At 38.2% G+C, this 72089-nt stretch overlaps 3 protein-coding genes across 3 annotated transcripts; 2 read left to right on the forward strand and 1 right to left on the reverse strand.

Moving 5' to 3' along the window:
- Positions 1–1820: 1820 nt before the first annotated feature.
- On the forward strand, positions 1821–24156 carry LOC117303028 (rap guanine nucleotide exchange factor 1-like). Its single transcript, XM_033787063.1, has 19 exons — positions 1821–2006; positions 4169–4229; positions 5197–5308; positions 6987–7241; positions 7643–7825; positions 9094–9680; positions 10173–10498; positions 11134–11240; positions 11507–11645; positions 12112–12184; positions 13774–13855; positions 14292–14384; positions 15067–15249; positions 15844–16023; positions 16860–16938; positions 17452–17553; positions 18593–18690; positions 19210–19344; positions 20324–24156. The coding sequence occupies exons 1-19, from the start codon at positions 1929–1931 to the stop codon at positions 20463–20465; spliced, it is 3015 nt and encodes a 1004-aa protein (XP_033642954.1). The 5' UTR covers positions 1821–1928; the 3' UTR covers positions 20466–24156.
- A 518-nt stretch (positions 24157–24674) lies between these two features.
- On the reverse strand, positions 24675–28818 carry LOC117303234 (UPF0428 protein CXorf56 homolog). The gene is made up of 7 exons (XM_033787384.1): positions 28605–28818; positions 27946–28060; positions 27629–27670; positions 27263–27398; positions 26401–26490; positions 25631–25720; positions 24675–24981 (listed from the first exon to the last, which is right to left on the reverse strand). Exons 1-7 carry the CDS (start codon positions 28723–28725, stop codon positions 24916–24918), a joined length of 660 nt encoding a protein of 219 aa, XP_033643275.1. The 5' UTR covers positions 28726–28818; the 3' UTR covers positions 24675–24915.
- Positions 28819–29266: 448 nt separating this feature from the next.
- Positions 29267–55323, forward strand: LOC117303407 (ribonuclease 3-like). The gene is made up of 26 exons (XM_033787593.1): positions 29267–29315; positions 30153–30904; positions 31548–31982; positions 32546–32686; positions 33147–33354; positions 34510–34657; positions 36416–36582; positions 37305–37472; positions 38631–38789; positions 39256–39567; positions 40222–40358; positions 40658–40865; positions 41262–41369; positions 42237–42375; positions 43691–43811; positions 44554–44653; positions 44756–44974; positions 47238–47291; positions 47690–47793; positions 49394–49499; positions 50785–50932; positions 51762–51844; positions 52287–52390; positions 52769–52861; positions 54392–54438; positions 54683–55323. Exons 2-26 carry the CDS (start codon positions 30192–30194, stop codon positions 54877–54879), a joined length of 4419 nt encoding a protein of 1472 aa, XP_033643484.1. The 5' UTR covers positions 29267–29315; positions 30153–30191; the 3' UTR covers positions 54880–55323.
- The last annotated feature ends 16766 nt before the right edge of the window (positions 55324–72089 follow it).

Here is a 72089-nt window from a genome sequence, read left to right on the forward strand (position 1 = left end):
CAATGCCAAGAACAGTGAGAAACAAACCTGATCTCTCGTAATCCTGGTTCGTCATAGAAAATAATTGGCTAAAATTGGACATTACACTAAAAACCTTAGGAAAGAGTGATCTTGACCGTAGGTTCCAGTGCCTTTTGTCCCTGTCTGGTCAGTATCGGTCCATGACCTAGTGAGTTTTTTGAGCGAGTCAACACATCTACAGCTATTGAACTCATCCCACACAGATTGTTTTGGTCATGTTGTCAAGTCAATCACTATAAATGTGTTTACAAGGCTTCTTTTTTGAGTGTCTATTAAAACGTGTACGCAATTAAATGTCATCCAAATTAAGTGGTTTAAAAAAAAACCCAGAAGTTTAAAGCAAACAACTAACCCTGTTTTTTAAAATAATTTGATGCTTATTCAGGTATACAGTACATTTACATGCAAGATTTACTCACTGTTTGGGCCTACAGACAATTTTGTCCATCTGGATTGTGGGAACACAGTAAATGGTTATCCCAGAATGTAGTCATGGTAACTACATTTGTATCTGTACATACCTGACAACGATATACCCTTTAAAGGCACTGGACAAACTAACTTGGTAATGAGCAACAGAGAGCTGTTGATAGTATAAATCATTGTGAGAAACGGCTCCCTCTGAAGTAACATAGTATTTGAAAAATAAATAATTTCTCACTCAAACATTTTAATTGAATTCGAGACCTCATCTGAGTTTTCAAATTCAAGCACCAGAAAGCACACAACTTGTGCGACTAGAGAGTTTTTTTCTTCCATTATTCTTTCCCAATTTGACGACCAACTGAGTTCAAATTTTCGCGGTATTGTTATTTTTATGCATGTTGAGATGCGCCAAGTGAGAACACTGGTTTTCACAATTACCAAAGGTGTCCCGTACCTTTAATGGTTAGGTGGAACAGGATGACATGTAGGTTGGGTACATCATTGGTCCTTAGTCTGCGGGTACTCAACACTAACAGTGTCATTTCCTGAGTTGATACGTAACTACTTAGTAACTCATTCCAATCCATCAAGAGGAAGTTGACTCAGGAAAGTGATAATAGTCCCAACCTTCATTCTGTCCATTCTGCTTTTTAATCCATGGAAGTGAAGGTTTTGCACAGGCAAGTCAGCACCACTTTTTGGCATCAGTGTGTATTGGTTGCTGATGATTGGGATGTGTTGATCAGGGGTCCTAGCTCTACGATCAGAACTACTGTGAATGTTCTATCGGACTATCGGACAAACCTATTTGTTAAACACAGTGGTTGGTGATTGCTGGTTGATGTTTAACTTTTCTTATGGTCACGTTTGCAGAACAAGTATAGCGTTTAACTTGTGTTACTTTTCACAACGCTTTTTTCGTCAGTCTCAATCAGTTGGATGAGGTAAGGTTGGCTGTTAGGCTCAAAGTGGATTTACTTCATGGTCAATGTCCTCACTTTCAGATAGAGTTTTTCGATATTTTAGGAGATCCAAACTAGTGATTTCAAAAGCATGCTCTCGGTCAGAAGAAATCATCTCTACTTTAGTGGTTTAATTTTTTTTAACTCGACATCAAAAATTTAACTCCATGACAAGAAGTAGGATTTGAAACGTTGCATGGTTGAAGTACTATATAGAAAGGTTTGCGGTAAGACCATTTAACATGTTTAAAATGAGTTGGGGTGGTTCTGAAAAGAACCATTGGTTTCAACTCGACGTTTCGATCAGTATGCTCTGATCGTCTTCAGGAGAAAGAAGACGAGAGTTATTCCTGCTTGTTTCTGTAGGTATTTTAAAATGTCTTTTTGTGTTTTCTACTTGTTTCAGATAAGAGGTTTCACACGCTTCCTCTTCCGAAGAAGAACAAATACAAGGATAAGAAGAAGACACCCTCGAAGGACGACTCTGAAGGAGTGACAAGAAAGAAGAGTTTTGTTGACATGACTCGTCGTAAGTTTAACCGTGCTAAGGAGCAGGTTGTCATTGAGCCACTGCAACGTAAAGCTGGTGTTGAAAAGGCAAGTATTCTACATTGTACTTTTACAATCCCCGCCAAAATGCTCTGGCCACCCATTTCCAGCGTTACATAAAACTACTCCATGTCCACTTTCCCTTCGAGAAAGACTCTGCTAAGGTCAAAACGTCAGGCCATTAACTAGTTTTTGCATCATATAAAAGAGTGAATTCAACCTTTGAATATTATTATGTGTATGCTCATGGCATTTTGGCTTACAAGTTAGACAAAACAATTTTTTATCCTGACATTTATTGCAATGTGCAGTTAAAAAATTTCAAATATATTGCTAGGTAATGATTTTCTTTTTTTCGAGCCTTTGACATTTATTTCTATATAGATTTAGAGAGTTTCAAGTGTATTGGCAGGCAAGAAATTTGTGGTTTTTTTCTAGCCTGACATTTATTTATTTCAATAAGTAAGAAGGTTACAAGTATGTATTGTCAGGCAAGACATTTCTCTCATAGCATAGCATGGCATTTATCTCAACAGAGACTTAAAGACACTGGACACCTTTGGTAATTGTCAACGACCAGTCTTCTCACTTGGTGAATCTCAACATATGCACAAATTAACAAACCTGTGAAAACTTGAAATCAATCGGTTTGAAGTTATAATAATGGAAGAAAACACATCCTTGTCACACGAAGTGGTGTGCATTCAGATGCTTGATTTCGGGAACTCAAAATCTAATTCTGAGGTCTCAAAATCAAATTCATGGAAAATTACTTCTCGAAAACTATGTTACTTTGGGGGAGCCGTTTCTCACAATGTTTTATTGAGTAATCAATTTTGTTTAGTAATTACCAATAGTGTCCACTGCCTTTAAAATGTTTCAAGTAGACTAGCAGCTGCAAGAGACTTTTGTTTTATTTGCCAAGTCCTTCAAGAAGGAACATAGCTCAGGAAGGCACTGGTCATGCCTGTAAAAGCACCCAGGACACTTACGCTGAGAAAGTTGATCCCCCTGTGTCTCTTAAATTGCATTCAAATGAACCAAAACACATCAAAGTCAATAGAAAGACTGGGCAACTTTTAAGATATGAATAGATTTAATAGTGTGAGGTATTTAAAGGATAAGATTTCTTGAAGAATGAGTTTCTCGTATTACGTATAGCAGTTTACGGAATACCCATTGGGGGAAATAGAATTTGTCATAGCGGACTCTGGCTGTATAGAGTCCCGCTGTCCTTAATTCCAGATTTGACATACACGTGTACGTATGCAGTTAGGAATCATAAACTCATATTATCAAAAATTAACCGCTGTTCTAAATTTCAGATCTGACATGTATTCAGTTAGGAATTATAAAGTCATATTATCAAAATTAACCGCTGTCCTAAATTCCAGATTTGACATGTATTCAGTTAGGAATTATGAAGTCATATTATCAATATTTATTGATGACTCTTTTTAGACCTACATACCATGGTGTCGTCTTAATATTTGAATCCCACAAACCATCTTCTCCCTAGTGCGATGTTCGCCGTCAAATTTAGACTGTAAATAAAAATAAACTCGGCATACTTTGATATCTACAGAATTTGACAAAATGCTTCTTGAACTTTCGAACTATTTATTGCATCCATGCTATTCCTAGTGCATTTCAGTGCCAGTGCATGCAAATATGCACATGAATTTACCAGTGGACTTAACAGTATTAAGCACATTCAAAAAGAGATGGAAAAAAAAAAAAAAAAACACGTTAAAGGCAGTGGACACTATTGGTAATATACTCAAAATAATTATTAGCATACAAACTTATTTACTTGGTAACAAGTAATGGGGAGAAGTTGAAAGTACAAAACATTGTGAGAAACGGCTTCCTCTGAAGTGGAGCAGTTTCGAGAAAGATGTTATTTTCCACGAAATTGATTTTGAGACCTCGGATTTAGAATTTGAGGTCTCGAAATCAAGCATCTTAAAGCACACAACTTCATGTGACAAGGGTGTTTTTTTTCCTTCATTTTTATCGCACAACTTTGATGATAGATTGAGCTCAAATTTGTTATTTAATGTATATGTTGAGACAAACCTAGTAAGAAGACTGGTCTTTGACAATTACCAATAGTGTCCAGTGTCTTTAAAGAACCCAGTGCCCTTTTTTGCAGATTCAGTATCCTGTATGATTATTCATAAACTTTTGTCTTATCTCAAATTGAACAGGATTTGGACAAGCTACATGGATCGGAAAAGTCAGTCATGGTGGCGCTGAAATGGTTTTTAGGTAAGTTATAAAACAACTTCTGCAACACAGAGGAAAGATAACCCCTTTGTCAAGTCAAAATGAGATTGTAAATGTGAGCTTTATCCCTTAATTTGATTCAAATGATTCTACCAATGATTTAATAAAATTATTTAAAAAATTCATTGTCAAAAAATGAAAGAGAGCATACCCAATAAATTGTGTATGATTTAAAGGGAAGGTACACTTTTAGTAATTACTCAAAGCAAATATTAACTTAAAAACTGACTTGGTAACGAGCGTTGGAGAGCTGTTGATAGTATAAAACATTGTGGGAAATGACTCCCTCTGAAGTAACATAGTTTTTGAGAAAGAGGAAGTGTTTCACTAGAATAATAAAAGACTTCCAGCTAGAAGTCTTTTATTCCTATCTGAAAACACACAAATTCGTCGAAAAGGGTGTATCTTCTTTTATCATTTTCTCGCAACTTCGATGACCAATTGCGCCCAATTTTTCACAGGCTTGTTATTTTATGCTTATAATGGGATACAACAAGTGAGAACAATGGTCGTTGACAATTACCAAACGTGTACAGTGCCTTTAACAAAAAAACTTTACAGAATTGGTTTTGCAAACAAAACAGCTGCTGGCAGTAAAAGAATCCACCATGTACATAAACTGGCAAACCTGTAGAAGTTTGAGGGTGATCGGCCATCTGGGTCTCAAGAAAATAGTGAAAAAACGATTACACATTTTGCATGACATCGCTGCCAAAACAAAAGTGAATAAAAAAATGCTCACTGAGCGATAAACTCTAAACGGTAAAATTTGTTTATTTATTTCTCATCAAATATGGCATTTCAGACAGAAATGTTTCAAGGGATGTTTTCTACTATCATCATCATTAGACCGTGTACGTTTTATGTAAATCTGTGATCTTCACTATTTTTTGTTTCTTACCAATTCTGTAACGTTTAGTTCCCTTAATTATAATTGCTAATTTTTCAGAGGTAATTCAGAAAGACACATTGATCATGCTTCCTGGAAGCACGACGAAGGTTCTTCAAGAAGTGATGGAACTTAATAAATGTCTGACACAATGTCTCAATAATGAAGAAAGGTAAGATGTATGGAGTTAAACAACGTTTTGGAATTGAAGAATTTTGATTGTTTCTACAAAACATGTCTTTGTATTCGAGGAGAACTTTTTCAATTATTCACACGGAGCAGAATATGACAAAGTATTCTGTCTCAGTTGATTAAACAAATTATTCTTAATATCATGATTCTGTTAACCCACTGTACCAAAGTATTGTTTGCCCAAATGCCCAATTGCGAGTGAAACAAGGGGCAGTCAAGTCAAAAACTTTCATTAACTAGTACGCAGTGTCGATGTCGCAGTCTCAGATGTCTGGCATGCTAAAAGCTCCGGATTACCAAATACGGCGGTATTACATCATTTTGTACCTGCGCACAGTTGTCGATTTGAGTGCCGTGCCGAGTCCACTGTTTTGCTCGAGCTTGTAGCTGTCATGGCGGCGTCCACAAGTAAATTGAGTGGGGAACGAGTGGAGCGTCTACTACAGCATTGTGAAAAAGTACCACATAATCAAGTATTTGAGGAGCGGGAATTTCAAAGAAGGTTCTTCTGAAAGCTGGAAGAGGGTTTTGAGTTGCCAGGCAAACAAGCACTCAAACGAAAAAAGAAAAAAGAAAAAAAAAATGGTCTCGAAGAGACTCACTCCCGCAACGACAGCATGCTACATTATCCGGAAAGCTTGGCTCGCTAGACATCTGAGACCATGACTACTGCGGTCCGAAATGTCCGGTGAGGTCACCCGGATTTTTGAGACCGTGACACCGGGCTAGTAAAAAAGTCAAGTGGTATTAGCCAGCTGTACATCTCAGCTATTTGTGGACCCGCCTTACCTACAATGAGCCAGTTCCTGTAATGTACCTCATTCTTAATTGAATGTGGTATCCCACAAGTTCATTGCTAGATTACTAACTAGGCGTCATCCAAAGTTTGAAGTTAAATCTGTTAAATATTGTCCTCTGACTCGCCCCCGAACAAGTATATTGACAAAATAGGGAGACTGCCAACATGGGCTAGCTAATGTAACTCAGTTGGTAGAGCGCCAGCATGTTAGCCAGCATGTTAATCTGGAGGTCGTTGGTTCAAGTCCCATTCTACTTGAAGTGCCTGGCCGAGCGTTTAAGAGCACAGAATTCAAATTGATCAGCACAGTGTGGGTTCGAATCCCCAGCTGTGACACTTGTGTCCTTTAAAGGCAAGACACTTAACCATTGCTTCGTCCTTCGGATGGGATGTAAAGCCGTTGGTCCCATGTGTTGTGTAACACATGTAAAAGAACCCAGTACACTTATCGAAAAGAGAAGGGGTTCGCCCCGGTATTTCTAGCTGTGGCTGCTTAATGCTCCGTAGCACCTTGTAAAACATTATACGGTGCTACATAATTGGCTCCCAGAATTCATCACTTCAACAACCTATATTTCTGAAAGTTTGTATATACTCAGCGCCTTGAGTACCTTGTTTGGTAGATAAGTGCGCTATATAAGACTTTGATATTAGTATTATTAATAAATTTGTCTTTGTTCAATCCCAAGTCATTTAACATTTACCCTTGTCAGTTTCTCTTTTGGTTTCTAACATTGAAATATTGTAGGCCTACCTCAAACACATTAAATATAAGTTAGGGTATATCTACACACTATTTTATACAATGTCCTACAAACCTTGTTGATCTTCTTATTTTGGTTGTACTTTTCTGCTACAGTTCCATGCTGACATCATGCCATAATCAGGTCTACCAAAGCCTAGCCAACCTAATCCATTGGGCAGATAAGATTGTCTTGTATGGAGACTCGGACATGAATAAGGTGGAAGGAAGTGAGGTAACAGAGGCTGTACGTTCAGGAATTGAGGAACTTGTGAGACTCTACATTGAAAAACTCAAAGATAGACAGAATAAGATGTCATCAGATGACTTGGAAGAAAATCAACAGATAAGCAAACCTAATCAAAATAAAGAGTGAGTAGCGATAGTCCACTTTAGCAGGGGCCGATATCACAAAGATTTAGGATGTGTCCTTGCGAATTTTTTAAGTTTGTAAAATTTCAAAACTTTTGTAAAAATGTTCTGTGCGCCTCGGGTTTCGTTGATGCATGTTGTACAAATATATATTACACGCGCCAATACTAATAGCTATGAATATCGTTCTGCGTAAGTACGATTGCTTTACATGTTCATGAGCTTGTGCGCCAAACATACAAAGCCAGCCGGTCATTAACAGCTCTAGCTGTGTCTTAATCAGCCGTTCAAACAACCCCACGTGACGCTCTCTCCACCAAAAGGAATAGCGAAAGTTGTCTGTGGTATTTATGAGTACGTAATAAATCCATATTTTTTTCTGTGTTCTACCACTCTAATAGTTATGAACAGCGACCTCTTAGTCCAAGAGAGCAACAGATTCTGTATCAATCACCCATCGGTGGTGAGCAATGGACATTCGTTGGATCTAGGAGTAGTGGGTCAGAGGCTGGTTCAGATTCAGCTCCTCCTAAACCTTTCCTTCCTAGTCAAAGGGTTCTAGTCACGCATGATTATACTCACGGGTAAGTCACCCCTAACAGAGAACAATTCAAGAACTGAATCCGCAGTTAATAATGACCCTTTAAGCTAAAGTAGTAGTCCCAGCCAATTGTCTATACCTTCCACCTGGGTAGTAGTTAAAAAGCAGGACAGTTCTTTTCAGAACTGAGAAGTCTCCCGAACATCCGATAAATCTACTCCGCAGTAGTAAAATAAAGAAAGACAGTTCTCTAAGAACAAAAACTCTACTATAGGCAAGTAGATACACACATGGTGTTACCGCAAACAAAATATATATTGATACCTCACCATGCAATGCCTCGAATCCTATAAACATCCTCGCTGTCAAACAATAACATATCATTCCAACTCATGAAATGATAGTCCAATTGTTCTAATTGTGAAATGATTGACGTTCATTGTGAAAGTTGGATTTCACTTATACTCACTATATAAACCAAATTTAGCCTATTGTCTACTTGCCGGTAGTGACAAATACAGATTGCATGTATGGCAGGTACTTTATATTCCATCAGCTTAACAAATTACATCGGATACAGCCTTGTGAAATGAGGAAGGAAGTCTCTATCGGCAACCCCCCCCCTCCTTTGACTGAAGGCATTGTATAGAAACCAACTTCAACAGGAAAGCATGGTTTGAAGGGGAAGTTTTTATTTGATTAAAGGTGCACATGTGCAAACCCCCCCCCCCCAAAAAAAAAAAAAAGAACAAAAAGTCGGTAGTACATATAAATTGTGTTATTTCTTTTATGATTGTCTTTAAAGGCAGTGGACACTATTGGTAATTACTCAAAATAATTATTGCCATTAAACCTTACTTGGTAACGAGTAATGGGGAGATGTTGATGGTATAAAACATTGTGAGAAACGGCTCCCTATGAATTAACGTATTTTTCGAGAAAGAAGTAATTTTCCACGAGTATGATTTCAAGAGCTCAGATTTAGAATTTGAGGTCTCAAAATCAAGCATTTGAAAGCACACAACTTTGTGTGACAAGGGTGTTTTTCCTTTATTATTATCTTGCTTTGATGACCAATTGAGCTCAAATTGTCAAAGGTTTGTTATTTTATGCATATGTTGAGATACACCGAGTGAGAAGACTGGTCTTTGACAATTACCAACGGTGTCCAGTGTCTTGAAAACTGAGTCACTGATAGCGTTATTAGGTTGTACCACTAGCATGTCATACACACAGTCTATTTAGAGCACATTTCTCTAATTCATTACAGGAAATGACATTTTTAAAATGATTTTTCCCCCATTTTTCCAGCGTTGAACCCCCACCTTTACCACCTAAGAGAGGAACAAGTTGTCGAACCGAACAGCGCAACTCATTGTACGACAATGCATCAGATGATGGAACGTTTCCACCGGACTCTCTCTCTATATCGGATAGTTCTGCATCAGTCACTAGTCATCATTCAGATTTAAGTAATGGTAGTTCCTTAAGCCGCCCTGAGTCGATGTTAAGTAGTCAGTTCTCGTCTCCTAGTATCCAAGGTGTAGAATGGGAAGGGCTGAACCCTGAAGGGCTCAACCCTGCGGACATATCAAGACTATCCATCCTGTCTGGTCGACGGTCCAGCACCGGTTCCTCCGATCATAGAGATCTTGAACAGGTTTCCAATAGTGGATCAGATGGTACCCCGCCAAGCTTGCCAGCTAAACTTCAACCCCGTCCCGAGCGTCATCTCTCATTATATGATAACGTACCACCGGAGGAGGCTGAGGAATTATCCGATCGATGTCAGACTCTTCAAGATGTTGTGTTTCGCCATGAGATGTCACAAGATGGCTATGATGAGGCATTGCATTGTGGGGATAATCCTCCACCACTACCGCCAAAGATCAAGCATAGTAAGTGTCAATAAACTATTTATTATATACAAAACATAGTCTCCAGGTCTTAAAGGATTTGGGTACTTTTTGTAACACAAAACACAATGTCCACAGATTTACATTAAACTTACACCATTTGAAGATAACGATAGTAGAAAGCTTACCTTAAAATATTACTTACTGAAGCTGCTGTATTTTTTGAGAAATTAGTAAAACAATGTCATAAACATACGTTTTCCAAACGTGCTAAAATAATTTTGTGACCCGTTTTACTCATTTCTCAAAAACCACGTCTCTGGGATTTCCTTGCCAGACGAGCATAGGGACACACCTGATCTGTCAACGTTCAAACACAACCTCAAGATTCATCTGTTCAATTTGTCAGCTTGCTAGCAACCGGCGCCCTTGAATGGCTCTATTCCAGAAACTGTGCGCCTTATAAATTGTATGCTATTTTTTATTATTGTTTAAAGACATAATTTTCCTTTGTGTTTTCTTTGTTTATTGCAGTTACCACTTACTTGGACCTTCTTGGTGCGTACTCTGAAGACCAGTTTGAAATGACATACTATGAACACAATGGGCAGGAAAATGATGATGGTTTAATATTAGAGATGTATCCAAATGAAGGATCCTTACCGTACATACAAGGACGGGAAGAATTCTTTCATGAAACTTATTCGACTGGTAACGGAACGATAAATGGTAGACGTCCAGTATCTGGAGCTAGCTACATTGAGATTGATGATAGATCAGAGAGCTCTACAGAGGGGAGTACGGCTGCAGTACCACCAGCACTACCGATTAAGAGAAGAAGTTCTTCATCTGTTTCACCTGTAAGTGACGTCCAAGAATCACTCAGCTATATTTCAATCAGTAATCTTGCCATTTTGAATTTTGAAATAATCATAATTTAGTGCACATTCTCCAAATAAGATGTTTGTTGGGCGGCGTGTGGAAGTGTCGCTGCCAAGAGGTTAAGAGCACCGAATCCTATACTCTGGTGTTTCTGATCAGCTAAGTGTGGGTTTGAACCCCCAGCCGTGACACTTGACCATTGCTTCGTCCTTCAGATGGGACGTAAAGGCTTTGGTCCCATGTGTGATGTAACGCATGTAAAAGAACCCTGTGCACTTATCGAGAAGAGATGGGGTTCTCACCGTTGTTCCTGGCTGTGGCTGCTTTATTTGCCGTAGCACCTTGTAAACAATTATAAGGTGTTCATAATTGGGTCTTAAAACCCATCACCTCAATTTATATGTATCTTTCTGAAAGTGTGTACATGCTCAGTGCCTTGAGTACGTTGTGTGCAGATTTGTCGCTGTTAAAGACTTTCTTATTATTGTTATTTCAATCAAGAATCTTGCCATTTCGAATTTTGAAATAATCATGATTTAGTGCACATTATCTTAATAAGATGTACGTTGGGCAACATCTAATGGATGGTTTTACTTGTTTACTTTTGACGTAGCCACCAAGAACGAGACACAACACCAACCCGGAGCGGTGTACGATGCCACTGTATATCTTGAAGAAGAAATCTGAGAGTATGATTGAAAGTGGAAATGATCAAACTATGTAAGTTGTTTACAAAAAAAAATGTATAAAGTGACAACAACTTGAACCTCTAAAAGAGAAAGTGGAGCTAATGTGATATTGACAATTTAAGAGAATGACTTTAATTGAAATGTTCTTTACTTTGTGTTATGGATACAACTGATACATCAAATCCTTCTTTATCAAGCCAATGTTGTCCTACCTCAAATATTTATAAAAGTTATTTTTCTACCATACAATGCTTCAAGTTATGTTCCAATTTTGATCCTTTCTGGTGATTGTTTCAGTGAAAGCATTGATCACTTGGCTTGCGCTGGTCGTAAAGCAACTAAAGATGGAGAACATAAAGATGAGAATGAGGACGGGGATGACTTAGGATTATTAGCTCTCCTAGATGCATCAACTCTTCTTAGCTACAGTACTGTGGTGAGTTTTAAAGGCTGTGGACCTTATTGGTAATTACTCAAAATAAGGGAATCAAAGTGTGTTAAATCGGTTTTCAACTGGCGGTTTAATCGCAACGAGGCCTGGTTCTTGATAATTTTACCGAGACAAAGTCGAGGTAAATTATCAAGAACTAGGCCTCGGCGGGTTTAAACCACTTGTTGAAAACCGATTCAACACACTTTGATTCCCATTCATAAATACCTTTTCGGTTCAAATAAATGCAAAAATTATAATTGTTCAATGATTTCTTTCCACACAACACCCCTCCAGCTATGAAATGGTAAGGCCCTCCGCCGCCCTCGGGTAAACAACTCCTTATAAGGGAATGAGTTGGGGTGGTTCTGAAAAGAACTATTTGTTTCCACCATGCAAAACGTCAAATCCTACTTATAAGTTTCTTTGTTAAAACTAAACTCAAACTCATTTATTTTCCAAATCTCTGTAGGATGGTAAAAGTCAAATCAAAGGAGGTCCAATGGATGCTTTGATTGTGTATGCAGCTGATGCAGATAGAAAAGGTAACCAACCCTCTTTAGTAATAATGTCATACCTTAGTGCTTCTACTGAACATTGTTAGGGTCTGGGTTTGGGTCCTCGGCCCAATTTCATGGCTCTACTTACTGCCGAATTCTGTGCTTACGATCACCATTCGATGCTTACCTGCAAGCGCAAAATTTCTGCGCTGGCTGTGTAAGCGTAGAATGCCTAGTAACTTGTAGTAGGCACAAGCACAAGCACAAGCCAAAGTTGCCCACTTACCTGTGAAATACGCTTGATGTAAGCACAGAATTCTCTGCTTCCATAAGCGCCAATTCTTTGCTTATGGTAAGCAGAGCCACAAATTGGGCCCAGGTCATCACACTTGTGTCTTTGAGCAAGACGCTAAACAGTTATTACTTTCTTCTTAAGATTCAACTCCAAGCCGTTGGTGGTTTCCCTACTGAAGCGGGTTTGCTTCTGTGCTTTGGGCATGGTTGGCTGCCAATACGGTTGCATTACCTTGTAAAACCTGTCAAGGTATTATATAAATGTGTCTAGTACAGGGGCCGATTTCACGAAACTTTGCGCAACTGCGTAAGTCCACTTGCGCAACGTTTATGGCGTAAGTTGCGCCATAAACATTGCGCAAGTGGACTTACGCATTTGCGTAAAGTTTTCTTGAAATCGGCTGCAGGCCTGTAAAAATATCCACTTTAAAGCAGATATCTAAGTTTTTTTTTATTGATCAGGACGATTTTTTATTTACTTTGTTTCCCTTTTTTTTTCCCATTATTTTTTTTCATTTTGTTTTGTTTTATGTATTCCATTTTATAATCTTGGCATGCCTTATATAAGCATTGCAACAATAATGTACAACTACAGTAGTGTGAGATAAGCCTAGTTAATGGATTAATGGGGTGACCCAATTCGACCAGCATAAATGCGTGACGGGCCCTCACTTGACGTTACACGATCATTCTTACATTATGTAGTGTTTCAGCTCCTGTTATTTAAAGACCTGCTTGAACAAAAATGTCAAGTCGTGAACTTTGCTGAATTCCACTTAAGATGTTTTCGATGAATAAGGAAATCGAGTCATATGATTATAAATAGGTTTCAATTGTGTACATAAACAATAATTTTGTATGCCCTTGTCCAGAGCTTTTCTGCGAGATTTGCGAAAAGCCCCGTTACGTAATCACTCTCAAAACGTCATAAGTAGATAAAGCCGCTTTGTTGCAGCGTGGATGTATAACAAAGCAAACTCCCACAAATGACGTCAGCGGCATTGTCCTTTGACGCCCGCTCTCAACGGCAGAAGTGTTTTTAGTTTTTCAAAAAACCTTTAGGTAGGGGCCTGATTTTTTAATCGATAATTACGAAAAGTTCAGAAGTGTACACATATCAAAATTACATTAAAATGGTGAACAAGTGCATTATAAACAAGTAAAAATACCATTTATGTTGAAAACATTCCGCTCAGGTAGCTGTTTAAGGGTCCACTTACAGGCTTGCTAGTAATTGTTATGAAATCATGGTTGTAATGTACTGTTAAAGGAAAGTTAACACAACTTGCACAAGTTGATAATCTTGATTGTAATATATTCTCTATTCTTCTCTTGTTTAGATTTGGTTTACTACGAAGCCTTTCTGACGTCTTATAGAATGTTCATCGGATCCAATGTTCTTCTGGATAAACTTCTCAGTAGATATCCTTTTATTATTTATGGAATTAATTTTCATCTTGTGACAGACTTTTGTTTCTTTTGACTAAACATTTATCTTCATGTATTCAGAATTCTTAGGGTCTGGGTACTTTTTGTAGGACTCAAAACACAATGTCCCTAGATTTATAAACTCAGACAATAAACTCACATTGTTTAAACATAATGATAGTAGAAAGCTTTCCTTTAAATGTTACTTGCTGAGGTGCTGTAGATTTTGAAGAATGAGTATAAAACAAGTCACAAAAATAATACTGCAACTCAGCAAGTAATATTTTCAAGTAAGCTTTCAACTTTCATTATCTTCAACCGGTGTAAGTTTAATGTAAATCTGTGGACCTTGTGTTTTTTGTTACAAAGAGTACCCAAATCCGTTAGTATTATATTTCTAGTTGAAGTATTTCCTTAACAAGATGTTTACATATAAGAAGTTTCGTCATAAGACAGACATGAAGTCTAAGAGAGCCAACAGGAATGCCTTCTTCCTGCTTCTCAGGGTCGCTGGGGAATTGCTGTGAGTATTTTTGTGTTCCTATACTACTATCCATAAATGAAACTGTCTATATTGAATGAAAAGCATAACAGGAAGTTGGAGATAGTTTTAATTTGAAAATAATATCAAAGATATTGGTTGTTAACTACTCACATTTTATGTGTGGATTGGTTAAGAGCATAAAATTCAAATTCTGGTATCGGAGTGTGGGTTCGAACCTTGGTCATGACACTTGCGTCCTTGAGCAGGTTCCTTTACTATAAATAGCTTCTCTTCATCCAGGGGTATAATTGATTACCACGGATTGTAGAGGTTGATGTGTTGTGTATAAAAAAGCCTTTGGTGGGCCTGACAGCTCAGGGCTGTAACCTCCCCAGGGAGCTGAAAACAATTACTGGAGTGTTATGGGCCTAATGACCAGCAGCTGATGCCACAAAATGCTAGGATTAATCCTATCTCAAGCTTGGACGGGTAACCCGTCCTAACTTAGGATGGTTTCAATGCAGCCTAACGTCTTCGGAACTGAACTCGTCCTGAGTCCTAAGATTAATCCTAAGTTAGGAAGAGTTTGGTGAAATCGTCGGCTAGGCACTAATGTAAAGGGCATTGATACGGTTATTAAAAAAAAGCACTTTGTAATAACTAATTATAATTGTTATATTATTATAATTATTATTATTATTATTTCTTGATTTGTTTTCAGAGGTCAAGTTGAAGATGACATCCTAAAGATGTTGATGGATCTTGTCTTTCAACTCCTTTGTGACGGAGAGCTCATGCTTGCTAAGATTCTTCGAGATAAAGTACTGACCAAGATTGAGAATAATAAACTGGCTCTTCAGCTGAGTAACAAACTACCGTTGTCTGGACTTGGTGTCTCTGTCATGTAAGGCAACATTTCAAATAAGTCAAACAAGTAATCTGAATATGGGGTGTCGTGGCGGAGCGGATAAGAGAAATGGACTTAAGCTCTGGTGTTTTTGTACAGCAGAGTGTAGGTTTGAATCCCGGTCGTGACACTTGTGTCCTTGAGCGACACTTAACATTAAGCTTCTCTCCAACCAGGGGTAATTGTGTTCCTGCGAGGGCAGCGATGGTTCTTGTGATTGATTAGCTTAGTGTGCTACATATTTGTCAGCACAGGCTGTATACTCCCCAGGGAGCTGAGATGGTTGAAGGAATGATTTAAGGCCCAGTAACCAGGGGTTATAATGTTGACCTGAGCGCTATATAAGAAACCACTGATATTATTATTATTATTATTATTAAATAATGTTGTCAACTGTTTAGATGGATGGTAGTTTTTTTTTATGTCATTCATTGAGCTTGTGGCAGATTTCTATAATGATTGGACCTTCAAAATGTGTTTTTGTTTTGTAATGATGGAAACGAATCAGACGCTAACTGAGATTCATTTATATCGCATCCATTGATTGTTTTTTCAAATCTTGATGTGAAAATGATTGATTTCTTTACATAGGAAAGCAACATTGTTAGATTTCAGCAGTCAGGAAATCGCTGAGCAGATGACGATTCTTGACGCAGAGTTATTCCAGAAGATTGAGATACCCGAGGTTCTCTTATGGGCCAAGGAACAATCAGAAGAACTTAGTCCAAATCTCACCATCTTCACGGAACACTTCAATAAGATGTCTTTCTGGTAAGAAAAATTTTTGTGATAATAAAAAAAATGTAATTTAACTGTAAGTTCTCTCAACTGAGTGTTATAATTGACTTACACATATTCTGCTGATAATGACTAGAATAGGCTAGTCGAAACGTCAAGACCAATTTAAAATTCACTCTGCGTTAGTGAAGTAAATTACGAGCAGTCCCCTCGAACCACTAAAGGAAAGTAGGAGTCCTTGACTACTTCCTACATTCCGCCCAGCTAGTAGTTAATAGGCAAGACAGTTATTTTCAGAACTGAGAAGTCTCCTGAATTCCGATATTTTATTCTGCGGCAGTAGAATAAATAGCAAGACAAGTTCTCAAAAGACCATAATCTACCCAGCGTACAAATAGTGTTACCGCAAACCAAAAATACATTAAGAGTAACTATAAATATAAATATGATTAGTAATCTTGCGGGTACAACCATGTGTAAAATCTCTTTGGAAGGAGTGTTGGCCTTAAAAAGAGCCGGTTTGGTCTCAACGTGTCGAACAGTATACTCTGCTCGTCTTCTGGAGAAGGGTTCCAACGTGTCGAACAGTCTACTCTGCTCGTCTTCTGGAGAAGGGTTCCAACGTTTCGAACAGTCTACTCTGCTCGTCTTCTGGAGAAGGGTTCCAACGTGTCGAACAGTCTACTCTGCTCGTCTTCTCGAGAAGGGTTCCAACGTGTTGAACAGTCTACTCTGCTCGTCTTCTGGAGAAGGGTTCCAACGTTAAATATACATTTAAAGTTGAATAAACCATTACACCTCACAATGCAATGCCTTAAAAAAAAATCACTTAACACATATTTGGTTGATACTTTTGTTTATCTAAACAGGGCAAGATCTTTGATACTTCAAGAGAATAGACCGCAAGACCGAGAGAAACTTGTAACAAAGTTCATCAAAACTATGAAGGTAAGAGTGGGATAAGTATCAACCACACCCATGATTCTAAACTCCTATCGCAAGTATTGTATTTCTGATAGTTTAACATTGCAACATCATTAATAGTAAAACTCAAATTCAACTTGAAACTTGATAAGGTTTGAATTAAAAACAATTCTCAATATCGATCAAAACTGCCAAATAGGAAGTGATTTCCTTTCATTTTCATTATAACATCCTGTTTTGATCGGTAAACTAAACTCTCTTTCATTTCTCTAGACATCATGTAGAGTTTGTAACGCTTACATGGAATTAGACATTGATATTTCACACCAAAATGAAATGCTTTTAAGAAGGGTGTACACCATCAAAATATTTTAGTTTTGAGGGCATAGAGTAGGGATTACAAACTGAGTAATTCATGTTTCGCAACGAAGTCTATCAATGTCATTTCTCACTTCACTTTCTAAGGAAACCATAGTTTCTTCATCAATGTTGTTATCATAAGGAATTCATTTCTATCCGTTAATGATTTATTTTCAGTATCTGAGGAAGTTGAATAATTTCAACTCGTATTTGGCCATCCTCTCAGCTTTGGACTCTGCACCAATAAGAAGATTAGAATGGCAAAAACAAACTGTAGAGGTAAGTCACATGACCTATGAAAGATCTACATCTACATCTATGATAATACTTGTCAAAGCCTTTTCAGCATCTAGACAAGGTGATAAGACAATGAAGAAATTTCAGTTTTAGAAGTGGGAGGGAAAAGCCAAGAGAATTGTTGCAGGGAAAACCCATGAAGTCAAGTAGGCACTGAAAAACCCAATCCACATCGTGCCCCTTGGTAGGATTCGAACCTGGGTCCCCAGAGGTGGAAAGGAGAGGCAAGACACCACTGCGCCAACCTGACTTAGAATCATACTCAAAGGATTCTCTAGTTATTAATTATTGGTTCTTGTTGTTATGATGTCTTCTTCTTCCATACATGTATGTCTTTCTTGTAACAAAACCAAGGAAGCCCCAAAATTGCCCTGCACTGTGACCCATAGGCTTCAAGATTCCTGTGTAGGGCAGTTGTTGAAGATGTCAGTTTTAGTGGTGAGAGGAAAACTCGCAATCAGGTACAGACAAATGACATGATACATGTATGTGAATACTCACAGGTATGGAGTACAAAGAGGTCCCGCTTCTGTTAATGCTGCTTTGTATGTTCTGAATAGTTTGGATTGAAGGAGTATTGTCAACTGATTGACAGCTCTTCATCGTTCAGAACACACAGAGCAGCATTAGCAGAAGCTGAACCTCCTTGTATTCCATACCTATGAGTAGTCACATATCATGTCATTTGTCTGCCCAATCCACGTGACATGGAAGAGATTCCGGTCCTGGGCCCTTTTCAAAACAACGGCTTCGGCTCAGGCTAGCTTGGCCCAGCAGTTGTTTTGACAACTCTATGTGCTTCTGCGCTCATGGCTTCAGACGGAGCCTGAAGTCGAATCCAAAGTCGAAGCCGTGGTTTCGAAAAGGGATGTAGTTTGGTTTGAACAGTGGTTGACAGAGGTGTGAAAGACAGAGTAAGAAATCATTAGGCCGCCCTAATTCCAATGACCATTTTGAATCTGTGTTTAATTATTGATATATTAAGCATTCAAAGTGTCATTTTTGTTTGGTTTATTGCTAGGGATTGAAGGAGTATTGTCAACTGATTGACAGCTCTTCATCGTTCAGAACATACAGAGCAGCATTAGCAGAAGCTGAACCTCCTTGTATTCCATACCTGTGAGTAGTCACATATCATGTCATTTGTCTGTCCGGAGAAACAAGTGTCTAAGAGAATTTCAAATTTAAAATTTCAAGTCCACAATGTTTTCAAGAACTGAATCAAAGCAACCAAATTGAAACGATCCAAAGGGTGTGTGTCCGTTACTAAAGCACCACAGAGGAGGCTGGCGGGCTCTCGCCCGGCTGCTTTGGGGGCCTGGCACAGGACTCCTACTTGGTGCAAAGACGGTCGTCCGGGAGCCCGGAAAAATGCAGAGTCTGAGGCCCTCGTGGGGGCCTAAGGCGCTCCGTGCCCCACAAGCCTGCACTGAAGACGAGGTCCGTTATAAGAGCACTACAGAGGAGGCGAGCGGGGCCCTCGCCAGGTTGGGTTTTGGGGCCTGGCACTGGGCCCCCGACTTTTTGTGTAAACCAATTTTTTGTTGTTGCAGTCAACCAATTAATAATAAATAAAAAATCAAAGCCTGGCAAGTGAAATAATGTTTCATTTGTTTTCTTCTGATTCTCTTTCTCTAGGGGTCTAATTCTGCAAGACATAACCTTTGTACACATCGGTAATCCAGATCATCTCCCAGACACTGATCATATAAACTTCACCAAATGCTGGCAATTCTTTAATATTCTGGATAGTATGAGAAGGTTCAAGCAGCAGTGAGTATCAATCCTAACCTTACTTTAATATTACAGCAGACAACTTGCTTTTACTTACCGCAAACCTCTCTTAGGGTGCCTTCGATTAGCTTCCCCTGTGTCGGCCCCGCGGTGCTCACTCGGGTGAGCCCCTGACAAGAGCTAAATCAAACGATCACTCACCCTCTCGTGGTGACGTCATGCACCTGGGGCCAGCCCCAAGTGACCCACTCCACAAGCAGGGCACTTGGGGTCGACCCAGGTGAGCCCCTGGAATGACTTCAAAGCTATTCGAACGTACTGGGGGCATTCCTGGTTCGACCCAGGGAAGCTATTAACGTACCCTTAGTTAAACAGACAACTTGTACATAAACAAACCATGCTGTGGGCAGAGATGGAGTTGGTACCACCCACTGTCAACTTGGTAAACGTTGATGCGGTTGGTACCCGCTGTCACCTTGGTAAAAGTTGATTGATTCCACGTAAAAATATTGTGACAGTTTGAACAAACTAAAGGTATCACCCAATCAGTTTCACAATGCACAAGTAGTTAATTGATATTTTTAGGAAAACCTCTACATGTTATTTAAGAAGTAACAATCGGTACTAAATAGTAAACTTGCGGTTACAACCATAATATCTCTTTATATCTCGAACTGTATAATCCTCTCGTCTTCTGGAGAAGAGGTATTAGGGACTTTTCGTTTTCGACGACGGATCCTGCGACGGTAAAGATGACATTTGCCGTCATCTGCGCATGCGTCGGCTTTGAGGACGGTCGTCCCTCAATTTCTACGACAGTACTTGGGATGAATCTTCGTTGTGCTGAAAACGACAACGTTTAGCTGAACAACCGTCGCAGAACCATCCATCGTCGAAAACGAAAAGTCCCTATTATACGGTTGTACCCACAAGTTTACTAGTTAGTATTTATAGTAATTTCTTATTCTTTACACCATGCAAAGCTTCAAAACTCATTTACATATTATTTATTTTACAGCCACTACGACACCCTCAGAAAGACGCCCAAAGTCTTGTCATTCTTCAACGACTTCAATGATTTTCTAGATGAGGAATCGATGTGGCAACTTTCAAAGACAATTAAACCTCAAAGCAGTGGACGACCAAAGACAACATCATGATGACATCACATCATGCGCTGCATCTCTATTGAGATAAAACACATGAGTGTTATCAATGTTGAGGTATGTACACGTACAGGGTCCCGGCTGAGCTGTTTGTGTTTCTTCGTTACGCTGCAAAGGATGAAAGTGTTGTCTTTGTTAAATAATAAAAACATTGTGAGCGGCTAATTACAGGGTAAACTCAAAGAATGGTAATCTCTAAAACTGCTGCACGAGAGACGCAATCTTAGGATAAGCTTCCTGGCGCACCCTGCCACGCCCTGCCACACCCCATCAGAGTAGACCCAAAGACCTATCAATCATGTCCTACTACCTTCATGTTACTCTCCAGTGGTATCTACATACTAGGATGCTGGTCTACTGTTGTGATTGACACTACTTGTACAACAAGAGAGTGTATGGAGAAAGACATTGAAATTAATGCTTACTTATTGGCCAGTATTAGTTCACCGTTACGTTTATTAATATTGTTCAACTCGCTGAATGTAAATATATAAATATATGTTATCCTTCAATTAAAGTCAAATTAATTATATATGAATTGTATAAATCCACTGCAGGTCATTGGAAATGTCGATATGAAGAAGTAGTCTAACTGATAAAATGTAAATCAATTGTACTATTTTATTGATGGTAAAGTACTGTATATTATCAATGTGTTCTGAGTGTCTGACTAATCTAGGTTAAGATGGATGGAAAGAATGAACTTTGACTAGTGGAATTAGAAGGGAAATTGGACAAGAGACAAGGCAAGAGATTTTTGTATATTATTATAGCATATTGTTGATAATAAACTGCAAATTGGTGTCTTAAAGGCACTGGACACTATTGGTTATTACTCAAAATAATTGTTTGCATAAAAGGTGTCCAGTGTCTTTAATGTTGTTTTGATAATGCCTACAATGGCTTTATGGCTGAATCTATAATGTTTTTATCAACAGTGCCGGAGTGTTTAATTTATTATGCAAATGTGTACATCATGCAAGACGTTAAAACAAATGTAAAGTCATGCTGTGAACTGTTTGTGATACTTTGGAGAATTGTGACTATGCATATGTAGAAATATCAGAGGCTTTTAATCGTTCAACCAAATGCAAACTCTATAGAATAGGAATAATATCTCAAGATAGTTTCGCTGCCGTTGTCTTTAAATGATTCTAGTTAAATATAATTGTTACAAATTGATCACAGACAAAACTCATGGTGTTTCAGAGTCGCTACTGATTGTGAAAAAGAAAAACGGAAATGAATTGCCTATTCAACGGGGCGGACTTCATTTGAGTCATGGATTTGCGTAGTAACTGGTAGTTTTCAATTTATAATCTTGTCAAGAACAAGCCTGAATATTGATGGATTGCACATGACGTCATCGACCACCATCTTTGTAAGACATTGGGAAAAGTGCACGCGTGAACGCACTGCGCACACCTATCAGCCAATGATAACCTTTCACACGCGCAAGTTTCATCAAGATGGCGGCCGATGCAAAAAGGGTCAATTAACAAGAATCAAAAGGATCCTGAAAATGTACCAGGACTTTCTAAACAGAAGACCTTCAAAGAAAGTAGGCTTGTTACATGTACTCAATATTGAAACTCCATATTTGAGAAAGTAGTCAAAGCAAAAGACCAAAAAGCGCAAGATATCATAAATATCATTTTAAAAAGCAAAGTATATCGGCAAAGAGAATGAAAATATGTATTGTCTGGTATACTATTCACAAGCAATGTGTAAAATGAGCTCATCATCACATCACAAAGAGATAGGCATGCTTGACTTGTAAAAGTGTTAATTAATCAATAGTTTTGTTTTGTTTTAATATTGTTGATAAGGTTACCTTTTAGAAGAAACACGTTGGGGCATTTAAACGGCAGAAGTAGGTTTTGATACTTCTGAGCGTTCAGTTTTAAATTTAACACGATTTTATTTGCATATAATCTTGAAATGGTCTTTTAACACATTTTTACATGCCCGTCCTAATGTTGGGAATTGTTTGATTTTATTGGAGAGTAAATAATATGCATTCAGATATGGCTGAATCTGCTGAAAACTTTCACTGACGGATTCAGCAAAGAACCTATTAATTATTATTGGGCCGATTTCACAAAGATCTAAGATTGATCGTAACTGCAAATCAATCGTAGTTGCCGAGTAGAGTGTGATGACACAATACAAATCACTATGGTGATACTGACAATTTGTCTCGTAATAAATGTATTGGGCAAGTAACACCCGTTTCAGATAGGCGCTGCAGAGTCGCGCCGAACCAAATTCTGAAATAAGTACATGAAAAGTTCGACGTCTGAAACAGTTCTGAGCGACTGGATGAGCTAGAAGCCAAAAGATCGACTGTTGCAGTCGTTCAGAACGACTCTGGAGCGCCTTGGTTTCAGTTGTCGAACTTGTCATGAGCCGAGCCAATGTAAATGTTATCGCGCCTGTCTGTCAATTGAAATGGTTTGTTGTTTACTTTCAAAACAACTTCTGAAGTATAACCACATGTTCATTACAATTTTGTTCATTTTAGTGATATCAGACTGCAGTTCTCTTTTCATATAATATATATATATATAGATGTTATATCAACACTTATAGATGAAGTTCTCACTTTGACTTTGAATAATTTCTATGCACTGATTTGTAAAGTCCAAGCAATATGTTGTTTTTAATGTACAATGTAAATTTTGTTCATACTTTTACTCTCAAAGGTTTTGACTTTCAAAATGAAAATGGTTAATATTTTTTATTTTACTGTGCACTTTATCAGAGGTGAGAGCCACTCCTGACAAAACAATCCGAAACTGGGATCCAGATCTTAAGAGCCAACTTGAAACGACGGCATTTCAATCTTTTGATAACCCCTGGGCCAAATTTCATAGAACTGCTAAGCACACAAATTTGCTTAGCATGACATTTCAAACAGGATTACTAACCAAATTTCCGTTTGTTGCTTACTGCTTGTTGCTTATATTCAGCTGTCGTTTGCTTATCCTGAAAGTCACGTAAATTTGGTTGGTACATGTAATGCTGTTTTTATCAAAGAAGAAATTTCATGCTAAGCAAATTTGTGTGCTTAGCTCTATGAAATATGGCCATGAAGTAATGGACTCAAAGAATCTTTTTTTTTTACCAGTTTCCTCATTGCTAGTAAAGTAAAGTAAAGTAGAGATTTACCAGTAGAGATTTGGGTAGGAGTCTGAAATTACCCATCCCTGCCATATGAAGTGTGAACTGGTTTTTAGTTTTTAAAAGATGGGGAAACTGTTGAAAATTTATAAAATGTCCCTGTTTTACAGAAGGTTTTTTTCCTGCCGTGTTTATAAAGGTATACATTGAAATAAGACACACATTAGTCATTTGAACTTATTTTTGTTTTTTAAACTTATTTTATAGAATCTGTTTTTTTTTTACTGAAGTTTAGTTTGTATGTTTGGAAAACTAGTATACATGTACATATTTACATAGCAATTGTAGACGTTTTAATTGCCGCATATGCCATACTGGCACTGTACAGCCTATGATAACAAAAACAAAGCACTTATTGAACTATATTAAACTTGATGGAAAACAAAAGCTTGACGCAGAAAAAACCAAGTGTTTTGACAATTTATTTGAACTTGAATCTGCATGCTGTGAAGATACCTCTATAGCCATGGTTTGTTGAATGTATTCAAATGGATAATTGACACATCTTCAACTCTAATCTTGCAAAAGGTTTAGGCATGATATTTAGTTGTTGTAAAAAAAGGAGTTGGATTTCATCGAGTACAAGGTCTGATCTACATGTACACATGGTGTAGGCTATTTTATCACAGCTTTTTCGATTCTTTTTCTAAGGCCAAGGGTCAATTGGAAATCAAACTTACAGGGACATGTTGCCTTCGATCGGCGAATTCATCTATAAAAAGCATTTGAAACTGTAACAGTTATGAAATGCATATGGTTAGAAAGATGTTTTAAAAGTAGAACATAATGGTCTACACAAACATGCTCCAAATTAAAAAAATTGCATGGTTTTCCTTATGCGTCAGGAACTAATATGGCATGCCATTTTGTGGAGTCAAGATTTTGACCACGTTAGTTCGGAAAGTAAAAGGAAATTTCGAGGCATATTTTTGTGGATCGTTATATTATTCTACTTTTAAAACATCTTTCTAACCACATCAATTTCATAACAAACGGTTTCAAACGCTTTTCATAGACCAACTCGACCTATCCAAGGCAATGTGTCCCTTTAAGTAGGAAGAATATTATCCCAAAGGTTGTAAAAGTTGCAAAAAAAGGTACAGACTAGTTGGTTACACCCAAAACATGAGTCACTGTTGATTGGTTCCAATTTGTCCAAGCAGAGAAAGAGGCATTGATGGAAAGATGACGCAGTACTGGTGTAAATTTGAAGCAAATCTTAACACCATGATCTAAAACAGTTCATTGTGATGGTGTGATTTCATGGGTCTTTATCAATCAGCGTTCCTTTTGTTCTTGCCTTCTTTGCAAACTCCTCTCTAAATGCCTGTGAACAAAGAGATTAAATTATGTTTAAATGTATAACATGTAGATGAGATGGGATTGGATGGTGAACTATTCTGTGGTTTCCAGAATGTACAAACAATTAAGTCGATATATAATAATATCGAAGTCTCATATCGAACTTATCTACCAACAAGGTTATTGAGACGCTTGGTATATACATTTATACAGAAAGATAGGTAATTGAAGTTATTAATTTTGGAACCCAATTAGTTACAAGGTGCTACGGCGCATTCAGCAGCCACAGCCAGGAACACTGGGACGAACCCCTTTTCTTTTTGATATGTTCGCTGGGTTCTCTTACATGCGTTACACAACACATGGGACCAACGGCTTTACATCCCATCCGGAGGACGAAGCAATGGTTAAGTGTCTTGCTGAAGGACACAAGTGTCACAGCTGGGGATTCAAACCCACACTCTGCTGATCAGAAACACCAGAGTCTGAATTCGGTGCTCTTAACCGCTTGAGTTTCATTCAAGAGCTAAAATTCATCAGAAATATAACTACTTTACATCCTTGAACTCTATTACTGCAAAATATTGATCCCTCTAATTCGTCTGAACACTTTGCAATCCAAATTGCCACATAGCCCAAATCCTTGTGGTGGGACGGGGGACAAGGGGACATACCTCGTCTGTTTTTCTTTTGGCCATGCCTTTCCTTTCTAGTTGTTTCTCAATTACTCTTGCATTGCTGGCGTAGGAATCGGCTATCTCACGCTGTAAATAAAATATTGAGAGATAGTCACACATCACTCCAAGCAAATAACATTGTGGATATTTACACAGATTCAGGGATAAAAAACACATTTCCACACAACTTTTGAATATAATGATCAATCAGTTAAATATTAGGAATACATGTCCTGTTTGTGGAAGCAGACGTACTGGAGAAAAGGTGCAAAATTGTGTGGCAATGAAGTGTAAAAATTTGATTGACTTTCTGCCATTCGTTAGTCATCACAGAAAGGTTGAAATAGGACACGTCTTTAGGGCAATTCTAGCTACAAAAATGCAACAATAGTTTCACTTTTTTGTCAGGAGCCATGTTATTGCTTTTACACAGGCCTTATGGTACTAGAAAAAAATGTATCTTGTGTGCAAGGAAAAATTTGTTGTAGAGCCTTCGGCCCTTCTTCCAGGATAATAATAATATAACGATAATGCACTTATAATGCTCCATCTATCTAGTGTACAAGTCCCAGGCGCAGCTCTGCGCCTAACAAAAAAACAAAACATATACAGCAAAAGAGAAATATAGAATACAATGAAAATTGTACAATGAATAATCTAAATCAAGACATGTAACGAGCTAAGTGTATGTGGATTTAAATAAAAGAGTTTAATGAGATCAACTTATTCATTGGATGTAATTGAACAAGAAGATAGCAAAAACTCACAGCTTCAATCTCATCTTCTTCTTCATCAATGGTTGAAACGGTCACTGATGCATACTTTCCCATCTCCTTTGTCTTCTTGGTTAACATCACCTGCAATTAATTGTATCAATGTAATGCGATCAACATTGCTGCATCAACTCAAATTTGGTGAACGTTTGCTACAAACGTCTCCATTTAAGTCTATACCTTAAGGCCGGTCTGATGGAAATCTTGACATGTGATCCTAAAACACACAGTTTATAATCATTGCTGAGGCATATACTGGGTGTTTTTATGATCGCGCGTCAAGATTTCCATCAAGAGACCATCCCGCCGCTGACAATTACCTGGGCCCAATTTCATAGAGCTGCTCAGCACAAAAATTTGCTTAGCATGAAATTTCTTCATTGATAAAAACAGGATTACCAACCAAATTTCTATTCGTTGCATATTGCTTGTTACTGGTATTCAGTGTTGTTTGCTTATCCTGAGTATCACATGGAAACTTGGTTGGTAGTCCTGTTTTTATCGAGGAAGAAATTTCACGCTTAGCAAATTTGTATGCTTAGCAGCTCTATGAAATTGGGCCCTGGCCTTTAGAATACAAGTATAAAACAATCTCGCACTTAGAACATACAATACGTATATTTTACTGAAAATCTGGGTTTCAGGACAGGACAGGCAGACAGGAAGATGAAGAAATCTTACTTAAAAAAACCAACACATAATAAACAATGCTCTTCTCTGAAGAAGTGGTGGTTCAGTTCTGGAAAGAGCTGAATATTTTGACTTCAAGTCCGTCACCATCCTAGTCACCACTTCTATCAAGAAGAGATTATTTTCATGATCATCCAACATTAAAGAAGTTTTCAAATGTTCTTACCTTCTTTGGAATTTTCTTTTGAATAACAAGAGGCTCTTTAATGGGACCTTTGTTCGGTTCGAAGAGAGCACCTTCAACAATAAATGTTACTTTAGCATTCTTCTCTTCGTGTTGATAGAACAGGAGTAGACCACACCTTGAAATACAAAAATTAATTCTCATGAAAGAAACATCACAAACAATCCCTTTATTTGTCTTTTTCTGTCAGAAAGAGCAAAACACATACTGTCGTGAGGCTAGTAATGGTTGACTCTTTAGTTTCTCATCACCACATCTGAGAATTTTGGCCTTGTATGGATTAATCATGGTCTCAGTGCCTGTGATGTAGGTTTGTTGAAAAACATTTCTTAGAATTGAATAACTTACTTTTTACACTTTTTCCTGAACTGCTTTTCGATGCCTTTTGGTCTGTAAATCAAAACAAATTATAAACATTAAATTGAGCATCTATCCATGAATATGGAAACTTTCAAACTGGGTCTGCTGAAAGGAAAAACCTACCCACAAAGCCAATGCCTTCAAGTTGTATTTGCAGTAAATCTACAATCAAACCTGCTGTCCCCCATTTTGATTTTGAGACTAGGAAGCTTCCTTTTTTAGTCTTACTGAACAATTTCTCTCGGATTGAAATATATATTCAAGATTTAACAAAAGAGATTTATTAATTGCCTGCTTATATTTACCTTCTGAGATGAATGGATTCATCAGTATCGCACGTCATTTTGTTGACATGTTTTGCGCTGTCGATTACTCTTGCATTGTCTCGCTTTCTTAGAGGAAGCTTTTCTATTGCACAATCTGTAAACAAAACAAGTGAAATAGTTAACGACATATTATCAACAAACTTTCCAAGAACAGGGAATGGTGGCAACGAAGAGATAGATAAATAAATAAATGATCAATTTAATGTCTAATGTATTACTGTAAAAAAGATCCGTCGAACACGCAAAGATGTTTGTTGCTCGATCGACTAATTGCTGTGCAAACAATAGATCTTTCGGATCTTTCAATAGCGCAGCGCGATTGATTGATAGCGCAGCGCTATCGGTTGATCCTGCAGATTGACCAATCGTGCCCAACAATTTAACATCATAATTTAATAAACAACTTGATTGAACAAGACAATTAAGAAGTTTTTTTAAACATATCAAATTACTTAGATAAATAAAAGTTTATTACACATGATTATGAACAACATGTACGGCTGTACATCAACCTAAAATTTACAAAACCAAATTCCTCCATGGGCATACATAGAATATTATTTAAACACTAATCATGCTAATCACTATACACACACAGCCATGACCGAAGTAGAAAAGGCAGCAAAACCCATACAAACCTATGATAAGAACCATTTGACCACATAGGCAAAAGTAAGTCTGTAGCGGTCTGTCTTTTTCATATTCTTCTTTCTCTCTGTTGTCAGACACAACTATACTTCGAGATATCACTTTAGGCATATTTTATATAATAATCGAGTTCATATAGTACTGAAAAAGTGTGGTTTAGGATCCGAATCGTTGTCCTTTCGTCGTCGTCGTATGTGGAGACTGCGTCGATTTGGTGTAATAATATAGCGCCACCAATAGACAAGAAAATGCCAATAAACGAAGGATGGATCCTTGACTGTTTATGCTTTACTTAATAGAATAATGGCCTCTAGTATCAGGGCACCCGACTATCAAATCGCGCCGGTTTGCAATTTTTGTTTTCGTACCACACGCTGGCCAGGGGGTCAGCAGTGAAGGGATCCTTGGGGGCGCCCATACATTATGCGTGTATGCGGTGGCCAGGGTGTGGTACAAAAAAAATTACCACTGGTTTAGCACCACCGGCGCAATGAACTGTTCTTGTTCTACTTCTAGTACTTAACCTTTAAGTGGTTGAAACAAATGTTTCTGTTAAACAGTATGTAACTTTTCAAATGATTACTTTTATTCTTGTATTTGGAGCATAGAGAGTTAGAGATCAGTCGGTTAATCATGGCGTGATTGGCATGCATGACGACTGACAAAAGACATGCCTGAAGTTGACACTCGACTCAGATTCAGTATAAAAAAGTATAGATAGAGGGCGCGCGTACAAAAATCAAAACAAGAGAAACTGTTGTGTTTAATTAGTCGGCAATTCTTGGTTAATTCTTGTAATGTAGCAACCTCGGATCCGCAGCCTCTTTGAGTTGACGCGTACTTTTGAAACTAAGGAAAAGTTTCCGTATGGCGCTACCACTTTTTCACTCGATATGAAATAATAATATAGTATAATTTACCTCAATCAGATATCCCTTTTTGTAAAAATGAGTGAAAAAGTGGTGGCACCATATGGAAAGTTATCCGAAACTAAAAGTAAGTAAGACATATAATTATATTATAATTATACTATTTATTATTTATGTCATTGTCATCATATTGTGTCAAGTTAAACCACAGGGACTTCGGCCATTTTTTCATACATAGCTCTGCGGATATTGTCCCTGTTTTTTGTCACCGACTGACCAACCAACATGCTGCATGTCATTCAAAGTTTATATTAATCTGGATGATTAGATTTAGAAGCTTTCCAGCGCAAATCCACCTCAACCTTTATCAAATAATAAGACTTCCTGCTGATCCAAAGCATGGCATCTGGTTTACAATGGGGCAGGGGCCATGAATTTGAAGGAGATTGTAACTATACATGTTTCTAGTGAAAACTTTCCGTATGGCGCCACCACTTTTTTACTCATTTTTACAAAAAAGGATATCTCATTGAGGAAAGTAGATAGTATTATTTCATATCGAATGAAAAAGTGGTGGTGCCATACGGAAACTTTTCCATTTGTAGATCCCTACCTATAGATCCCTAGTGCAACTGTTGAAATTGATTGCTATTGTTGTCTTTTTAACAGGTGATTTACCTAATTCTTTAGTGAAGCCGATGATCGAAAATGTCTTCTTCGTACAACCAAGGATTTCCATCCGATGTGAGAAATGACGAATCATCTTTAGGAAGAGGAAATCAACCTTATCATATGCAGCAGCAACAGCAAACTCCAGGTCTTCACCAAGATCGAAGAGATGGAGCACCAAATCCGAATGAACCTCCAATCTTCCATCCAACGACTGGACATACAGGGTCTCAATCTCAGGGTGGCCCAAACACTGGACACTTTCCATTTCACCATCCACAGGGTGATACGCTTCCACAAGCATTTCAACCTCCTGTAAACTTTCATCTTCCTCCACCTCCCCATCTTCCCCCTCCTCCAGATTTTCATGGATTGCCACCTGCCAATTATCCTATCTTTCCTCCTCCTCCTCTGCCTAATCAGAGATACTTTCCTCCGAGACCAATTGGAACTCATCCTCAGGGATTCCAAGAAGTCTCTCCAACTCCATCTGCCTTGATCCCAAATGAAGAAACAAAGAATCAATACAAACAGTATTACGCACCGTCTCCTCATCGGACAGGTCAACAATACCATGATCCTCAAGTAGATCATGCTCAAAACTGTGATGCGCAAGTAAGAAGTGTACCTCCTGAGAAGATTAGAGAGAAAAGAGGAGGTTCAGATGGGAGCTACAGAGATGTTGGTCAATACTTCAACCTGGAAGGAAGATCCTCACAAAATGTTCACCCCAAAGGGTCTCATCATGGAAGGTAAACACTTCAAAGGATTCAAAACGTGTCTTTCTTGGTTTGATGATCCCATTGAAATTATTATTTTATTAAGTGTCGTGGCAGAGCGGTTAAGAGCATCGAACTCAAACCCTGGTGTTTCTTTTCAGCAGAGTGTGGGTACGAATCCCCAGCCATGACACTTGTGTCCTTAAGGAAGACACTGAACCTTTGCTTTCGTCCTTCGGATGGGATGTACATGTATAGCCGTTGGTCCCATGTGTTGTGTAACGCATGTAAAAGAACCCAGGGGTCGATTTCACAAAGAGTTAGGACTAGTCCTAACTTGGGACTATAGTCCTAGGAGATATTAAAAACACAAGTCCTAAGTTAGGACGAGTAACTCTTAAGATAAGACTAGTCTTAACTGTTTGTGAAATTCACCCAAGTGAACTTGTCAAAAAGAGAAGAGGTTCGCCCCTGTTTTCCTGGCTGTGGCTGCTGAATGCGCCGTAGCATCTTGTAAACCCTTGTCCAGTGCAGAATTCATAACATCCAATAACTTCTCTTTCTGCATAAATGTATCAACTAAGCACCTTTAATACCTTGTTGGTAGATATGTGTGCTATATAAGGCTCCAATATCATTGCTTTATTTATATAATCCTACATTTATGTAAATTCAGGAGTAGTGAGAAACATCAGCACAGTGCATTTCCATCATGTAACCCTGGCAATACTTCAAGAAGATTCTCTCCAACCAGAAGTAGGTCACCTGGTAAAAAGTCTCCAATAAGAAGTAGGTCACCCCAGCAAAGATCACAGAGAAGAAGTAGGTCACCTCAACAAAGGTCACAGAGAAGAAGTAGGTCACCCAGACAAAGATCTTCAAGAAGAAGTAGGTCACCTCAACAAAGGTCGCTAAGAAAAAGTAGGTCACCCAGTCAAAGGTCACCGAAAAGAAGTAGGTCACCAGGGCAAAGGTCACCAAGAAGGAGGTCACCACAACAGAGCCGGTCATCGAGAAGAAGTCCACCAAGACAAAGCAGATCCACTTTGAGAAGTACCTCTCCACAACAAAGACAGAGACAGCCTAGCAGAGAGAGATCTAGAAGACCAAGGTAATTACTTTTATTCCCAAATATATTGGTTGTTTGTTTGGCCGAGTCGCATTGGATTAATATTAAAAGGAAGTGGACACTATTGGTAAATACTCAAAATAATTGTCAGCATAAAAACTTACTTGGTAACAAGTAATGAAAAGCTGTTGATAGTACAAAACACTGTGAGAAACGGCTCCCTCTGAAGTAAAGTATTTCTTGAGAAAGAAAGTAATTTCCACAAATTTGATTTTGAGACCTCAGAATTTGATTTTGTGGTCGAGAATCAAGCATCTGAAAGCATACATCTTCTTGTGGTAACGGCATTTTTTTTCCATTATTATCTCGCAACTTCAACGACCAACTGAGCTTAACTTTTCACAGGTTAGTTTTTTATGCATATGTTGAGATACACTGTTGAAAAAGTGAGAAGACTGGTCTTTGACAGTTACCAATAGTGTCCAGTGTCATTTACCGAAATAATAGATATGGGATAATCTTACCTGGAAGAAATACTAAGCATTTCTGCAACACAATAATACATTTAAAATTTGCTTGTTGAATCATTATGTATTTGGATACAGGTCGCCACATCTTGATCGATCAAGGAAAGAATCTTCGAGAAGAAGTCAATCACCGAGAAAATCCAGATCATCAATTTCACCAAGTAGAGGAAAGAAAGAGGATAATGAAAAAGATTCTGAAAGAAGACAACCAAGGAAAAGGTGAGATTGAAATACCATGGCAACAGACTATCACAGTTAACTGGACAAAGGAATAGATTGTCATAGTTATCTACCTTTCGGCTGCTGGAAATCTCCCATACAAAATGGATGATGGTGTTGTAGGTCGTAACACTTGTGTCCATGAGCAAGATACTTTACTATGATTGCTTCTCTTCAACCAGGGGTATAAATGGGTATCTGTGGGGGTAGAGGTTGACACTGTGAATGAATAGGTCTTTGGAGCGATATCAAAGGTTGCCCAGGTTGTATACTCCCCAGGAGCTGAGACTGATTTAAGGGATGTTATTGGCCCAATGACCAGGGGACTAATGTAAAGCGCATTGAGACGGTTATTGTGAAGTGCGCTATATAAGAATTTGTTATTATTATTATTATTAATAATGACAAATTGTTTAAATCAATTTACATTATTTCCTTTCTCAATTAACCTCTTGATTAGGTCTCCTGTCAGCCAAACAACTCGTTGGAACGAGTTAGAAGCAAAGACAGCAGCTTTTGAGGAATCTCAAAACCCTATGAATCTGTCTATGGATAAAGAAGATAAAGAAGATAAGAAAGATGAGAGTAATACAGCCGAGGATGAACCATCTTGGATACAGTGCTCTCCTAAAGGAAACTTCTACTCAACTGATCCCAAAATGCAAAAGGTACAAATACATTGATGTTACTTTGCTGTGGCTTCCCTGGTTGTATCATAGACTTGGATATACAGGGTTGTATGGCTTCTGACTGGCACTCCCAAACAAAGAATTTGACAAAATAGTGTGGTTGGGTGGTTTTTTTTAAACAGAGGGGTGGGTGGTTTTTAAATTGTGGGTTGGGTATTAGGGGACGTTCTTTGAGGCAGGACGGCTTGTAGAGGTGCTGGTCACCTGTTCCTCCTTGCCACTCACTGGCTTGGTATTTTTGTATCTATTTTGCTTCTTTGTGTCTTATTTATTTAGTTATTAATTTATTTCTTATTTACCCTGGGGAACCCTCTCAGTTGCCCAGCAACTCGATTTGCATATTTTTATGCCATTGTACAAAGCCTAATAAAACTGAACTAAACTAAACTAACATATGGCTACATAGATAGCTCAGTTGTAGTGCGTCGGCTCATTTAATTGGAGGTCGTTGGTTCAAATCTTGCTTCTATTGTAGATTCTTCTTTGTTTAACCCCAAATTAAAAGGCAATAAATGTTTTCCAAAATTAAATAGCACAATAAAAACACATAGAGGATTATTTTGTGGAAGTAAAAAGACAAAATATAAAATTATGACAGTAAGATTGTTAGCAAGAACAATGTAATGTATCGGAAAAAGTTCAATGTGTATTCAAATTAGATGACAATTTGAAAATGGAATTGGAAAGGTGAATTCATTGAAGGTGTTTGAACATTCTTAAAGGCACTGGATTGATTGGTTATTTCTCAAAATAATTGTAAATACTTACTTGGCAACAAGCAATGGAAGGCTGTTGATGTTATAAAACATTGTGGGAAACAGCTCCCTCTGAAGTGCCTAGTTTTTGAGAAAGAAGTAATTTCTCACTAAAATATTTGAATTGAATTCGGAGGTCTCGAATTCAAGCATCTGAAAGCACACAATATCAGGTGACAAGGGTGTTTTTTCTTCCATTATTCTCGCAACTTGGAGGACCAATTGAGTTCAAATTTCCACAGGTTTGTTTTTTTATGCATATGTTGAGATACACCAAGTGGGAAGACTGGTCTTTGACAGTTACCAATAGTGTCCAGTGCCTTTCACTTTAAGCTTCAAATGAATCTTTGTTGGATAACTTCAAGACTTCTTAACACAGGGTGATTCAACTGTTGCTGCTACCGATAAACTTAAAGATCTTCTGAGTAGATTCCAAGATGAAATTGTAAATCGCGGGATCCAAGCAAAAGAAAACCAGCCCAAGTTAGAAATACCTCAACCTAAAGTACACTGGCATGTACATAAAGGTAAGTGGGAATTAAAGGAACACGTTGCCTTGGATCGGACGTGTTGGTCTATAAAAAGCATTTGTTACCATTTGGTTTATAAAATGCATATGGTTAGAAAGATGTTGTAAAAGTAGAATAAAGCGATCCATACAAACATGCCTCGAAATTGCATGGTTTTCATTCTACCTCGTCGACTAAAACGGCCGGCCATTAATGGATAAATTGCCGACCGTGTTAGTTCGCATAGTAAAAGGAAAACCATGCAATTTTGAGGCAAATTTGTGTGGATCTGTGTATTCTACTTTTAAAACATCTTTCTAACCATGCATTTTATAAAAAATGGTTACAAATGCTTTTTATAGACAACACGCCTGATCTAAGGCAACGTGTCCCTTTAACTAGCTAGATGTACACGTAGTGTTTTGTCAGTATGTCACAAAAATATTGTGGTTTAGTTGGAAAGAATAAGCCATTTGCGAGTTAAATTTGAATAATGTCTGGTACAATGACTTGCTTAGTTACAATGCACCCTTTATATTTGAGTTCCTCAGACTATCAAGACTTTTGCTATGCCACGTAATGTTTTGTATAGCAACCTCCAGGATGAGCAAACCCAGGTACCATTGTGCCATACACATCCATTCAGAATTGTGTATGGGTGTTCACCGTCTCTTACGTAACTACGCAAAAGCTTACCCCTAATCACGTGGCGTAGCAACTGTCTGACGAATTCAAATGTAAGCGGTGAATCGTAACTAAGCCAGTCATTGTACTGAGCTACTGCCCTATATTGGCGGTGTCCCTATTTTGTCAATATCTTTGTTCCCCTTAAGGTGATCCCCTCGCTGCCGCTTCCCAGGTTGTATCCTAATTTGGGTGTGATCCCTGGCTACACGGCAGTTAACGGTTGTATGGCTTCTGATTGGCACCCCCGAACAAAGATATTGACAAAATAGGGACACCGCCAATATAGGGCTAGATAGCTCAGTTGGCACGTTAATTCGGAGGTCGTTGGTTCGAATCCCACTATAGTCAATTCTTTGTTCAACCCCAAAAATCATTTCAAAATTTACCCAGTCAGTTTCCCTTGTGGTTTATATTGATATCAATCTTTATTGAGCAAATCAATATATACATATATACGAAATATCAATAGGCAAAGGATAAAGAAAGCACACTTAAACCCAGGTCATTACTATACGCTTTGTTTTATAATTTAAATGATCTTATTACCTTCCTTTGTTTTGTAAAAGGCATCCCAGCTTACAAGCTTTGCTTTAATGGGCCATGCCTCCATACAGTTTTCAGTCTTGTAACATCCTATTGTTTGTATTTGTATATTGTGTTTGTATGGAAATAAATGTTGATTGATTGATTGATTGATTGAGGTCATTTATCATGGTCAACAAAGTTGGCCATGGTACAGTGCAGGGCAGACAAAACAAAATTATACGCAAGACAACACCGAGAGAAAAGCAAATGGGCATCAAAAATAACTTAACTTCTAGGAACAATAAATACAGTGGCAGGTGAGGTTGGTAAGTAGACCCCCAAGATGGTTCGTGGCGAGCATTCCATATGGTGTAGCTACAGAGGGTGACAATTTTACTTTGTTCCTTTTTGAGAGACTTAGGAGCTTTGGTTTTAGTGAATCGGCAAACATCCCAAATCCTAGTAGTGGTTTCAGGAGTGACCAGACCACGTGACCCAATTTAGTGTTACAAAAAGTACCCAACTCCTTTAAGATTGAGATTTAATACCTATCTGTCATCTCAGGTAGTGATGGTGAGACGTCAGAGGAGGAAAGTGATTCCTCATCATCGTCTGATGAGGAAGAGGACAAAGAGACGGAGGAGCAAGATGATCCTCTAGCGTTCCTGAAAGTCAAGGAGAAACATCCGGCTAGACTCGCAGAAAACCTCTGGTTTAACGACCCTGGAGAGGTAAGTTAAAGGCAGTGGACACTATTGGCAATTACTCTAAATAATTGTCAGCATAAAAACTTACTTGGTAACGAGTAATGGGGAGCTGTTCATAGTATAAAACATTGTGAGAAACGGCTCCTTCTGAAGTAACGTAGTTTTTCGAGAAAGAAGTAATTTTTCACAAATTTGATTTCGAGACCTCAGAATTAGATTTTTAAGTCTCGAAATGTAGCATCTGAAAGCACACAACTTCGTGAAACAAGAGTGTTTTTTTCTTCCATTTTCTTGCAACTTCGACGACCTATTGAGTTCAAACTCTCATTGTTACTCTGCGCATATGTTGAGATACACCAAATGAGAAGACTGGTCTTTGACAATTACCAATAGTGTCCAGTGTCTTTAAACTCAACGACTAGTTTTGGCTGTGTCTGAACTTTGGCTGCGGGATAGTATGTCTTAAGCAACAGTCGTAGCCATATCCGTAATTGCCAATTCGATGTCTGCTTTAGTTTGAGTCCCAAAAAGCGTGCTAAAAAAGTAAAATTTGTGAAAGCAGTTCACAATAGGAAAGACCACTTTGGGAAATACAGTTTGAAGGCTCCATGTAAAAAATCTACATACTTTTCAAAATATCGAATTTCTTCCCGGAGCTATGTGATGGGTTAAGATTGATGTAGATACAATGCAAACTTCTTGATCCTTTCTTTCTCATAGCTATATTTGTCTTTGTTTCATTGAAGGTAAATGATGGTCCATTATGTCGATGTAGTACCAAAGCCAAACAAGTTGGTATAAGACATAATATCTACCCAGGAGAGAAGCCTATACCATTGTGTGATCCATACACCAATAATGCTGGCAAGTTGTATCATTACCGCATCACCATGGCACCAAGTACAAACTTCCTGGTAAGATTTTAATAGTTTCTTAATTTCTTTCTCTGTGGCATGACCTCTTGTTACGTTCATTCTCTATAACATTGTACAATTGTTGCAGGCTGTGACGGGGTCCATGGTGTTTTGTACACCCCAGGGGGGAAGTGCCACCCCAGGTGAAACTCAGGTTGCCATTTGCCACAAGAGGGTGTACAAACCCATTATTATAATTATTCTTCTCGGAGTTCTTTTTTCATCTTCAAATAAGACGGAATATGCATAGCAGACGAAAAGTTGTTCAAAAATAAACAATTCTTCATTGTTCCCTCGAACCCGAGGTTAATTCGGACACAGCGCTGGAAATCGGCCAGGTGATGGGAACGATCAAGGTGATGTCACAGGTAAACAAAACTCATGTTACCCTCTGCGCTGTGCAGCCATGGTACATGCGTTTTTTGGAACATCACTTGATTGGTTCTCGACCAATGAAAGGTAAAACAAGACGTCTTGGTGACTTCTTTCTCCTAAACACAACTTATTTTAAATTTGACTAAGTTACTGATGGATGACCTGCTTAGTTATTGCTACAATACTTTCATCTGTTTGCTTGGTTGCTGTGTAGTTCGAATGGACCTCTTTATCTATGATGACATTCCCAAGCTGATGGACATGTATGATACCACAGATTAAATTGATGCACCTAGTGCTACCTTGTAGTGTTTGAATGCCACAAATCAACAATTAGAAGATAATAATAATATTATCAAAGTCTTATACAGCGCACGTATCTACCAAACAAGGTACTCAAGGTGCTGAGTATGTACAAACTTTTAGGAAGGTTGTTGCAGTGATGGATTCTGAGACCCAATTATTTATCACCTTATAAGGGTTTACAAGGTGCTACGGCGCTTACAGCAGCCACAGCCAGGAACACCGGGGCGAACCCCTTCTCTTTTTGATAACTGCACTGGGTTCTTTTACATGCGTTACACAACACATGGGACCAACGGCTTTACGTCCCGTCCGAAGGACAAAGCAATGGTTAAGTGTCTTGCTTTAAGGACACAAGTGTCAGGGCTGGGGATTCGAACCCACACTCTGCTGTTACTGTTATGTGGTTAGTATTTGTCTGGTTTTATGTTGTCTAAACACACAGCCTAAAACACTTGTTTCTTTTGTGTTTTCCCACAGACTCATCAACCCACAGTCATTGAATATGATGATCGAGAATACATATTTGAAGGATTTTCCCTTTTCTCTCATTTCAAACTGGACGATCTACCTCCATGTAAAGTGGTACGCTTTAACATCGAGTATTCCATCTTATTTATTGAAGAACCAATGCCAGAGGTAAGATTGTTGGGTAAGGGTTGTGAGCATTCTAAAATGAGCTTGTATCAAAAGTTAACTTTCAATATTCACATTTGTGTGGGATTTGATGGGCCTCATTGTAAAAGGAACCAGGGCCCAGTTTCATGGCTCTGTTACCGGCAAATTCTGCGTTTACGAACACTATTCCATGCTTACATGTATGTGCAAGCGCAAAATTTCTGCGCTACCCTTGTAAGCGTAGAATGCCTAGTAACGCGGAGTACGCACGCGCAGAAGCCAAAATTCGCCGCTTACCCGTGAAATACGCTTGCCGTAAGCACAGAATTCCCTGCTTCCGGTTCTGTGCCTACGGTAATCAGAGCCATGACATTGGGCCCTGCAAAGCATGAACAATTCCGATTTAAAAAGTGATTTGACCAATTTATCAAAGCAGAAATAATTTCCACTTATGTATAAAGGTGTTTTCTATTTGTTTATTTATCAGAACTTTTCAGTGAAAGGACTGGACCTGTTTGTTGATTTCCTGTTTTTTGAAATCTTGGAGTTGTATGATTTTGAGCTTGTCGGCGACGTTGGCGGGTGTAGGTTATTCCATTTTATGCCTCGCTTTGCACGTCATCTTCCAAGCAATGGTAAAGAGATCCTGTCCATGCACCATGTAGTTCAGAATCTACTCAAGATGAGTCGTCCAATCATTGAGGAAAAAGATTTGAAGAAATGGTTGGAATGTGACCAGATAACATGGGAACGTTATGCTGAAGAACACAAAGGAATGATTGTTACATGTCCTGGAAAGGTAGGAATTGTGTCAACTTTATTGTTGTTTTTAAAATTATTTTTTAAGGATTGTTTTGCGTGATTATGAATCCAATAATTTAAACAATACTGTGAGTGCCATCGAACTTACAGTGAGTTTCTTTGAAATAACTGCTGTTGATACACTTGATTTAGGCATGGCACCGAATTCAAACTCTGGTGTTTCTGATCAGCAGAGTGTGGGTTCGAATCCCCAGCCATGCACTTGTGTTCTTAGGCAAGACACTTACACCATTTCTTCGTCCTTCGGATGGGACGTAAAGCCGTTGGTCCCATGTGTTGCGAAACGAATGTAAAAGAACCCAGTGCACTTATCCAAAAGAGAAGGTTTGCCCCGGTGTTCCTGGTTGTGGCTGCTGAATGCGCTGTAGCACCTTGTAAACCCCTATAAGGCGCTACATAATTGGGTCTCAGAATTCATCACTTCAATAACCTATCTCTCTGAAAGTTTGTATATACTCAGCGCCTTGAGTACCTTGCTTGGTAGACACGTGCACTATATAAGACAGAGATATAGTAGTTATTATTAATTTAAAATCTCCTTTGAAGCCAATCCTAGTTTCCAAAACAATTTCAAAGTTAGATCAGCCCTAAATGACAACATGTTTTTCCTGTATATTTCTACAAACCCTAGAAGCCAAGCTCAGTCCGAGTTGATCAGGTGGATAGAGAAGATGACACTAGTCCCGAAGATGAACCAACATCCAGATATCCAACGATAGTTCACTTTGGTTTGAGACCTGCACAACTCAGCTATGCAGGAAACAGAGAGTGAGTTTGTTTTTTTTTATCTTAAAAGCACTGGACACTAATGGTAACTACTCAAAATAATTCTTAGCATAAAAATTGTAGAGCATTGGAGATTGTTGGCTTGAGTTGTGGTGACCAGATGTTGTTGATGTAGATCACGATGTCTTGTGGGACTGTTTTGTTGGTCTTGATCGACTGCTTGACCTGACCTACTGACTGATCTGACTAACTGCTTCTAAGCCTGACTATTAATTATGACCATTAACGCTTGTAATAACTAATTTTCAACAGTAAAATGATTTGCCCTTATTTATTTTCAGCTATCAAAATCTCTTCAAATCTTATTTGAAGATGAACCATCTTCTTGCCAATAAACCCAAGGTTAGTCTTCAAGATCGTCAGAAACTCGCTGAGAAAGAAAAAAAGCTTCAGAGAATTCGCCTCCAGGGTCACATGACTCGTGAGGTCACAGCTGAGATTAGCAGCAAAGATATGTTGATGACTGGTATTGGGTCCGATGTGTGTCAGGTAAGTTGTTACTAACATTCAGATAGCAGAGATGGTTCTTGTGATTGATTTAGCTTCTTAGCGCATATTTGTTGCACAGGCGGTAAACTCCCTAGGGAGCTAAGATGGTTTAAGGAATTAATTAAATGGGCCCATTGACCAGGGGTCGTAATGTGGAAAGTGCTTTGAGATGCAAAGCGTGGTATAAAAACGAAAATGAGCAGCCAATTTAACCCCCAAGCTATTCTATTTCGTGCGAAATCGAATGCTACCGAAAAAGGTAATTCGATTTCGTTTTATAATTAGTAAAATAAATGAATAAACGACTTTTGTTGATAGATCAAATAATTTAGTGTGAAACCCAAAAATGAAATGTTATTCAAAGATTTATTGTCTCTAAAAACTTGTTTCCCCCAGCATGCTATGATGTTGCCTGTTCTTGTCAACCATATGCGTTATTTCAACTGCCTTTACAACATCGATGACATCATCGGCTACAAGTTCAAAGATAGAGTCTTACTAAAGGTAAATAAATATTTAGATTCAATTATTGTTCTTGGTTTGTTGTTTCCGTTTGCAGTCAATAGATGAGGAGGTAAATAAATATTTAGATTCAATTATTGTTCTTGGTTTGTTGTTTCCGTTTGCAGTCAATAGATGAAGAGGCAAAAGATGCTTTGACCAGATTGGTGGATTAAGAGACAAGGGACATCATTAGGTTTTTTCAATCGCCCGCTGGGCAAGTCAACCAAAATACTTGATCGCCCGCAGGTTTTTTCACTAGCCCGCATGTATTGATGCACAAAAATAGAATAAACCCCCCCCCCCTAAAACACAGCAGTGAAGTTCTTAAAGTTGAACCTTTTGGAGGATTTCCTCTCTTAATTTATCTCCTACATTTTCCCTTTTCCATCAACAACAACTTTAATAAATTTGTGGTTGGAGGATCGGTTGTTTTGAACATGTTTTGAACTCCGTTTGCAACAAAATTAAATCTAGCATGAATATCTAGTCTCATCAAACTTACTATTTTAAAAGCTTCTTCAATAGTTTTCTTTGGGATTTTGCCACTGTACCCTCATTTTTATGTGAAAAGGAACAATTATTTGACTCACCCGGCGGGGGAGTGAGAAAGGGTTTTTACTCTCCCACCGCTATTTTTACTCGACCTCTAATTTCGAACCCTGATTACATCCTAATAAGGTTCTATGATTTATTATCAAACCAAAATGTGATGAACTATCCTTCATACCGTTTGACCTGTTAGATTAATAAGAACAAATCAAGAGATATTTTGACCTTCACTTTGTTTGACCAGCACGCGCTGACCCAACCTTCATACCCTCTGACCACAATTTAAGGAATATTTTGATCTTTATCTTGTTTGACCAGCATGCAATGACCCATCCTTCATACCGTCTGACCTATGGAATGAATCCAGACCACGTCCGTAACTCACTCTACAATTGTGGTATACGACAACCAGATTACGGTGACAAGAAGAAGCAGGTGGAGCGATCCAGAAAGAAAGGTAAGACAGAATTAAACCAAATGGCTTTGAAGAAATTCCTTCATTAGAAGATGCAAAAAATAGTTAATGGCCTGACGTTTCGACCCTAGCAGAGTCTTTCTCGAAGGCTAAATGACAACACAACAAACATGAACAGGTAACTAAGTGAAACATAAGCAGTGAAGTGGAAATACATGAATGGGGTTAGAAAGCATACATAAAAAAGCAGGGGGTAAACAATGAATAGGGGGACAAAAAAGGGGGGGGGGGGTGAAGGGAAGGGGCTGGCTTGACCACAAGCAAGAATATGGAAACACAAAGGACAACATCGAGGGTGGTGAGGTTGGGTAAAAAGTAATTTATATTAGTGAATGAGGCTCAGGCTAAAAGGCTATGGGGAAAAAAGGAGACGGCAAAACAAAAGGTTTATTAGTCGTTTCCTTCTTGGATGTTCAGACCATGGGGTTGAATGGTCTGGAGGCGTCTAATCCAGAGTTTCTCCCTACTCAAACGCACAGTCTCTCTGTGGTTGCCTAGTGCCTCTATGCCCTGTAAGATCATGTCAGAAATGGAGTGATTAGGAAGATTGAAGTGATGACCTACAGGTGTATCTAGCTTTTGGGTCTTGACTGTAGATCTGTGGCCGTAGAAACGCCTCTTGAGTGTAGTTCTTGTTTCACCTATATATTGAACACCACAGAAGATGTTAAATTTGCATCAAGGATAAATCATATAAATTTTGGTTTTACTTTTAGACCGATGTTTGTAGCACTGTAAACTTGGTACTTTCCTGAGATCTGTGCTAACCTACATCGGTGTTAGACTAAAACCAAAGTTAACTGTCCTTCATAAAGTTGTTTTATAGGCACTGGACACTATTGGTAATTACTCAAAATATTTAGTAGCATAAAACCTTACTTGGTAACAATTAATGGGGAGACGTTGATAGTATAAAACATTGTAATAAACGGCTCCCTCTGAAGTGACGTAGTTTTCGAGAAAGAAGTAATTTTCCACGAATTTGGTTTATCTGAGGTCTCGAAGTCAACCATCTAAAAGCACACAACTCTGTGTGACAAGGGTGTTTTTTTATCTCTCAACTTTGACGACCAATTGAGCTCAAATTTTCACAGGTTTGTTATTTTATGCATATGCTGAGATACATGTACATTAAGTGAGAAGACTGGTCTTTGACAATTACCAATATAGTCCAGGGTCTTTAAACTACACATGTAGCGGTGCATAATGTAGAATGGATTTACCATGCATATAATGTGACTGAGCATAGGATTTCTAGAATGATGAAATGATGAGTTTTTATTATTCTGTCTTGAAGGAATCAACACGTTGATTAAGATCATGTCTGAGATGGCTGCTCCTGATGAATTATCATCTCATATTCATCATTATGAGAGGTTAGAATTTCTTGGTGATGCAGTCGTGGAATTCGTTACAAGGTAACAATTTCTTAGATCTTACGTAGGATTTGAAACTTTGCATGCAGGAAATACGATTTATAGTAAGGTTTGCAGTAACACAATGTAATGATAATCTCTAAATGAGTTGGGGGTGGTTCTAAAAGGCAGTGTTGGTTTCAACACGACGTTTTGATCGGTATGCTCTGATCGTCTTCTGGACATCTTGCATCGTGTGATTTTATGTTTATTATTCAGGTAAACTTCTAGCAATGATTTGTTTCTTTAGGTATTTACGTGTACCAAGAGTAAAAACACTTTTAAAAAGGAGTCAAAGAAATTAAGTAATATAAAGCAGAGTTTCAGGAAGTGTATCCTATATATAATTTGAGGCATTGCATGGTGTGGTATCAATGTTTGGTTTGTGGTAATACCATGTGTGTATCTACTTGCCAGGTAGGGTTTGTTCTTTAGAGAACCGTCAGAGTAGATTTTTCGGATTGTTCGGGAGACTTCTCAGTTCTAAAAAGAACTGTCCTGCTTTTTATCCACTACCTGGGCGGAAGGTGGAAAATTGGATGGGACTACTATTTAAGGTTTTAGGATCTTTTTTTTTTAACTGCACTACCATGGAGTGAGTTCTTAATTGGTCTCAATGTTTCGACTAGCTTACTCTAGTCATTGCCAGGAAGTGTCTCCAATTGATGTTTCAAAACGTGATATACCTTCCAGGATTGTTAACCAATACTTTATTGAAGTTAACATGTTCAATGTTTCCTTACAGCACCCATTTGTATTACTTGTTTCCACCACTTGAAGAAGGCGGGCTGGCAACCTACAGACAGGCGATTGTGCAGAATCAACATCTCGCAGTTCTGGCTAGGGTACGTAAATGTGGACAACTCACCCAGCTATTTCATAATATTTGTGTTTTACATAACGTGAATTTATTTACTGATTTCTTCTTTTTGCTCTGTTTACCTTAGAAGTTGGAGCTTGAGCGTTTTCTTCTGTATGCCCATGGTCCAGACCTTTGTAGGAGTTCTGATCTGAAACATGCTTTAGCTAACTGCTTAGAGGCTTTAATGGGAGCTCTGTTTCTTGAGGGAGGGCTACCAGTAGTCAGACGGATCTTCTGTAATCTCTTATTTGACACTGAGAAATTGAGGAGAATATGGATGGATCATCCTAAGCATCCTTTGCAGGTGGGTGTGTATGGGATAAGCAAGACATGACTTGGATCCTTTAAGTGGGTTTGTATGGGATAAGCAAGGCATGACTGGGATCCTTCAAGTGGGTGTGTATGGGATAAGCAAGGCGTGACTGGGATCCTTCAAGTGGGTGTGTATGGGATAAGCAAGGCATGACTGGGATCCTTCAATGTGGTGTGTATGGGTTAAGCAAGGCATGACTGGGATCCTTCAATGTGGTGTGTATGGGTTAAGCAAGGCCTGACTGGGATCCTTCAGGTGGATGTGTATGGGATAAGCAAGGCATGACTGGGATCCTTCAAGTGGGTTTGTATGGGATAAGCAAGGCATGACTGGGATCCTTCAAGTGGGTGTGGATGGGATAAGCAAGGCATGACTGGGATCCTTCAAGTGGGTTTGTATGGGATAAGCAAGGCATGACTGGGATCCTTCAAGTGGGTGTGTATGGATTAAGCAAGGCCTGACTGGGATCCTTCAAGTGGGTGTGTATGGGATAAGCAAGGCATGACGGGGATCCTTCAAGTGGGTTTGTATGGGATAAGCAAGGCATGACTGGGATCCTTCAAGTGGGTGTGTATGGGATAAGCAAGGCATGACTGGGATCCTTCCAGTGGGTGTGGATGGGATAAGCAAGGCATGACTAGGATCCTTCAGGTGGGTTTGTATGGGATAAGCAAGGTATGACTGGGATCCTTCAAGTGGGTGTGTCTGGGATAAGCAAGGCATGACTGGGATCCTTCCAGTGGGTGTGTATGGGTTAAGCAAGGCATGACTGGGATCCTTCAGGTGGGTTTGTATCGGATAAGCAAGGCATGACTGGGATCCTTCAAGTGGGTTTGTATGGGATAAGCAAGGCATGACTGGGATCCTTCAGGTGGGTTTGTATGGGATAAGCAAGGCATGACTGGGATCCTTCAAGTGGGTGTGTCTGGGATAAGCAAGGCATGACTGTGATCCTTCCAGTGGGTGTGTATGGGTTAAGCAAGGCATGACTGGGATCCTTCAGGTGGGTTTGTATCGGATAAGCAAGGCATGATTGGGATCCTTCAAGTGGGTTTGTATGGGATAAGCAAGGCATGACTGGGATCCTTCAAGTGGGTGTGGATGGGATAAGCAAGACATGACTTGGATCCTTTAAGTGGGTTTGTATGGGATAAGCAAGGCATGACTGGGATCCTTCAAGTGGGTGTGTTTGGGATAAGCAAGGCATGACTAGGATCCTTCAAGTGGGTGTGTATGGGTTAAGCAAGGCATGACTGGGATTCTTCAGGTGGGTGTGTATGGGTTAAGCAAGGCATGACTGGGATTCTTCAGGTGGGTGTGTATGGGATAAGCAGGGCATGACTGGGATCCTTCAGGTGGGTGTGTATGGGATAAGCAAGGTATGACTGGGATCCTTCAAGTGGGTCTGTCTGGGATAAGCAAGGCATGACTGGGATCCTTCAGGTGGGTGTGGATGGGATAAGCAAGGCATGACTGGGATCCTTCAGGTGGGTTTGTATGGGATAAGCAAGGTATGACTGGGATCCTTCAAGTGGGTGTGTATGGGATAAGCAAGGTATGACTGGGATCCTTCAAGTGGGTGTGTATGGGATAAGCAAGGCATGATTGGGATCCTTCAAGTGGGTGTGTATGGGATAAGCAAGGCATGACTGGGATCCTTCAGGTGGGTGTGTATGGGATAAGCAAGGCATGACTGGGATCCTTCAGGTGGGTGTGTATGGGATAAGCAAGGCATGACTGGGATCCTTCAAGTGGGTGTGTATGGGATAAGCAAGGCATGACTGGGATCCTTCAAGTGGGTGTGTATGGGATAAGCAAGGCATGACTGGGATCCTTCAGGTGGGTGTGTATGGGATAAGCAAGGCATGACTGGGATCCTTCAAGTGGGTGTGTATGGGATAAGCAAGGCATGACTGGGATCTTTCAAGTGGGTGTGGATGGGATAAGCAAGGCATGACTGGGATCCTTCAGGTGGGCGTGTATGGGATAAGCAAGGCCTGACTGGGATCCTTCAAGTGGGTGTGTATGGGATAAGCAAGGCATGACTGGGATCCTTTAGGTGGGCGTGTATGGGATAAGCAAGGCATGACTGGGATCCTTCAAGTGGGTGTGTATGGGATAAGCAAGGCATGACTGGGATCCTTCAGGTGGGTGTGTAGTGAATAGGCAAGGCCTGACTTGGGGCTTTTCTTTGTAAGTTAATTGTAAAAAAGGAGCTCATGAAGTTATATACGGTCTTGTTTTTCTCTTATAGCTTGAGTTTCCACAAGGTGACCGGCATATGATTCAGTATTCTAGTATATTGCAGGTAAAGTATGTTTTATTAGTTTCGCACAAGTACACAAGCACACAAGCCGAACGCCAAGTTGGAAATTGGTTGCAGACACAATATTTCCTGTACTCCTTGAACATGCTTGTGATATCAAATTTATCTTCAAGCAAACTTAATGCATAGATTAACACAATTGAGTGCAATTTGTAGGGTACAATGTTGGCAAGGCTATGGACTGACCAGTCAGAATCAAGTTTGTTGAAAATAATATTTTGATCTCTGTGTCTATATAAATAACAAATTGAAAGAAACCTTTCTTGAACAGAATACAATTTAATTAGAATCTATGTCAATGGTACACACTTGTAACAACATTTTTACAAGAATATCAGTGATCAGTGAATGATTAAGATGTGATTTATCTTTACTTATAGATGCTGAGTAAATTTGAGGAGTCTACAGGAATTAAATTCAAACACATTCGATTACTTGCCCGAGCATTTACACAAAGGACAATGAGCTATACAAATCTCACCAGGTATTTACTCTTAGAATTATGTTTTAGTTGTTACTTAAAGTCACCTGGAAGTGGTATTTTTTCAAAATATAGCTTTTGTCACTAATATATGTGTTTTGATGAGTGGAATGTGAATAAACAGTTAACTAAGGTTTTAAAAAAATCAGTTCTTATGTTATTTACAAATTTAAGAGTAGACCCCGACCCGAGAGGGCGCTGTTCGTGACGTCAATCGAGGCAGACTTTGCCTGTAATGCATAAAGTAAACACAATTGCAAAGTACATGTACGGACCAAGTTGTGAGTTTGTACGTTTAAAAAAAAAACATTGTTTTTTTTCCGGCAATGCCGACCAGGTGTTTTGCTGCTGAATGCAGAAAAACACTTTTTGAAATGTACCAACTTGAACATACATGTACTTTGCACGTGTGTTTACTATACGCATTGCAGGCAAAGTCAGCCCCCAAACAACTTTATATATTTTTTAAACATATAAATCGTGACAAACAAATACTAAAAAAATTGTTTTATTGTTCATAAGCATTATACTCTTATGTTTGAAAGAAAAAACATTTTATTTCCAGGTGACTTTAAGAACAATTAACATCGTGACAAAAATGGGCTATTTACCACATCTGTAATATTATGAATTGTTTTATAGCAAGGTCAAATTTACTCTCGGGCCCTGGAAATACATGGAGGCCACAGAGACTATCGGTTCCAATGCCCTGGTCTTGGCCTTGGTGCTTCTTCAAAACTTCCTATAGACTTTAAACTTTTCCAATAGACTTTTATCACGGTGTGGCCATTCATTACTGTTATTGGAATAAGGAAACATGACGAAGATGGTGACAGCATGATAAAGGTTTGATAAAGGTTTATGGAAGTGCCCTTTGCAAAATGAAAATGGCCTCGCCCTCTTCGAGATGAAATTCCAGGCCTGCATGCGCTTAAAGTCACCTGGAAATAGAATTTTTATTTTTTCAAACATAAAGGGTTATGTTTAGTAACAATAAATTAATAATTGTATGAATGATTTATACATGTATGCTTAAAAAATAGATAAAGTTGTTTGGGGGTTTGACTCTGCCTACCCCTTTTGTGACGTCAATCGAGGCAGACTTTGCCTTGATGTGTAGAGTAAACACACGTGCAAAGTATACGAAAATCCAAGTCGTGCATTTTTTGGGCAATATACTGACCAAGTGTAGTGCTGCTGGATGCAGCAAAACAACTAAAGATGGGGTCAGTCTGCATGGCTGGTCAGACTCACAAGAGCAGTAGTGCCTAGTGGTATGGTCTGACATCTTTTTCAGCGCTGTGCAGCATTTTCTCTTCAAATATCGTGCCTCGATTGACGTCATGAACAGCGCCCTCTCGGGTCGGGGCCTACTCTTAAATTTGTAAATAAGATAAGAACATATATATTTGAACCTTAGTTAACTGTTTATTCACATTCCACTCATCAAAACACAATTATATTAGTGACGAAAGCTTTATTTTGACAAATTACCACTTCCAGGTGACTTTAAGTAACTTCTTAAACTGTCTTAAACTTTAATTTTGTATAACTCTAATTGATAAACTGCGATGACCTGTTTAATATGATTTGGTTTGTTCAGAGGTCACAATCAGAGAATGGAGTTTCTTGGTGACACTGTACTTCAACTCATCACATCAAACTACCTGTATAAACATTTCCCAAATCATCATGAAGGGCATTTATCTGTGAGTATGAATGTTTGATCATTTATCAAGCTAAACCAACAACAAAGTGTATTATTTAATAGATTTAAAATTTGCGTTGGGGATAAAGAATATTGATTTTTTTTTTTTTTACCCATACACCAATGTGTGTTAGCACTGTATACTCAGTACTTTCCTGAACCCTGTGAACAAATTATCACAGCCATATTACTCGGGTGGGATTCGAACCCACGACCCTTTGCAATTCTGCGCCTTGAACACCCAGCAGGGTGGATATGTGCGCATTACAAGTCTTATTATTATTATTATTATTATTATTAATTCTAGAGCAGTGTTTTACCAACTAGACTATCGAGATTGCCCGGTAGCTAGAGGTAGTTGGAATCCTATGTTATTGTCGGCTTTTGTCAGACTTTGCAAGTCTAGTAGACATTGCAACCCTCTGTTCAATTAGGGCGATCATTAGATCGTGCAAGTCTTGTGGATATCAAAACCTTCTTGGGAGTTGTTAGTACCTTTGTACGTTGATATAACGGGTGCGTTTAATTAGATTCCTCGTGTTGACCCCGCAGTGCTCGTTCCGATGAGGCCCTGACAAAGAGCTAATCCAATGATCACTCACCCTCTCTTGGTGACGTCATGCACCTCAGGCCAGCCCCAAGTGACCCGTTCCACAAGCAGGGCGCACTTGGGGTTCACCCTGGTGATTCCCTGTAGAGACGTTAAAGCTGTTCGACTGTACCGGGGGGCAGACTGGGTCAACCCAGGGAAGCCAATCAAATGCACCCTATATGTCAGAGGAGTAGAAATTGCCAACTTTAGTTCCCTGCATTTTTCATTTTAATAAATGGCTTCTTCCTGTAGTCCTTTACCAGAATTAGCTTTTAGTCTTCGTTTGGGGAACTTGTACAAATCACAAAAAAGCAAAACAAGTGGAAAAAGAAACTTACCCAGGGCTCATGTCAATATTTTTTTTGACATTAACATTATAAGTTATCCCACAAGTGGGAGTCGAATACAGAAAAATATAGCCCTTCTGCGTCCCATATCCAACGAGGCCGAAGGCTGAGTTGGATATGGGACGTAGACGCGCTATATTTTCCGTATTTCCACGAGCGCGCGTGTGATAACGTGTTTATCTTCAAGCAAACTTGGCACGTGACATAGAACACACAACACGCACGGTAGTGATATTAGACGTGCAATATAGGTTTTTACCACCACTCCATTCTGCCAATCTGACTGGAGGATTAGTGCGTACTTGAATTTAACATACACTATAATAATGAATTGTACTTTTACACAGCTTCTTCGTAGCTCCTTAGTGAACAATAAAACCCAAGCCATGGTTGCCTCAGATCTTGGTATGTCAGAGTACATCATTGACGCTAAGAATCGAACACTTGAAGATGGAGGACCTCTACCTACCAAACTCCTTGCCGATCTACTGGAAGGTAGGTTTCATCTGGCACGCTCTACCACATAATCTTGAAGGAACATTACAGAATTGGTTTTGCTAGCAAAACAGTTGCTGGCAGTGTAAGCACTTTATGTAATCCACCATATACATAAACTGACAAACCTGTAGAAATTCGAGATCGATCGGCCACCTGGGTCACGAGAGAATAGTGAAAAACCGATTACAAATTTTACATTGCATCGATGCCAAAACAAAAATGAATAAAACGCTCACTGAGCGATTAACTCCAAACGCAAACTTAGATTATTTATTTCTCATCAAGTATGACATTTCAGACAGAAATATTTCAAGGGATGTTTTCTACTATCATCATCATTAGACCGTGTAAGTTTTATGTAAATTTGTGATCTTCACGATTTTTGTTTCTTACCAATTCTGTAACGTTCCTTTAAATGTTTTCTTTGTACCACAAAATGTAAGTCTCTTTTCAAAACTTATCTTTTTTTCACAGGTTTTCAAGGACTTATTTAGTTGTGTCTGTTTTTTTTTTTTTTTGGGGGGGGTTGTTTACTGCACCTTAAACACCAAGCAGGGTGGATATGTGTGCATTAAAAGTCTTTATTATTGTTTTAACTATTATTATTTTGTTGGAGATAAAAGAGTGTAAATCATTCTATTCAAACAGATTCAGCTGCAAGATAGGGTAGTAGAAAAGTCAATTGTATGGGTTGTTATTTGAACCTGTTAAAATGTTTCGTCCGCGCAGAATTAAGCAACTAAAACAATATTGAAATTGTAAGAATTCTAAGAAAGTTATGATTGTTGATTTTTGATTCTGTGGACATTTTGTTTGATTGATTTAGCTTTTGTTGGAGCGCTGTTTGTTGATCAAGGTATTGAGTCAGTGACAGTCTTCTGTGGAGTTTGTTTCTTCCCAAGGTTGAAGGTTGGTTTTTATCCAATGATGGATTGTTTATTATTCACAAAGATAAACCTCAAATAAAGTCAGCATTCTAGCCAGGGGATAAAGAGTCATTCAGAAGTAGCACACAACAAGGTTAAAGAGCTTAATTAAATGATGCACCTGTCATTTAGGATACTTGCAGGTACTGTAAAAACTATAGATAGATAGATAAAATGGTTTATTAAAAAACTGTCCTCGCAGCACAAAGGCTGGATTACAACAGTTTTACATTGATATGGTGTGACAATAAAACAAAACAGCAGACAAGAATTGAAAATGTTATATCCAAGAAAAACAAGCAAAATACCAATTAAAATCAGCCCATAGTTCAAACAGAAGTTAGCTTTATTATGACAGGTTTATACATAGTCTTAGTTGATGCATTTGTTATTGACTATTCTATGTCTAATTCTTCCTGGTACAGGATTTTATTTATAGTCAGCATTGGAATGATGCTAAATCCCAACTACAGCAATGTTGCCTTACTTTGAGAACAGAAGGCAAGGAACCAGACGTACCTCAGTACAAGTGAGTCTTTTAATCTTCCATGAATCCTGTAAACTTAAAAGAAAACGAAACCAACTTTACAAATATTATAAGCCATTCTTAAAAAACATTGCAGAATAATATTGATTATTCATTAAGAATTATTTAATGCATTTATTTCTAATAATTTTATAAAATTTTCAGCATTTTGGGAATTATCACCTTTGAAATCAATGGGTTTTGTTTTTCTTTCCAAACCCAAATAGTTTTATGTAATTTTGTTGTGAGAAATTTAGACAAGATTGTTAAAATGTTGAAATATTCCATTGTCTTGACATTTATTACAGTACAAAATACCTGATACTTTTGTTTAGATTGATGATTCTAATCTATGTTGATGTTGTTCCATTCTTTATAAAGGGTTATTAGCCAACATGGACCAACAAACAATCGTGTTTACAACGTTGCTGTTTACTTCCGAAGTAAAAGACTAGGAACAGGATGCGCATCAAAGTAAGACATGTCTTTATTCTTCTTCAAAAGCAAAAGCTGTCTTTAAAGGCACTGGACACCTTTGGTAATTGGTAATTGTCACTTGGCACTGGACACCTTTGGTAATTGGTAATTGTCACTTGGTGTATCTCGACATATGCACACAATAACAAACCTGTGAAAATTTGAACTCAAATGGTTGTTGAAGTTGCGTGATAATAATGGAAGAAAAAACACCCTTGTCACACGAAGTTGTGTGCTTTCAGATACTGAATTTTGAAACCTCAAATTCAAATTCTGAGGTCTCGAAAACAAATTTCAAATATTTTAGCGAGAAATACCTAGTTTCTCAAAAACTACATTACTTCAGAGGGAGCCTTTTTCCACAATGTTTTATACTATCAACAGCTCTCCAAAGCTCATTACCAAGTAAGTTTTTATGCTTACAATTGTTTTGAGCAATTACCAATAGTGTCCACTGCCTTTGAGAGTAGCTTGTGTATGCAGTTGATATGATTAACCGTTGAATGTTTAATGTTCTACCACTACTTGATGCTGATTCACAGCAATGAATGTCTATTTCAAAAACATTCAAAGGCACAAGCTCCATCAATAAAGTTAGCATTTAAATGTCTGAAGGAAGATGTGAGTCTTGGACAAAGCTTTGAAGTGGTCCAGGTTGTCAATTTCTTGAAGAAATGGTGGGTGAGAGTTCCACAGGCGAGAAGCAATCCATGAATTATATGTACTCGTCTCATTCTACATTTCTCATGGCCAGTTGAGCATGTCAGGACCTAATAAACACATAAACTGTGAGAGTGTACAATGTAAAAAAGATAACAGTCAAATAACCATACATGTTATTATTATCGTTTGTTTAGCATTCACTGGATATGTACATGTACTGTTGTGTTTACATTGTCTGTGCTTGCGCCTTGAACATCTGTAAAGATTGATTTGGCGCATTACAAATACCTACTATTATTATTATTATTATTAATATTTATTTATTTTTGTCATTTAAGTGTAGTTGAACTCTGTTTAGTGCCATCAATCATACAATATTTACAACAGAAAGCACATAAACATACCTAGTGCGAATGGTACATGTACAACTTAGCTTCCCATCCTATGTAATTCAACCACATCCACCTCTTCAATGCTTGTCTCATTTATCTCCAGCTTAAACTGTTCTAACCATCTTGGCGCTTTTATTACAAACTCGTTGTGTCATGTCTTATGTTCATCTGTCCTTGTGTCTGTTTATCTGTCTGTCTGGTTGTCTTGTCTTCTTGTCTGTCTGGCTGTTTTTTTTACAAGCTCATGCTTACCAAAACATCCCTGTACTCTATTTATTTATTTATGTTCACTCTTACTTAAAGATATGTTTTGCTTTACTCCATAAAACATGTAACTGTCGCTATTCTTTAATAAGAGTATTGAAATAAGTGTATTCTTGAATTGAATTGAATGTGAAAATATCAAAAAAAAATTCAAACAAAAATAAACTTAAAAGGAAATATTACATTGTATGTATTTTTTTTGATGTAGTACTCAGGATGCCCAAATGGAAGCAGCAAAGGATGCATTGCAAAATTGTAAGTATGATCAACTAGAGTTTCAAAAGCTTCAAATCAATCGCGTGTTATCTGTTGCACGGCTTTAATAAAAATAATATAAAAGTCTTATATAGCGTACGTATCTAACAACAAGGTACTCAAGGCGCTTAGTATATACATTTATACAGAAAGAGAGGTTATTGAAAGTTATGAATTCTGAGACCCAATTATGACTTTGAATTTCTTGTTCAAAATAAAAAGCAGGTCTGATTTTTCTTTACAGACAACTTCCCCCAGCTACATCATCAGCGGATGGTGGTTGAAAGAAAGTACAATGAACACAGTACAGAACATGGGAAGGGAACTTTCCCAAGAAAGCGTCAAATGGGAGAAAGTATGAGACAACGCGAGTCGGGAGGAAGTCAACGAGAGTCAGGCGGAAGTCAACGACAGCGTGAGACAGGAGGATACCGAAGATAGCCTGAGATAGAAGGAAGTCTAAGAAAGAAGAAGATGGGAGGGAATCTTTGATAGCTGGGAGGAAGTCAACGAAAACGTGAGACAGGAGGAAACGGAAGATAGCGCGAGACAGAAGGAAGTCTCAGATAAAAGAAGATGGGAGGGAATCTTGAAAAGCTTGGAGGAAGTCTACAAGTTTTCACAGGTTTGTTATTTTATGCAAATGTGAGAAGACAGGTCTTTGACAATTACCAATAATATCCACTGTCTTTAAATAATGCTCTTTTTGTGTGTGTAATAGGAATTTCTGAAACGAATAGCTTTGGAAACTCAAAACTTGTTTACCCAACACTTGTTTGAGCTATGTTTGGGTACTTTGTTTCAGTTCGTTTTTTTAACCCGAGTTTTTTTTCTGTTGGTTGGTTTGGTTGGTTCATCAATTGTTCACATGTTTTTTCTTCTCTTTTCTCCAGCTATATTAAAGGCAGTGGACACTATTGGTAACTACTCAAAATAATTATTAGCATAAAAGCTTTCATGGTGACGAGTAATGGGGAGAGGTTGGTGGTATGAAACATTGTGAGAAACAGCACCCTCTGAAGTGCCTTAGTTTTCGAGAAAGAAGTAATTTTCCACGAATTTGATTTTGAGACCTCAGATGTAGAACTTGAGGTCTCGAAATCAACCATCTAAACGCACACAACTTCAGGTGACAAGGGTGTTTTTTTCTTTCATTGTTATCTCGCAAATTCGATGACCGATTGAGCTCAAATTTTCACAGGTTTGTTATTTTATGCATATGTTGAGATAGGCCAACTGTGAAGGTTCGCTTTGACTATTACCAATAGTGTCCACTGCCTTTAAACTGCTCATTTATTGTAAGTAATTGTTACTTATAGATTATGTACTTTCATTGCTTATTAGAGCTTTGAAAATGAATGAGATATGTAACTTATTATGAATGGTGTTCCACTTGAATGCCTTTTCCAATTAAACCATTCATTATCAACACCCACAACTTCAACCATAACACAGACTTGGGCTGTCAAGTAGGCGTGTTATGTTTGTCTGTCGACTATATATTGGTTTATGCTTATTACATTAAACAGCATAACTTACATGAAGAGCCAGCGTAACTAATAACTGCATGTGTCAAAGTTTCTTGAGAAAATTTAACTTATGAGGTGGATAATGAATGAATGGATTGTTGTTTTTATTGGGAGATGTTTTAGATTGTGTCAGGTTATCTCCTTTTTCCCTCCAAGACCAGTCAAGCAAATCGGGGATAATGACTCAAGTCACTAATTAAAGGTAGTGGACATTATTTGTAATTACTCAAAATAATTATAAGCATAAAACCTTACTTGGTAACGAGTGATGGAGAGCTGTTGGTAGTATAAAAAATTAGTTTTCAAGAAAGAAGTAATTTTCCACGAATTTGATTTCAAGACCTCAGGTTTCGAAATCAAGCATCTGAAAGCACACAACTTCATGTAACAAGGGTGTTTTTTCCTTTCATTATTATCTCGCAACTTCAACGACCAATTGAGCTCAAATTTTCACAGGTTTGTTATTTTATGCTTTTGTTGAGATTCACCAAGTGAGAAGACTGGTGTTTGACAATTACCAATAGTGTCCACTGTCTTTAAACCTAAAGGAGATGATCTGGGCCCAGTTTCATACAGCTGCTAAGTAGCTGATTTTGTGCCTACTGTGTGTAGGATTTCTATTTCAAAGCACTGCTAACCGTAAGCACAAAAAATGGCAGCTTATCTTTCGGTGCTTACCGCCCGAAAATAAATGACGTCACAATGCAAATCCATGGTGAACGCACAATATGGCTACCTACTTTTTATGTTAACCCTGTGAAATACGTTTGCACCTTAGCAAATTGTTCTGCTGCAGTATTAACACGAAAACGTGCTTTTACCGTTAAGCAGCGCTATGAAATTGTGCCATTAAGGGTAGACAATAGACCTTTATCATGGTGCAGCCATCTTGAATTTCTCCCATTGATATCAATGTAACAAAACCGAGGCTGGAAGAACAAAGTAGTCTGGTTCCTATTTGCAAAATGATTATCAGCATTCATTATTTATATTCGATATGAGGTACATGACCAAGATGGGGGCAGCGTGACAGAGGTCTATAGTACAATGACTGAAGTAAATACAGACACGCTCTGGCGAACCTGTTTCAGTTACTAAGTATTGATAATAATTAGTAATGTCTATAATAAATAATTGTTCACACATGGAAAAGTACAAGTTGCATTGTTATGCATGTTGGTGTTGAACCTCAATCACCCAACCAATGGTTGGTTTTGACAGGCATTAAGAACCATTAACCAACAGCGTGATCATACACATATAAGTTTTGTAATGTATACTATAGTAATAAATTACTTGATATATTGGCTAGGTTCAATTGAAGTTTAATGAAACTATTAAAAAGGATCTAACAGAATAACCTACTGGTAGTTTCAAGAGAGGGCAAAAAAACGATAATAACTTTGAATAATGTTTTTAAATTGAATAAATAAATGATGGAACGCCGTGTAACCACTTTTAAAAAGAAGGGTACCACTACATCTGAGGTTGTCATGGAGATAACGCTTTTATCTGTCTGCGAAGCCTTAAAACCATACCCACTTTAATTTATTGTAAGTTAATATCTTCAACTACCAGGACCATTTCAATACATAGTTGACACTCTTGTCAAAAAATTGATTTATTAGTTTAGTAGATCATTGATCTAACTAACAGCTCTCGCCTCTGCTTTAAAAACACTGGGCACTATTGGTAATTGTCAAAGACCAGTCTTCTCACTCGGTGTATCGCAACATATGCATAAAATAACAAACCTGGGAAAATTTGAACTCATTTGGTCGTCGAAGTTACGAGGTAATAACGGGGGAAAACACCCTTGTCACAAAAAGTTTTGTGCTTTCAGATGCTTAATTTTGGGACCTCAAAATCTAATTCTGAGGTATCGAAATCAAGTTCAAATATTTTAGTGGAAAATAACCCTCGAAAACTCAGAGTGAGCAGTTTCTCACAATGTTTTATACTCTCTACAGCTCCCCATTGCTTGTTACCAAGTAAGGTTTTGTGCTAACAATTATTTTGAGTAACTACCAATAGTGTCCAGTGCCTTTAAAAGACAGGTTCAAATCTGACAGAGAGATGTTTATGAAGTCATTGATTGTATATTAACATCTGTCCTTAATGAATTAAAAATGACGAGGTGTATGTTGGTGAGGTTTAGGACAAAGTACTTGAATGAAGTTTATATGATAATAATTACTCAACATAGTTGAACCTTACTTGGTAAAGATTAACGGAGAGCTGTTGATAGTTTAAAACATCGTGAGAAACAGCTCCCTCTGAAGTAACGTAGTTTTCGAGAAAGAAGTGTTTTTCCACGAATTTGATTTCGAGACCTCATAATTAGATTTTCGAAATCAAGCAAATGAAAACACACAACTTGTGTGACAAGGGTCACCTTTCATTATTATCTCCAAACTTCGACGACCAATTGAGCTCAAGTTTTCACAGGTTTGTTATTTTATGCATATGTTGAGATACACCAAGTGAGTATCTTGACAAATCCCAATAGTGTCAATTGTCTTTAAGTAGGTTAGCTCCTTGAAACACACAGCTCAATTCAACTTCCTTAACCAATACCTCCTTGACAAAGAGTTTGTTTTAAAAGTAAATCATTGAACCGTTTGAAGTAAAGCAAAACTGTTTTACAAAACCAGGCTCAGAACATCAATCTGTTAACATCTCAATAAACTGTTTGAAGAGATTGTACTTAAGGGAATTAAAATGTAGAGAATGGTCCGTGATTTAATTAAATAAAAACCCTCCGGGTGAGGCCTAGAAGGTATTAACTTTCATTCTGGAAATGGAATTTTCAGGGGTAATGGTATTGCTATTTACGAGCTCAAAGAACGTGCATTTATTTCAGTATCTGTTTATAAGAGCCAAGCAATTTTTTTTAGGGGGGGGGGGGGGGGGGATGGGAGGGGGGGAGGGGGGGGGGGGGGGGGGCGGGAGGGGGGGGGGGTGGGAGGGGGGGGGGGGTGGTTCACACATGGAAGGCGTTAAATCGAGGAGAGTTGATGTTATGTCACCACTGCATGTAGAAGCACTAAAAGAACAAGACTTTAGATAATTTCCAGAACGACTCTGCTAGGGTCGAAACGTGAGCATGCATACATGTACATGTATAACTATTATTGTTGTGCATTTATATACAGGTCCTTTTGGTATAAAGGCAGTGGACACTATTGGTAATTACTCAAAATGATTATTAGCTTAAAACCTTACTTGGTCACGAGTAATAGGGAGATGTTGATAGTATAACACTTTGTGAGAAAGGGCTCCCTCTGAAGTGGTGTACAGTACTTATGTAGTTTTCGAGATAGAATTAATTTTCCACGAATTTGAGGTCTCGAAATCAAGCATCTGAAAGCACACAACTTAGTATGACAAAGGTGTTTTTCTTGCATTATTATCGCGCAACTTTGATGACCAATTGAGCTAAAATTTTCAGAGGTTTGTTATTTTATGCGTATGTTGAGATACACCAAGTGAGAACACTGGTCTTTGACAACTACCAATAGTGTCCAGTGTCTTTAAGCAGTTTGCCACAACTGACTATATTTTTCTCCCTGAGATAAATAAAAGTGATTTGTTGATGTGTTGCGAAGCATAAATCCAACTCATGTCACGTGTCAATGCCTATTTGAATCTTATGGGTTAAAGATGCTATGTCAGATTTTTGGCCCCAAACATTAAAAAATTGATTTTTTTTGAGTGAATGGTATTTCAAAGAGTATCACCCGCTCTAACGAAAAAAAAAATCAACATTTACTTTTAATGGTTAGGAACCATGGCAAAAATTTAAAACGTTTCTTATAAAACACATAAGAACTGGTCACGTGATATATTGTCGGGATCCCGAACTTTATTTCACTGCTACTAATAATTGGCGGACTTTTTCGAGCAATGGCTCAAATGAAAGCTTGTAACTTTCTCGACCCCCATCAAAATACCTATTGAATTTTAAATCAAAATTTTGGGGTCAAATCGGCCAAAAATCTGACATAGCATCTTACAACCATTTTCAGTGGCAATATAAAGGTCGTAATTTTAAGTGAACGAATCAATCTTTATGTTGAATAAGGTTTCACGTCGAAGGCGGTAACAGTCTAATAGACACAGCAGCAAACATAAACGGCAATGCAAAACAGTTTTCATATACTACTGACCTTGAATAGGGACTTGGCTGTCTGTCATTGTACACGTATTCAGATAGCTGACGCCAACCTAATGTGTTAATACGTAGCGTACTCTATCTTCAGTTGCAAAGTGTCCGACATCATTTATTCTTGAATTGATTAAGATACTGACCAAAGTTCTCATTTGACTTATCCAAGTTAAGACGTTCGTTTAAGAAACTAGTCTTTCCTGCCGCAAAATGTTCTAACTGATAACACGAACCATTACAATTTAGCTGTCTTCTCCTGTATATTAACCGATTTGTTTCCTGTCCTCCCATTTGCGATAGACCAGTTTAGTAGTAATTGAACCCCAATTAATTAGTCAATGCACCATAATGAGTGCGAAAGAGTATTGTCCATTACAAACTGTAATTAATAAATGAGCTCAAATATAGCTCAAACAAAATTCATCCACAAAATTCTCAATTTTCTAAAAAAGTTCAAAGGTTGTGACCAATCTAATGCGCATCAATGGAACCCTGTCCCTTTCTGAACCCATGTAATTAAAGGATCACGTTGCCTTGGATCGGACGAGTTGGTCTATAAAAAGCGTTCGTAACCGTTTGTTATAAAATGCGAAATTTTATCGAAATTGACTCCCATTATTGGGCAATTGGGCGACCGTGTTAGTCGAGGATGTAAAAAGAAAACCGTGCAATTTAGAGGCATGTTTGTGTGGATCATTGTGTTCTACTTTTACACCATCTTTCCAACCATATGCATTTTATAACAAACGGTTACAAACGCTTTTCAAAGGCCAACTCGACCGATCAAGAAAAAATGTCCAACTCTAAAACGTTTTGCATCATTGACCGAGGATAAAGGAGTTAATCTGTTGGTTGTATAATGTTTGATTGTGAATACTTAAACGGTTGAATTAAACCTTTCACAGCGAACAACGCAACTGTAGCTCTCTCTGCACCTCGAAGACGCGGCGACTACACTTTTGATACTGAGGTCTTTGGAAAGTCGACAACTAACACAGGTTGGACCATGTTATAGTTTTATTTTATCTTTTAGTGTTTTGTACAACAAAATGAAGTATTGTTGCTTTGGCGAAGTCTGGCGAAGTCAGATTGGCATAATGTATTCATAACACTAATACTCCTTGATGGCACGTGTAGGTATAATGCGTTGATGTATTAGGCCAGTATGGCGGTAGTAATTAGCTTCCCTGGGTCAACCCCGGTCTGCCCCGGTTCGTTCGTATAGCTTTAAAGTCATTCCAGGGGCTCACCCGGGGTCAGCCCCTAGTGCCCTGCTTGTGGAACGGGTCACTTGGGGCTGGCCTGAGGTGCATTCCGTCACCACGAGAGGGCGAGTATGATCGTTCGTTTAGCTCTTGTCAGGGGATCACCCGAGTGAGCACTGCGGGGTAGACCCAGGGAAGGTAAACGAACGCACCCAATGCCTAGTACCACCAAATGCATAAGAGGTCCTTCTTGCGGACATTGTTTAGACTAGACGGGGTCAAATCAATTAATGCAGTCCTCAAAGGAAATTACACAGAAAAAGAACATCGATTTTTGTTTTATTTTCTTTGTTGATGAAACCAACACTGACTGCTACCAAAAACAATTACCAACAAATCGAAACAGTCGGTTATCCACCCACATTGTCGGTTTGTTACCAGAATGATGCTTGGAGCTTGTTGTGAAGGAAACTATGAATATTATATATCATAATATCAACTCATAAATTACGTGTTGTCTGCAGTTCAACGTGCTAAAGTGAGATCTAAGGTCAGCTCGAATGAGAAATGTGTTGACTTTCTTGGAAATTGTGAAAGGAAATCCTGACTTTGTTAGGGTACTATATGCGGGTGTTGGGACCTGACTTGTTTTGTGTTGGGAATCCTGATTTGTTTTGTGTTGGGAAACCTGACTTGTTTTATGTTGGGAAACCTGACTTGTTTTGTGTTGGGAAACCTGACTTATTTTGTTTTGGGAATCCTGATTTGTGTTGTGTTGGGAAACCTGACTTATTTTGTGTTGGGAAACCTGACTTGTTTTGTGCTGGGAAACCTGACTTGTTTTGTGCTGGGAACCCTGACTAGTTTTGTGTTGGGAACCCTGACTTGTTGTGTTTTGGGAATCTTGACTTGTTTTGTGTTGGGTATCCTGACTTATTTTATGTTGGGAACCCTGACTTGTTGTGTTTTGGGAATCCTGACTTGTGTTGTGTTGTGTTGTGAATCCTGACTTGTGTTATGTTGTGAATCCTGACTTGTTTTGTGTTGGGTATCCTGATTTGTTTTGTGTTGTGAGGGCACCTCGGTGTATCGAGCAGTGCGTTACAAACGCATTTACAAACAACATTGGCCTGTAGGCCCACTTCAAATCACAGCCAATCGCGATCTCTTTGTGCTCCACACCGATGCTGTTTTATGTAATAATTCCGTAGTATTTTAATGTTAATTTAACAAATAACACGCTCGTTATTGTGTTCTACCACATGAACATTTTGAAGCACAGGTAATTTGTCGCCTGCACATCGTCAATGTATGCACATTTTTTATATTAGTTTCCCGAGAGAACAAATAGCTTGCTCACAATAATTTGTCAATATTAAGAAAATAATTGGAGTTGGATTGATTGAGAAGCCGTCAGATTTGGGTTTGACACAAATACACACTTTCGCCATCAGGCAGGTGTGCTAAATTATAAAAGAGTACATGTAAATAGAATATGGTAATTTTAAGATTTTCCAAGAAAGTAAGAGCAATAGTCTTAAACATTATAACAAACTCGACCTCAAACGAGATCATGTATATTTACATTAAATTGCTTTTTGAAATTCAGTGAAACAAAGAATGTGACCATGTTGCCGAAAAGGTTTTGTCAATTACAGTTAGTTATTATTATACGCATTAAAAAAAAAAAATAAAGATAAGCTCCTTGCAAAATAAGTGTTTTTATGTTTGTGCTACAGGATTGAATCTGTCAAATGCTACATGTGGCATGGGTGAGCCTTGCAGTGGGATTCTCGACAGTTTGGTATATCTTGATGCTGGTACCAGTGGTACGTACCAGGCCTTAGTATATACATGACATGTATTATACCCTACTAGTGCAGCCTGTGATGACGACGCATGCGTTGAATGGTCCACGTTTTGATCAGCTTCAAGTTCACGACGGTTAGGATCAAAATGTGCTTTGTGACATGTTAGGTAAGAAACGTAGTCGTGTGTTGAGGTGACATACAGGCGCCGTGTGTGTGTGTGTTCGGCCTATCCAACGTTATTACACAGTTGATGAACTCATTTGTAAAATAAAACCTGTTATAATGGAAACTGCATCAATGGAGGAGATCGTGATATTTGACATCAACGTGGTACGTTGTTAATATTGTATCGATTGGGTTGAGACAAAAAACGGTACTGAACAACAAAGTTGACCCTGAACATCTCTTCACGTTTCAGACCCGCAAAAAATACGATAATTGAAAAGTTCATACGCGAAGCAAACAAAAACAAAGCCAACAATAACTAACAATTTAATAGTGTATAATTATTGGCAAAACAGCTTGAAGCGGCATGTTTCGAATTAAGTCCATAAAAGAGCAAAGGGATCGTCAAGCAGCTCGGAACCGGCTGGATTCGATTAAAGAGAAGGAAAAGGATGGATCTGCTGCTTATGGAGCTGCCGAGGCGCCTGTAGATGAAGAATTCATCTTGAGAAGGTCGTCTACAAGACGGGTGAGTAACATTGTCTGCTGTATTGCTTTATCTACTGTTCCAATACACTACTGGTGTAATTGATTATACTTATCATCAACTATAAACACAAAATATATAAAACACCACTGCCTAACCCCACCCCCTCAAAAAAAATACAAAATTAAATTAAAACAATAAAAACATGCTTAAAGACATGGACACTATTGGTAATTGTCGAAGACCAGTCTTCTCACTTGGTGTATCTCAACATATGCATAATATAACAAACCTGTGAAAAATTGAGCTCGATTGGTCGTCGGACGTGAGATAACTATGCAAGAAAAAGCACCCTTGTCACTCGAAGTTGGGTGCTTTCAGATGCTTATTTCGAGACCTCAAATTCTAAATCTGAGGTCTCGAAATCAAATTCATGTAAAATTATTTCTTTCTTGAAAACTGCTCCACTTCAGAGGGAGCCGTTTCTCACAATGTTGTATACTATCAACCTCTCCCCATTACTCGTTACCAAGTAAGGTTTTATGCTAATAATTATTTTGAGTAATTACCAATAGTGTCCACTGCCTTTAATTAAGTGCCTTAATTATCATTTCACTCAAGTTGTTGATTGAATCAATATATTTATGTATACACTGTATTAGATATGATATATTTCTTTTTTTCCCCATAATGTCATAAACGTTAGGGAGCCATCATGAAGTATGGAAACTAAATGTGAACTAAACAATTTGACTCGTTAGTGAGACGATGAAGGGTGTCGGGAAATAAGATATGACCCCACATCATTACCCTTCATTGTAAAGTTACCTTGCATCAACTATTGATTAACTTTAGTAGCACTGATTACAAAATTGTCTTTGCTACTTTATCAAGGCCTTCACCGCGGAAGTATCATCTTGTAGTAATTATTTCTTACAAGGTGAAATGTCACCAATATCTTGTGAGAATTATAAGACTCAATGTCTGGTATAGCGTATTGCTCAGTTACACAAACAGTCTCAAAACACATGGTTAAACGATATTTCTGAATCATTCAAATCGTTATCTAAAAAGAAATGTGATTGCAAGTGTTGCTGTGCCGGAGCTCTACAAATATTTGGATAAAAAAAAACGTACTTTCAAAATTCGACTTTATATTGCCATTTGACAAGTTTTGCCTGAATTGTGGGCTTAAATTTCAAATATCAACAAAGATATTGGCAAACATAAACGAAGTTGAATACATACTATCAAATAAATAAACGTAATATCTGAGGACGAAAGTCTAAAATTCTCGCGATATCCATGACTGCACGTGTTACTGTATTTGCTCTAGTGACTAAAACAACTTTGTTTCTCTATATAGTAAGGTTTGCGTAACACCTTGTAATGACTTTCTCTAATGAGTTGGGGTGGTTCTGAAAAGAACTGTTGGTTTCAACTCGACGTTTCGATCAGTATGCTGTGATCGTCTTCTGGAGAAAGTTTCAAATCCTGCTTAACTTTTTTTCTCCTTTTAAATTAAAAGAGAAGGCTACGTGATAGTTTTAATGAGCACATCTCTCTCTTGTTTAGAGAAAATAACTCCCAATAAATTACGGTCAGGTGTTGACATATTATTACATGTTAAACCAATCTGAACACTAATTTAGTTAGCTGTGTCTTGTTTGATGATTGACGAATCACACCGCGTCATTCCGTAATTTCAGGAAGTGATTGTTGGATGGATGATATTCAAACTTTTTAAGATGTCGACCAAAAATGGTACCTCAAAACAACAACTTATTTCTATAGGATTTGAGGTATTGCATGGTGATCAGGTATCAATATATATTTGGTGTGCGGTAACACCATGTGTGTATCTACTTGCCAGGTAGAGTTTCCCCTAGCATCTTTCACATTATCAGCCAAAGTTAAAGCTAAAATTCGCAACCAAGCAACGATTAATACACTGCTCGTTAACTAAGATTGTACTACCGTTGTTTTTGTCTATTAATGAAGAAATTGTGAACATGCTGGTAGATAATACTGCAACAAATGTGTTCTACTTTATACAGCACGTCATACTTGTTTACGCGATCCAGCCTTTGTCAATACAGCGTATATTAATAATGGGGTGATCCTAACTGTCTTCCTTTCTTGGAAGAAGTACTTAATATACATTGTTCCAGTGCTCTTGGAGTTTAGTTTAGATTTGTTTAGATGTGTCACTGTCAGAGAGAGTCCTATAGCGTTTTGAGTGAAACCATTGCTCCGTTTTTAATCACCAAAGAGCTCTTGTTTAAAGCAACAAGGACAAACACATTCTCTTATCTGTCCCATCAAACCTGTAGGCAGATATAACACAAGACGCGATGAAGTGACTCTGTCCTTAAATTTTCAATTATACTTCCAGGAATTACTGTAGACGTTTAGTCTTTTAGTAAAAACTGTAGATGCAGAAGGAAACACCAAGTTGTGAAATATTGTTTGCTTAACTTTTCAAGACTGAGATTTGAAAATCGATTGATTGAAATGTAGAGTATTAAAGAAATAAGCATGTATCGGGAAAACTTGGCTATAAAGTAAAGGTTTACTGCCAGCACAATCAAGTTTCCTTTCGAACAACATCTTGTTCCCTTTTTCGGTCAAAGCTGATTCAGATTAAGGGCTAGTTTTGGTTGGTAGTTGTGTATTCAGAATATATACACATTGTTAAACGGAAACATTTAATTTCGTAAAAGACGTCAAAAGCTTGTGCCGTTTTCCCTGGTACCCACTTACACCATTACAAAAGATGATTATGTGTGAATCGATTTTGATTGGTCATTGTAGCAACGCGGGAAAAGTGTTTGCAGCACGTGTGTCAAGCTTTCTATCTTTTTTATGGGGGGGGGGGGGGGTGGTATAGTAATGAGTCAATCTTTGGGAACGTGCAGGGAGGTTAAAACAAGTTTTATGTAAGGTGCACATTTTCACGGCATCCGAGGCCTTGGAGTTGAATTTTCTGCCACGTACATTAGAGAGTGATTTGAACACTTTCATGTGGTCAGAATGCAGTTAAGATTGTGTCCAGAAAGGCCATGTTAGTAAGCATGTCCACCTTTGGTTGAACTTGGATTGGTCCGTGTGTATGTATGCCAACAGTGTCCCATAAATGGGTCACGAATTTAGTCAGGATGGTACTGTAAAATACAGAAGGATAAGATGATCGAATGTTATATTGAACTTTCAGATCTCGGATGCAGGTAAACTATAATAGGTTTTGCCAAAATTGTGAAGGTTGCCGAAAATCATAGGCCTATGGCCGACCACACACCCAACAAATTTGGCCAGTACCTGGTTTCTTCTTCCAACTACACACCACAAATTTGGCCAGTACCTGGCTTCTTCTTCCAACTACACACCACAAATTTGGCCAGTGCCTGGCTTCTTCTTCCAACTACACACCACAAATTTGGCCAGTGCCTGGTTTCTTCTTCCAACTACACACCACAAATTTGGCCAGTACCTGGCTTCTTCCTCCAATTACACACAATTGTTAACCTTTCATAAATAGTACATCAGACTGAGAGTGAAAAAGGTTTTCCAAATACCTAAAAGTCACTCAAGAAGTGCACATAGCAGATAAAGGACTGTGATTATTAAAGAAGATGAACTAGATGATCACAGAGCGTATCTCCGGTGCCTGCTGGTCACGTACATGACGCACCCGAGCCTGCCTCTCATGGTTGTTTGAATGCCGTACTAATCGCAAATTCCCCCCTCCATTCGCTCAATGCCACATGCCAGCAGTTGTTAGGTCGAGATGTCTTGAAGTCCTTTAGGGTAGCAGTTGTCCTCGCTGCGTGCTTGGTCGACCATGCCTTCACCAGCTGTTTTCATTACATGTCAAACATTTTATGAAGAAGTTAACAGTGTTGAGTAGGCTATACATTTGTTTAAACAAAATATTTCATCAAAATGATAGTTTTCATTTTGATTGACGGAAATCAAGTTTGAAAGACACTAGTTGTCTTCAAGTAAGGTCACGGCCTTTCATTGGTTTATGCTTGCTTGGATGTGTACATTTGACATGCCGATGAAACCTACTAAATTTTATAATAAAGCGTTACCATAGTATTTGGATGGGGACGATCAAGAACAACTCGTTGTGTTTAGAGTATTCATGTTAGGTTTTTGTGTAAATCTTGCAAAAACTCAAGTCATTTTGAGGGGTTTGATTAAAATAAAATCTTCAAAGATACGTTCTGTGTTTATGACGAGACACCTAACCTTTAAACTTGAAAGACTTGGATCAAAACTGACCAGATTAATGACAATGCCTTGATGCCTGTCCCAGTGGCGTCAACAATTGGTGTTGTTGTTGTTGTTGTTTGGATTATAAAAAAATAAAACAATTTAACCAAGTAATTTCATTATATTCGAAGAATGTCCGACTATTGGAGGTATTTGGCCCCACATATTCTGACGGTCGTGTGTGATAACATCGTGTTATATTGATATTTGAATAATATCAGTATCAGCTATACGCACGGTTTATTTTACAGGGAGCAAGGTCATAGTGGGGCTATACCACTGATGATGTATAACACATGACTAATTACCATAATGAATGATGAGTAACTTGTTTATACCAGACCTTCATGAATTCCTTCCCTATCCTATCACCATGCATATGTTCTATGCCTGGTGCCTCAGGTTATGTGTGTTTCTTATGGAAAAAATACATAAAAAGTAGAGCACACGCTTCTATTATTATGCATTACGGCCACGTCTTAATGTGGGATCGCTATGGCATTGACTATACTGTGCATAATATGCCTCTCCATTTAGTCAAGAAATAGGACTCTGATTTAATATAGCTTTTAAAATATTACTTTGAATGGATTGATACTTCAGCAGCTCCAATTAATTTATTGAAGTATTAAATGATGAATTCGGTATAAAGTTATTAGTGTAAGATTTGATTATACTGCAAATCAAAATTCTGCTTTTATGAAAAGAAAAAATACACAAAAAACTCAGCAGTGTATTGTTATTATAAATAATAATACAAAATAATGTATTGATGTCATATTGCGCTCTCTGCAGGACCAGCCTGTTAGAGGGCGCATAACAGTAAAAATGGCATAAGACAATTAGATTTATGTAGTAAACAGTTTATAAACGTACACCAGTGAAGAATATAAGCAAAATACAAACAAACAATGTAGGAACACCAACAGATCCAAACAAAGTACACGAGTTGTCCGATCGTTCAGAAACACTGCTTGAACTCTTGCTTTAAGTAGTATTCAGAGGACACTTGGTTGTTTGAGTATACCGCAGGGCTGAAATCATTTCTTAAAGGCAGTGGACACTATTGGTAATTACTCAAAATAATTATTAGCATAAAACCTTACTGAGTAACGAGTAATGGTTAGAGGTTGATGGTATAAAACATTGTGAAAAATGGCTCCCTCTGAAAGGAAATAGTTTTCGAGAAAGAAGTAATTTTCCACGAATTTGATTTCGAGACCTCAGAATTAGATGTTGAGGTCCCGAAAACAAGCATCTGAAAGCACACAACTTTGTGTGACAAGGGTGTTTTTTTCTTCCATTATTATCATGCAACTTCGACTTTTTTATTTTATGCATACATGTACGTGGAGAGACACCAAGTGAGCAGGCTGGTCTTTGACAATTAAGTGTCCATGTCTTTAAAGTAGTATTCAGAGGATACTTGGTTGTTGAGTACCGCAGGGTTGAAATCATTTTAATCAACATCGTGCAATAGTTTTACACTATAGAAATAATGTGATGTTGCACTGCCTGCCCGAGGGATTCGGCCGTTTTTATTCATGAAAAACATTCTCAAGACTATCAAGATGTGACTCATTATGTGAAGCACTTTAAAATGGGCATTTATGGTTTAGGTGGAAACACTTTAACATTCTGTCATTTTTGTATTTTGTATGTAAATGTTAGACCTACATCATGCATCGCCCACGATCTATTCTAGGCACTGCGGACGATGAAGATACGCACAGGGCATGCATAATGTAACTTTCATTGTACCATCACCAAGATTGGTCTTTGGTGTTATCTATAGAGGATAGTGCCAACAGAAGGAGTTTACCTCCGGTTTATTGGGAGATGGCATTTAGCACATTGATCTCTCAGATTGCGTGCTTGATAGTGCTATACATTAAACGTTATCCACATTTTCCATTGCTGTCGATGTTATAGCAAGTCTCTTTATTGTCATGCTTAGCAGTTTCTGTTATCATAACTTGGTTCCTAGGTCCTAACAATCAAGCGTATTTTAATCTCTACCTTTAGTAATTCAATTATTATTTCATCCTTCCTAAGTAACTACAATTTTATTTTAGATACTATCTCAGTGTATAAACACTTAAAGGCACTGGAAACTATTGGTAATTGCTCAAAACAATTGATAGCATACAAACTTACTTGCTTGCGAGCAATGAAGAGATGCATTGATGAAAGAAACCACTCCATCTGAAGTTACATAGTGTTTTAGAAAGAAGTAATTCTCACTATGGTCTCGAATCCAAGGTATCTCAAAGCACACAACTTCGTGTAACAAGGGTGTTTTTTTCTTCCATTATTCTCTCGCAACTACGACGACCACTTGAGTTCAAATTTGCACAGGTTTGATATTGTGTGCATATGTTTAGATACGTCAAGTGAGAAGACTGTTTTTGACAAGTACCGAAGGTGTTCAGTGTCTTTAACATATTATCACTGATTGTCGTTGCTAAAATACTACCCTCTTTGTATGTGTATCAAATAGGTATATATGGTCCATTAAACTAGCTCCCTCCCCTGTGCTTTGCATTGTTTATAGTTGCCGACTATCCAGAAACTTAATCACATAAATTTAAACAATGCAGTTTTTCATCTTGATTGCTTTATAGGCAACCATCATATCAATTTCGAAAAGAAATATACAGAAATAGGGTCCCCTTAAAAGGATTTGGGTACATTGTGTAACACAAAACACAATGTCCACATATTTACATTAAACTTACACCGTTTGAAAAAAATGATAGCAGAAAGCTTGCCTTAAAGTATTACTAGCTGATTTGCTGTAGTTTTTGAGAAATACGTAAAACAATGTCACGAAATATACGTTTGACATGCTAAAATAATGTTCGTCTTTAGAGACGAAAATTATATTCGTGACTTGTTTTACCCATTTCTCAAAAACTGCAGCACCTCAGCAACTATCATTATCCTCAAACTGTGTAAGTTTAATGTGAATCTGTGGACAGTGTTTTGTGACAGTGTCCCGCAAAAAAGTACCCAAACCCGTTAAAAGAGACCTATGAGAAGTCTGTCGGGATATAGTTTCGAAATGGTTATTGATCCATGTTTAGTTTGGAGGTCTATAAGATGTGAAAGTCATCTTGAAGTCGAGTGAAGTGTTGTCTAATGAAGATTCACTCTGTATGTGTGTACCCCCTACCTCAACTATACAGGGTGCCTTGTAGATCTCATTTCTCCTCCACCAGCTGCTATGTAAGACAGCTGTGTTCTTAACACTCTCAGCGTGCATCTTAAACAAAGTTCTTCTTGAGTTAGCGGGTAGTATTAAGAGACAGCTCCACTGTATCCGTCAAATTCCTGTAATAATTGACATTGCAATTACATTTCAATGTTTAACGGTCAGTTACTGTTTCTATATTAATTATTATGAGTTAGACGTGACCTCTTGGTGTACGGTAGATGAGTTAAGGTTAATTCATCAAATGGGTAAATTGAGCTCATTCTATCTGTCATGACTCCTTGTAGTTCAATGATCAGCTAGGAATAGGTTTGTTCGTCCAGCACATTCAGTGACGTGTCCATTACATGTATTTGCATCTTTTAACACCACTGATTTAGCACTTTATCTAAAGTCACACAGATCTGTATGAAACCAGTTGATAATATAGGAACAAGTGGTCATATTTTGTTTTAAGAACATTTGAAAATTGATAGATGTTTTTTATTTATTATTGATCGGCACACTATTTCAAGAGGTTATAAAACGATTTTTAAGTGATGTGGGGCGCTTTGCATGGTGTGAATAATATGAATCGAGGTATTTTCTCCTGAAGACGAGCAGAGTATATTGTTCGAAACGTCGAGACCAAGCTTGATCTTTTTTAGAGCTAACACTCCAACAAGAGAGATTGAATGCGCTGTACCCGCAAGTTTACTATTTATTTATAGTTTAGTCGTAAATCTATTCTTGCAATCTGCTAGCTACTTACGAGTAAAGTAAACCATTGTCAGGAGGAGGTGCCCGTAGAAAGT

The sequence above is a fragment of the Asterias rubens genome, chromosome 19, assembly GCF_902459465.1.
Source record: "Asterias rubens chromosome 19, eAstRub1.3, whole genome shotgun sequence".
NCBI classification, from domain to species: Eukaryota; Metazoa; Echinodermata; class Asteroidea; order Forcipulatida; family Asteriidae; genus Asterias; species Asterias rubens.

Coding starts and splice junctions, on each gene's coding strand:
- LOC117303028 (XM_033787063.1), top strand. CDS start 1,929: ATGACTCGTCGTAAGTTTAACCGTGCTAAGGAGCAGGTTGTCATTGAG. Junction 2,007..4,168: donor GTAAAGCTGGTGTTGAAAAG/GCAAGTATTCTA, acceptor CAAATTGAACAG/GATTTGGACAAGCTACATGG. Junction 16,939..17,451: donor AGTTCATCAAAACTATGAAG/GTAAGAGTGGGA, acceptor ATTTATTTTCAG/TATCTGAGGAAGTTGAATAA.
- LOC117303234 (XM_033787384.1), bottom strand. CDS start 28,725: ATGCCTAAAGTGATATCTCGAAGTATAGTTGTGTCTGACAACAGAGAG. Junction 26,491..27,262: donor AAAAGAAAATTCCAAAGAAG/GTAAGAACATTT, acceptor AATTAATTGCAG/GTGATGTTAACCAAGAAGAC. Junction 24,982..25,630: donor CCAAAAGAAAAACAGACGAG/GTATGTCCCCTT, acceptor CTTTGTTCACAG/GCATTTAGAGAGGAGTTTGC.
- LOC117303407 (XM_033787593.1), top strand. CDS start 30,192: ATGTCTTCTTCGTACAACCAAGGATTTCCATCCGATGTGAGAAATGAC. Junction 43,812..44,553: donor GTCGTGGAATTCGTTACAAG/GTAACAATTTCT, acceptor GTTTCCTTACAG/CACCCATTTGTATTACTTGT. Junction 54,439..54,682: donor AAAGGATGCATTGCAAAATT/GTAAGTATGATC, acceptor TTTTCTTTACAG/ACAACTTCCCCCAGCTACAT.